The sequence below is a fragment of the Mustela erminea genome, chromosome 9, assembly GCF_009829155.1.
Source record: "Mustela erminea isolate mMusErm1 chromosome 9, mMusErm1.Pri, whole genome shotgun sequence".
In the NCBI taxonomy this organism is placed as follows: domain Eukaryota; kingdom Metazoa; phylum Chordata; class Mammalia; order Carnivora; family Mustelidae; genus Mustela; species Mustela erminea.
In genome coordinates this window covers 109,886,959-109,951,974 of record NC_045622.1, presented here as the reverse complement: position 1 = coordinate 109,951,974, position 65,016 = coordinate 109,886,959, and the positions used below count along the sequence as shown (strand labels likewise).

Below are 65,016 nucleotides of genomic sequence, written 5' to 3'. Positions count from 1 at the left end.
ACCAAGCAAGAGCAGGAATATGGGGTCGTTCTGGAAAGGAGACAAAAGTGAAAGCACACCCTGGTCAGAGCAGAGACCCCCCAGTTCCCTGGGCAGAAGGTGGGAGGGTCCTCACCGGGTCTGTTAGGATGCCTGTGGCTGATGCGACAAAGGACCACAAGCTGAGTGGCTTCAAACAACACAAATGTATAAACTTACGGTTTAGGAGGTCTGACATCTAAAATGGATCAGCAGGGCCGAGTTCGTCCTGGGCGCTGTAGAAGGGAATCTGTGTCCTTGCCTTTTCCAGCTTCGGGAGGCCATCGGCCTCCTCCGTCATCAAAGCCAGTCAGCCACCACCTTCACATCACTCTCTGCTACACCCCATCACCTTCCTCTCACAGGCCTGCCTCCCTCTTTTAAGGATTTATTAAGTCCACCCAGACAATCCAGAACCACCTCCCCATCTCAAGATGCTCAATTACATCCGCAAAGTCCCTTCACCATTAAGGTCACTCAGATCCTTAACGGGGAGGATGTGAGCGACACAAACATCCTTGGGGGACCATTATCCTGTCTACCGTCCTGCGAAAGGGCCTATCCAAGAGAGGAGACCCACAGAGTGTGTGTAGAGCTTTCTTACAAAAACCAGTGGTCCCTTCTCTATAAACTGATAGTGAAGCCAGTAGTCAACTCAGCCGGCAATTATCCATCAGCTCTTAGTACCGTACTCTTAAATAAAAATAGAGTCGAAGATCTCCAGGGAAAGTTTAAACGTGAAAGACAAGATGCGAAAACAAAATGGAGAAAGAAACTCTGAGGAAACAGACCGTGCAGGGTGCTGCAGGAAGCAGCAGAAAATACTGCCTTCCAGTGTCAGGCTGAAAACGATCCTCAGCCTACGATCCAACCATCAACCCGAGCCTGAGACCAGATAAAGAAAAGTCTTCCCAAAAAAACCCAAAAAACAACAACAATTCTACCATACCTTCACTCTCTAAAGGCCACTAATAGCAAAAAGCAAGAAAGAGGGGTTTTTAGTTTTATGAGAGTGTTTGAGGCTGTGCATAGAAAGTGCATAAAAGGGCGCCTGGGTGGCTCATTGGGTTAAGGCCTCTGCCTTCGGCTTTGGTCGTGATCCCAGGGTCCTGGAATCAAGCCCAACATCAGGTTCTCTGCTCAGCAGGGAACCTGCTTCCTCCTCTCTCTCTGCCTGCCTCTCTGCCTACTTGTGATCTCTGTCAAATAAATAAAATAAAATCATTTTTAAAAGTACATAAAATTTAAGCAAATGAGAAAAACAAGGCAATCAATAACTAGTAAAAAACAAAGAGTTGTCCAAGAAAGGAAATATAATCAGCACTTATCATATTTATTTCCTCTAACCTGATTTGTCCTCCACATGAGCCCATCTAGTCCCACGGCCTATTAGCATTATAGAGTCCGTGATACCCCTCTCCCCTATTGTACCCCATCACCCGCCTGCCTATTGAGCTTCCAACTTTCGTATCAACCTGGCTTCTTAAAAATCTCTCCTCGGGTGTCAAATAGGCTCCACAAACTTCACACATCACCCGAAGAGTCCTTGCAGTCCTGTGTAAATCCCAGCTCCAAAACTCCGTTTGTTTCCTGGTCTGCTCTATCTCAGGAATTATAACCCCATCCACCCAGCTGCCTAAGCCCAAAACTGAGGAGGTGGGGTGCCTGGGTGGCTCAGTGGGTTAAAGCCTCTGCTTTCAGCTCAGGTCATGATCCCATGGTCCTGGGACCAAGCCCCGCATGAGGCTCTCTGCTCAGTAGGGAGCCTGCTTCCTCCTCTCTCTCTGCCTGCCTCTCTGCCCACTTGTGATCTCTGTCTGTCAAATAATAAATAAAATCTTAAAAAAAAAAAAACTGAGGAGGTGTCTTAACCCCTCTCTTCAACCCCTCCTCTCCCACAGTCTCTCAGCAACCCTGTAGGTTCCAACACCCAAAATATTCTGCATCCGCCCAATTCTCTCCATCAAACCTGCACTCTCTCTGTCCCTGAAGGCTGTTTTCTACAATCCTGGGGGTCTGCCAAGGACCTCATACAGGGTGGCTCTAAGCAAAATCCAAGCTCCCTTCCATGGTCTCTGAGGTCGCACCACTTGGACCCTCTGATCACTCTGTCCCTCTCACACTTCCCTCCTACTGACTCCTCCACAGTGCCCGTCGGGTTCCTGTCTCCGAGCATTTGCACTTACTCTTCTTCTGCCAGTCGGACTGAGAACTAGTTGACATGCATCTCTCTACAAGTTTAAGGTGTATGGCATTATGGTTTGACTTACACACACCCTGAAATGATCACCCCGATGACGATTCGGCTAACATCGCAGTCACTCCTGTCCATGCTCTTCGCATGGCTTCCCCTTCTCAATGTTAGATCTCGCTTCCAATATCACCTCCGCGGGTGTCACGTCTTTGGAGAGGTCTTCTTGGATCCCATGACTTTGCCCTGGCCACTCTCTGAGATACTCTGACTTCACTGTCCCTCTCCCCACCCCATCCAGCATCACTTCCAGAACATTCCATTCCCAAGGGCATCAGGAACCCTGATGCTTTGTTCACTCCACGCCCCACTGTACCCCAGGATTGGATAGCACCTGCCACTTCACAATATATTTTGAAGAAATAAAGAATCCAAAAAAAAATCATAAATGATCTTACTCAGGAGTGAGCAAACTTTTTTCCATCCTGAGTCCAGGACAGGAAACATTACAGTCTTTGAGCACGACCCAGTCACCACACCCCTACCTGGCACCACCACTTCAGTCAAAAACAGCCACAGGTAAACAAATTGGAATCAAACTTTGCCAACAGACACTGAAATTCACACTTAATACCACTACTGTAGGTCTTCTTTTGACTTTTATTTTCCCAAACATTTAAAAAAGTTAAACCCATTCTTAGCTTGCGGGCCATACAAAAAAGGTGGTGGTGGGCCAGATTTTGGCCGGTGGGCTCTACGTGCTGATTCATCTAAATAAGAAACACCGGGGAGAGTAGTTTACAAAATTATGGGGAACCTCACGATGCAACCCCAGGAGGCTATTTAAAATGACAGTTGTGGGCACCTGGGTGGCTCAGTGGGTTAAAGCCTCTGCCTTCAGCTCAGGTCATGATCTCAGGGTCCTGGGATCGAGTCCCACATCGGGCTCTCTGCTCAGCAGGGAGCCTGCTTCCTTCTCTCTCTCTCTCTCTGCCTGCCTCTCTGCCTACTTGTGATCTCTGTCTGTCAAATAAATAAAATCTTAAAAAAAAAATTAAAAAAATAAATAAATAAAATGACAGTTGTGACAAATACAAACAATATGGGAAATGTTTGTGTCTCATTTGGTGAGAAATAGCGGAGCTCACACGGGTCTAGACAGTTTGATGGCAACCGTGCAAACGTGTGAAGCGTACAGAGGGTGATCTGCAAAATATTAAAACCTCAGTGCTCAGTTAGCATATCATGAGCAGTTTTTATCATGATTTCTTCACTTTTTTTTTTCCCCAAGGAGAACCATTATAATAAGGAACGGCTCTGGTCGCAAAATGAGATTTCGGAGGCTAGGGGAAGCGGTGTAGCCGGTGATTAAAATCCTAACTTTTGGCTGGAAACGGATTTGATCCCGGCTCTGGTCCTTAAGCCTCCTGGGACCTTGCCGTGGCTATGCCCCCGCTTCCTCTCCGGGGCTGCTGCGAGCAGGAAGTGTGCACCAGCGTCCGGCAGGCTCCCTACGCTGGTGTGGAGACCGCAGGTGTGGAGACGCCTCTCCCACGGGGACCTTCCTCGGAGCCTTAACTGCAGCGCGTGGTGTCCTCCTCGGTCACGGTCCCTCATGGGCACCTCCTGGACAACGGTCTCCCGTGTCTTGGTGGTCAGCAAGTGCCCCGCACGCGTCCCCCGGCCTGCCAGCGAGCCCGGCCCAGGCCACACAGGCACTAGCCGTGCTCTCCTCGCTCGGAGGGAGGCGGCCTCAGAGCTGCGGAGCCCAGGTGGGGAGGCCAGACCGGCCAGGGAGAGTCAGCAAGTCTTCTCGTGGCCCTGTGCCTCAGTTTCCTCGCCTGAAATATGGAGCTAGCGAGCACACGCCCCTCACCGAGGAGAGTAAGGGCCAAAGGAGTGGGCGTCACGAAGAGCCTGGCGGACAAGGCAGGCTGGAAGTCTGGGGCGCTTTTCAAGAAGTCGCCAGAGGACGGCGGGGTCGGGGCGGGGGCGCTGGGATGGCGCAATCAGTCCAGCATCCAGCTCCTGGTTTCGGTTCAGGTCCTGATCTCGGGGCCGAGCCTGAGCCCCGCACCACGCTCTGTGCCCAGTACAGAGTCTGCTTCAGACTCTCTCCCGGGCGCCTGGGAGGCTCGGCTGGTTAAGCCACTGCCTTCAGCTCAGGTCATGATCCTGGAGTCCCAGGATCAAGTCCCGCATGGGGTTCCCTGCTCAGCGGGGAGCCTGCTTCTCCCTCGGACCCTCCCTCCCCTCATGCTTTCTCACTCTCACTCTCGCTCTCGAATAAATAAGTAAAACCGTTAAAAAAAAAAAAAAAAAACTCCCTCTCCCTCTGCTCCTCCACCCCTCTCTAAAATAAATACATAAATCTTAAAAAAAAAAAAAGTCAAGGGGACTCAAACTGACCACCTGAGACCAGTGAAAACACGTTCACGTAAAAACGTGTACACGGATGTCCACGGCGGCATTACTCACAACAGCCAAAAATGTACCCAGCTGAGTGGATGACTAGGAACGGGTCCATGAGGTGGGGTCTGGCCGTACAATGAAATCGTGTTCAGCCGTGGAGAGGAAGGAAATCCTGAGCCGTCGGTGAGCCTTGAAGCGACTCTGCTGAGTGAAAGCCGCCAGACACAGAAGGCCACGGAGCGTACGAGTCCGTATTCGAGAAATGTCGTATAGAGAGAATGCATGGAGACAGAAGACAGGCCTGTGGGGCCCCGGGGGCAGAAGGAGAGGTGACTGCTAACGGATACAGGGCTTCCTTGTAGGGTGGTGAGAACATTCTGGGGCTACAGATAATAGCTGTACATCCTTACGAAGCCCACCAAACTGCGCGCCTTATAGCGGTTAGTTTTAGGTTTTATGAATTTTACCTCCACAAAAAAAAGCAGCGCCCGGGGAGTGGGCCTGGGGGTGGGGGGCTGTCGAGAGCCAGGCCAGGAGTCCTAACCAGCCCCTCCCACAGACACACACACACACACACACACACACACACACACACGGCTCTGCCACCCAATACACATGCACCAGCACCCCCGGGGGGCAGACTCTGGGTCCGCGAGGGGAAGAGCTCAGATGGGGACCCTCTCCCTGAAGAGGACAAAGAGCTCCCAGGAAGCTCCACTTCCACCAAGACGCTGCAGCCTTCCGTGCATCTGTCCCCGGCCCCGTGCCGCCCACGGTGAGCCCCGGAGGGACTCCCGCAGAACAGACTGCTGGCAGGTGCCACGCGGCCCGACAGGACTGGAAAATCCAGAGTTCCTCATACGCATACATCCCTGAGCCCGCAGAACTTCTGGGCGGCACGTGGGGATTAAAAGCGAAAGAAATACATTATTATTAAGAACACTGGGGCGGCCCTTCCTCAACCACTCATGGTTCACCTGGGCCAGAAACCTGAAGATCTTCCCCACCCTATGCGCCCACCGTGGGTCAGCCGGGCGAGCTCTGATGCCCGAAGCTGCGACTGTTCTACACTTGGGCCTCGCCGCCCTGCCCAGCGCCCCCACACACTCCTGCTGCCCTCCCAGCAGGGCCCCCTATGCGATCCGCGCCCACCCCGGGCACCCGCTCCTCATGGCCTCCCCAGAGCCATCTTCCTACAACACAGCTGGGGCCTGTTTCCTCTCCCCGCCACCTGCCTTCCCCTCCTCCGACCCGTGTGAGACCCACAGCCACAGTCAATGACCACACGGGGCCCCACATGGTGCGCGTGGACCCCAGACCCAGGGGGATTCCCGCCTGCCCTTGCCTGTGACCCGCTCCACCGACAGCCGCAAAGCCAGCCAATAGGAGTCATTCCGTTCCAGCGACAAAACCGATACTCAGCATCGGCGGAAACTTGAAGGAAGACAAGTGCAAACAAGATAGTAAGAATCCCACCAAATCCCAAAGGTGACAGACGCTCACAGTCTGGCCTTACGTCTTGTCACCTTCTTTTGTGCGTAGACAGGTGTTCCGAATCAGTAGGACACTGAGTACGTAGTGTTACGTCCTCCCGTTGCTGGTAAACATTCCCGCTCGTGACCGTGTGTTGCAATGACAAAATGATTCCACTGGGGCACCTGGGTGGCTCAGTGGGTTAAGGCCTCTGCCTTCGGCTCAGGTCATGACCCCAGGGTCCTGGGATCGAGTCCTGCGTCGGGCTCTCTGCTCAGCAGGGAGCCTGCTTCCTCCTCTCTCTGCCTGCCTCTCTGCCTACTTGTGATCTCTGTCTGTCCAATGAATAAATAAAATATTAAAAAAAAATGATTCCACTGGTTCACTTTACACAGTGTCCGTGAGAAGAAGACTTTTGACGTCACGGAGGAGCTTCGGGGCCCAGAGGACGGACGGAACCCCCACACCGATGGAGGTTCGCGAAACAGACACGCACCACGCGCTCCCTGAAGGCTCGGGGACGGGGCCCCGGGGGCCCGGGAAGCGGGGTGCGGCGGTGTGAGGGAGGAAGGAAGCGGTCGGTGAGGCCCGAGGGCGCGCCCGGGTCCGGCCCCTCCCTGGGCACGAGCTCGTGACTACCGGGCATCTGGGGACAGTCCTCGTGCCAACGGGAGACAGGAAGAATACGGAACAAAAACGAGGCAGGAAGCAGCAGACCTCAAACAACACACCAACACCCGCCAGCACCATAGAGAGGGCGCGACACAGACGGACACAGGAAATAGTTCTTCAACCGTAAAAACGTGGGCAAATGTTTACAACCTAATTAGAAGGGGCGCCTGGGTGGCTCAGTCGGTTAAGCGCCTGCCTTCGGTTCAGGTCCTGATCCCGGGTCTTGGGATCGAGCCCCGAGTCGGGGGCAGGGGGCTGCTCAGCGGGGGGCCTGCTTCTCCCGCCTCCCCCCCCCCTCTCCCCACCCCTCTCGTGCGCTCTCTCTCAATCTCAAATAAATAAAATCTTTTAAAAAAAAATTAAAAAGAGCAGAGGAATCAGCACAATGGGTGCAAAAAATGTTTCTGGACAGAAGCACGAAGAGACACCGCCCTAGCTGCCGAGGGGGGCACCCAAGTGGCGCACTCGACAAGGGACGCCTGGAAACCTCCAAGAGGCAAATGGTCCCGCCCCAGGGTGGGGGTCACAGAAAGAGCCACGTGGGCAGCACGCGCAGACCCCTGCAGGGAGGTCCCACCCCACAGGGCTTCCCTGCACCACGTCTGCTTGTTCTGATGGCTCTGCACACCTCCTAGTCCGTTCGTTTCACTCTTGGTCACCGCCCTGCCCACCACACAGCACGTGGACTTCACAGCCGGCCCTGGGGAAGATGAAAACCGAGCACGAAGCTGGCGGTGCGGGCCGACACGCGCGGGCCGTTCCCATCAAGCTCCGCGTTCTGTCCGCCCGACTCCAGAGACCCCGCTTGCGTCCAGGATGGCCGCTCTGCCTGCCCGGCTGAGAATCAAGGCAGGAGGCTGGAAGGCCGGGGGATCCGCTGGGATCTGGTCAGGAACAAGGGAAGCCACAGCAGGCGCCCCGAACCACGGGATCTGATCTGGGACACTGAGATTCACAGAGAGAATCACAGAGAGAATCACCACGGGAAGCAGCCACCACCTTCAGCACAGGGAGGACGGATGGGGACAGAGAGGGTGTCCAGAACTCAGGAGCTCACAGGACGAGCCCCACAGAACTCCAGGGGCACCGTGCGGCCTCTGAGGTCAGGCGAGAAGCTGCTTTGGGAAGTACCAGGAGAGGCCCGGACAGGAGGCAGCTGCCACTGCTGGGCGAACGCTGGGAAGGACAGGCAAGGACAGGACCACAGGCCCTCCTCCCCACTCCCAGTCCCCTTCGGAGCGTCTGCCCAGAGTCAGAGAGCAGAGGAGAAAGGGGCATCTGGAGCAGAAGCGTGTGGTGGGAACACCGCGGCCCTGGGGTGAAGCCGCTGCTGGGGTCCGGGGACAGGCGAGCACATTCTGAAACCTGAGCAGAGAGGAGCAGTTGGCAGATCAGGGTGCAGGGCAGAGAGGTACATAGTGACCACAGGCATTTGGGGGCCTGGAGGACGAGGCGCAGATCTGGAAGGTGTGTGACTGTCCTGCGGTGGCCGTGACAAATGACCACAGACGAGATGGCTGAAAACAACAGAAAATTACTCACTCATGGTTTCTGGAAATCCGAAATGAAGATGTGGGTGCGCTCCTTCCAAAGCTCCGGGGTGGGGGGCGGGGTCCTCCCTGCCTTTTCCAGCTTCCGGGGCCCCAGGCGCTCCCTGGCCTCCACCTTTGACCTCCCATGGGCATCTCCTCCTCTTGTGTGTCTGTCCCCTGTGTGTCTCTCAGAAGGTCACCTGTCATTGGATTCAGAGCCCACCGGCCCCCAGAACGAGCCCATCCTTAGTTAAGATCCTTAACTACCTCTGTAGACCCTTTCTCCAAAGAAGGGCACCCACACAGGTTCTGGGTATGAGGATGCAGACGTATCTCTTGGGGATCACAAGTCAGCCCACGGCCAAGTGGCACACCAGGCCACTCAGGTTGGGACGTGAGTCTGAGATGCCTCTTAGATACCTAAATGGGATGTGAGTAGGTGGTCACTCAGAGCTGGGGGAGGACAGCCCAGCAGACCACAGCTGGGGACCTTTAGCGAGCGCCCAGCACTTAGAGCCCGAGGCTGTGCGGAGGGGCTCAGGCCTGGTTTGCAGGATATGAGCCTGGGACCGGACCCCAGTGCGTGGGGTTTGTTGGGAGAGGCCACGGCGGAGGAGGACGGCCACAGGGCAGACTCAGCACTAGTCAGAGAAGACACGGTCTTAGCTGGAGACCAGTGCCATCAGCGTGACCCCACAGCGGCTCTGCTGATCCCACAGGAGGCAAAGGGCTGGCCTCGGAAGTCTGCCTTGTCCGAGTTCCTGAGCCCCAGAACCCACGGGCACGGGAAATGGTTGTTCATACCACAGTCTCGGGTAAGCATCTCATGCACCCATGGTAATGGGAACAGCCTTTTCTCCTCTGTTGAGTCAGGAAATCCTGCCCCAGCTTCTAGCTCCAGAGCGGGACCTGGGCTCTGAGCCCCCCTGAGAATCGGCCCTGTCTGTCCCTCTCACCCACGGGGAAGCACCTGGCAGGCCCACGGTGGCCACACCGCTGCCTGCCCTGCTGGGTTTCTGGAACATGGAGATGTTTATCTTCTTTGGAATGTGGCTCCATGTTTTTAAAACTTTTTCCATTTTGTGTGTCGCTGCTGAGTCGGAGTCAGGTCAGACGGGGGCAGAGGGGGGCCGTGCCTCCCAGCATAAACTTGCCATGTCACCTTGACCTCCTACGAAGCGAGCTGCCCTCCATGCTGGGGGCTGGGGACGCGCCCGTGGGGTGAACCTCCTGCTGCCTCACCGCTCGGGAATGAACGCCACGAGACCGCGACGGTTGTCCCGAGCAGGCCGTGGCGGACCGCTGCCTGGCCTGGAAGACAGCTGCGTGTGGGCTCGGGGGAGGGAGAGGAAAGTCATTCCCGGCTGCAGGGGCCCTCCCCGCTCAACGACCCTCTGGCCACCCGCAGGAATGTGTTTTCCCGTACATTCGAAGACCTAGCTAGCAGGCTGGAGGGGCTTTGCTACGGCTCCGCCCCGAAGATCTCAGTGAGGAGGGGACAGAGGGGGACAGGGAGGAGCAAGCCACGAGCTCTGTCCACTCTGTCCTCTCGACTGGAGGGACGAGTGTAAGAGACACCAGGACGCTCCTTCATCTGCGACAGAGGATGGAGCAGAAACTCCCTGCACGGGGTGGGCTGTGTGATCTCCCTCTCGCGCCCCCCGCCCCAGACCACAGCCAGGGCCGCCAGCAGCCCCCGCAGCGGTGCTGAGCAAGCTGGAAGCCAGCGTCCCTTCCTCTGGGTGGCCGCAGCCTGAGGGCGCAACTCGATGGAGAATGGCAGCCCCAACTCAGCCCCAAAGCCCCCCTGCACGGTCGGACACGGGGGCCTGACGCGGAAGGTGCGTGCTCGGGGCGAGGGTGAACACGCGTGCTTTCCCACGGAGGATGGTCTGGGCACTGCGCTCAGTGGGGAACAAGGGGCACAAGAAACCCTTCGGGGTCTGTTTCTCAAAGTCCTAGAATCCCTGTCTCATTTGACAATAAGAACCCAAACGCGGCTGTCACATAGAAGGAGAGTCACGGGGCGCCTGGGTGGCTCAGTGGGTTAAGCTCTGCCTTCAGCCAAGGTCATGATCCCAGGGTCCTGGGTTCCAGCCCCGCGTCGGGCTCTCTGTTCAGCAGGGAGCCTGCTTCCCTTCCTCTCTCTCTACCTGCCTCTCTGCCTACTTGTGATCTCTGTCTGTCAAATAAATAAATAAAATCTTAAAAAAAAAAAAAAAAAAGAAGGAGAGTCAATTCCGATTCGGAGCAGACCCCAAAATGACGGTTTCCAAATATGCCCGACCACACAGCCTATCAGCCACACGTACTTAAATTAGACACCATGACCGAGTGGGATTTATCCAGGAGTTCGAGCTTGGTTTAACATTCAAAAATCAATTAATGCGGGCCACCTGGGTGGCTCAGTGGTTAAAGCCTCTGCCTTCAGCTCAGGTCATGATTCCAGGGTCACGGGATCGAACCCTGCATCAGGCTCTCTGCTCAGCGGGGAGTCTGCTTCTCTCAATAAATAAAAAAATAAATAAAATCTTTAAAGAAAATCAATTAATGTACTAGAGGCCATATTAACAGAATAAAGGACCATCTCAAAGGGCACAAAAAACCTTTGATGAAGTCCCAAGTCTTTGCATGATTTAAAAAATAAAAAGTCTAATAAAACCTGCATAAACAAGTAAATGGGGGTGCCTGGGTGGCTCAGTCGTTAGGCGTCTGCCTCCGGCTCAGGTCATGATCTCAGGGTCCTGGGATCAAGCCCCACATCGGGCTCCCTGCTCAGCGGGGGTCTGCTTCCTCCTCTCTCTCTGCCCCCCAACTTGTGCCATCTCAAAAAACTTGGGGCGCCTGGGTGGCTCAGTGGGTTAAAGCCTCTGCCTTCGGCTCAGGTCATGGTCCCAGGGTCCTGGGATCGAGCCCTGCATCGGGCTCTCTGCTCCTTGGAGAGCCTGCTTCCTCCTGTCTCTCTGCCTGCCTCTCTGCCTACTTGTCATCTCTGTCTATCAAATAAAAAAAAAAAAATCTTAAAGATTTTATTTATTTATTTGGCAGACAGAGATCACAATTAGGCAGAGAGGCAGGCAGAGAGAGAGGAAGGGAAGCAGGTGCCCTGCTGAGCAGGGAGCCGTATGCGGGGCTCCACCCCAGGACCCCGAGATCATGACCTGAGCTGAAGGCAGAGGCTTAACCCACTGAGCCACCCAGGCGCCCCTAAAAGTGTCTTAAAAAAACAAGTAAATAACTAAATGAATACATCAAGGGTCCTCAAAGCAAGGACAGCAGGGAACGTGCGGCCTCATCGCCGCAGCGGGGTGCGAGGGAGTGGGTGGGCTGGCGGCCGGCAGAGCCGTCTGCGTCCCCCGCCGCCCACCGAGCCGCAGGCTTGCAGGGGTGGCTTTATGATCTGGCGACGGCGACACGCCGGCCATGAGGGCAGGGCTGAGAGGCGAATGGCCAGGCGGCCGCACGCAGGACAAGGGAGCAAAACAGTCCTCACGCTGGACACGGTGTCCCAGCAGTCACGGATCCACCCGCCCAGATGAGCCGTCGGCCTCCTCGTCCCCCTTTTCCTCCAAGCAGAGAAGTTTCCAGACCAAATAAGGCTGCAGCTTTTGCACTGCTCCCAGCACACGCCACAGTTCCCTTTAAGTGCCAGGTTATAACTCGGGCCTCAAACGTCCCAAAGCAGCACGGTGCCCGTCAGCCCGCCGGTCCCTCGGGTAACGGTCCAAACAATCTGGTAAACACAGAGCGGGCTGGTCCCGTCCTTGGCCCACCAGCAGGGGGTGAGGGTGAGCCCTGTTGTCCCCAAGGAAGCCAGGTGTGCCCACGCAGGGCTGACTGGCTCCTGGGGCCCCGGGCGCCCTCCCCAGGGCCCCAAGTGGGCAAGGCTGTGGGTCAAACCCTCCCGAGGCACCTGCCCCTCCTGGCGTCTGCAGCTTTGCAGACCTTCCCTGAGCACGCACATGCCAGGCAGTCCTGGGGGCCCTGGGACCTTAAAGCCTTTCACCTGCACAGCAACCGGGGGGTGGGGGGTGGCAGGTCCTGTTATTCACCCACTTTACAGATGGGGAAACAGAGGCAGGAGCCACACAGCCCATATGGGGTGAATCTTGAATGAACCCCCAAACTGACCTGGTCCACACTGGGGCTCCATCCTGTGCCATGTTACTCCCTAACCCCAAAAGGAGAGACGGGGCTCCCTGCTCAGTGCCCACCCGGAAGGGAATCCTCAGCGCTGGGCGGCTCCTCCAGAAGGGCTGTGGCCCACAGGTTACCAGCAAGACCACCCTCACAGCCTGGGAAGATGTTTGGCTTGGCACTTTTTTTTTTTTTTTCCTTTTTTTGGGCTACCCTGTCCGGGCCAAATGTAGAACATTCTTCAAGCAACCAGCTACAAACATCATCCTAACAAGGTCTCCCTGGGATGAGAAACAGAAACTTTTTGTGTTGCTACGGTCAACTCTGACATTTTAACGATGCGTCAACAATGCGTCAAAACCAGCCGGGAGGTTGGTGGGGGAGGGTAAAGGCTCCTGCAAGGGGCAGGTGGGCGTGGCGGCCACAGCAAACCCTGTGCCCGGCACTGCCACGGAGCCTAACCCAGACCTAGGGCTTAGGACACACGACGCTGCCCACAGATCCTTCTGTGGATGCCTTGGCCTGGCTAGAGGTGAAGACTGTTGTCAACCCCGTCACCGATGAGCAGAGCAGCTCAGGGAGGTGGGCACTTGTGGACGCCCACCCAGGGCCTTCTGATTCCGGAGGCCTCCCACCACCCCAGCCCATGCTGTATGGCCTTCCTTCCTCTACTTCGAGCTCTTCCTGGCAAGGTGGCCCCTGGGAAGAGCTCTCTCTAGAGCAGAGGTGTCCTGATTCGATACTGCCTCCATGCTGGGACTGAGTATGCCCAGTAAGATGTACAGACAAAGGCATGACTGGACCAGCAAAGATCGTGCTAGCTGCAAGTAACAGAAACCTAAGGCAGACCTTCTTCAGCTAAAAAAAGACACTAGTTCAGGACACTGGGAAGAATGGGGTGGAGGTCAGGTGTGGCTGGATCCAGGTGCTCAAACCACATAATTGTGTTATTTTCCTACCCGTTTACCTGTCTCTATGCTGGCCTCCTTCCCGCCTACAGACGGGCTTCCTCTGCCAGCCACTCTCAGGAAAAAGAGCGAACATCTTTATTTCAGCATCCGCATGTGGACCCCAGGCTAGACCCCTGATGGGCCCTGTTTGGACTCTGGCCCGTCCCTGAACCAGGCCTTGCTGTGGCCAGAGGATCAGAGTTTATTACCACAAAGACAGGGAGAAAAAGCAAGCATCCTCAGCATGCGAGACAGGTGCCACTGTGTCCCTCGAGGACAGTGAAACACTGCTGTGTGCACAGATCTCACTTCCTCGAAATCTTGTTTCCCACCAGCCACTGGCTGCTGGGGCAGCGAGAACTTTAGCTAGCCATCTGCGATGCTGCACGTGGCTCCTGCAGGGGGCGGCACCCTGTGCTGACACAAACCACCCAGAGGACTATGTTTGGCACGTGCGCACGCGCGCGCACACACACACACACACTGCCCTGGGGTCCCCACTGCTTCCCCTTCCTGCACAATTCAGTCCTAAAGCCAGCTGACAGGAGCAGGGAAGGCGTCCACATAAGGAGGAGGTAGGGGGCCACGGTCCACCCTGGGCAAGGAGAGAGGGTGTCCGCCCTAGGCAAGGGAACGGGCTGGCCCCGGAAGAGGGTGGCCCCGCATCTGCGAAAGCAGACAGTCCGAGAGCATGAGCCTGGGGCCAAAGACACAGTCAATAAACGAGCTGAATAAAGGGCACTTGGGGACCAGTGGCAGGACAAGGCAGAGAAGGCTCCTAAGAACAACAAAGACATCTTTTTTCTTTTTTAAGGATTTTATTTGTCAGAGAAACAGACAGAGAGAGAGAAGGAGAGCACTCACAAACAAGTGATGGGGAGGCAGAGGGAGAAGCAGGCTCCCCGCTGAGCAGGAGCCCGATGCGGGGCTCGATCCCATGACCCCGGATCATGACCTGAGCTGAAGGCAGACACCTAATTGACTGAGCCACCCAGGCGCCCAGAACAACACAGACATCTTGAACGCTTGGTCAGGGAGGCTGAGGTCACAGGGACACGAATGGCATTTTGGGTCAGCAGATGCAAGTTCTGTGAGACCAGGTCTGGTGAGGGCAGGCGGGTCAACCCTGGGTTCTGAGCCCGCAGGAAGGCAGGGTCTCCGCCACCTGCCTTTCCTCCCGGGGGCGGCAGCCTCTCTCCTGCCATCTCTCCATGGAGGCTGGCCTGGTTTGGACCAGTTACAACCCCAGCCTTCCCGACTTCAAACTTCCGTTCTGATAAAAATGCCAAGGGTTTTTTCCCTTCCCTTTGTCGTCTGTGAATGGGGACAAGGCCCCCACAGGAGCCCTGCATGGCCACCTCCTTGCTCTGGGTGCTGCCAGCACCTTCGAGATGCCGAGCGCTCGGAGCAAACGTGGGCTGGCCCTGAGCTCCGGGCCACTCCGGGAAAGGCACGGGGAGCAGAGAGGGGAAAGCGCGTTCACCACACACAACACACGGCAGGCGGTGCGTGTAGATCTTTATTTTACTCTTAAATAATTTATGTCCCACTTAAACAAATAAAACTCTGAGACGAAGACATCACATCCGTCTGAGGCCGTCCTCCCTGGAGCAGCTGGCGGAGAACGCTGGGGAGCACGCATGGGAGGGCTCCTGCCTCGTGTCGGCCGCACCGCTGCTCTGCGGACGCTCCTTCCCGCGACCGCCGCCCGCGGAGGGCTCACCCGGGCCACATGCCTCAGTGGCCTCCAGGCCTCGCAGGAGCAGGAGCGGTCTGAGCTGTGTCCGCTGCGCTGCACAACCAGGACAGGGCGCCACAGCCGGCAGGGAACAGGACGCAGACGAAGCGGGCCTCCGCGAAGGCAGCTACATGCGGACGCATGGGAGAGGTGCCCGCGTTCTCAGACACGTGATCTGACTTTTCAGGTGCGCTCCCTCCTTCCGGCGGCCTGAAAGCTGGCCAGCCCCGGATGGTGGGAATTTCCTCATACGAAGATTGAGGGGGTATCAGTCCAGGGCAGGGGGACTCTCATGGCAGCACCCCAAGGTTCAGATGGTGGGATTTCTGTTCTAACTAGGAGGACACTGGGAAATGCTCCAGGCAAGAGAAGGGGGACAGGGGCACAGACGGGCCAACCCACACCAATTCCAGAGAGGGCCACGCGGCAATGACCACATGCCCTGGGCACCTTCCTCCGAGAGCTGTCAGGGGGAAGAGCTCATCTCCAGAGTCTAGAACCCCACCCTTGCTCCCAGACACCGCGCCCCACCTGGCTCCGGTACAGGCAGGTGGGTCAGGTTGCACACTGTCACGGAGCAGCTACAGGGAAGCAGAAAGCAGCCCTGCTTACCCTCGCAGAGGTTTTCCAAAGACAGCAGCTCTGGAGCTGCACGCAAAGAGCCTGCCCGTCACTTTTCTTTCTCCTGCCGCTTACTCTTCCTCTGGCCGCTCAGTTCATCCAGCTTCTTGTCCAGCCTCCTCTGCAGCTGGGCCCTCTTGGCGGGGTCCAGGGACCTGTCCTTGGTTCCACTGCCGGCGTAGAGGATTCCCTCCCGGCTGATCCTCTGCCGGGCGTGGGCACGAGCCCTCTCCCCACAGCCATGGATCTGCGGGGGGACACAGCAGTCAGCGCGGAGCCTAATGGGAACAAAGGCCCTGCAACGCCGCCCATCGCAGAGTCCGGGGCCCGTTAAGTCCCAGCACGAGGTCTCGGAGGGGCTCCCTCCTCTTCCTGCAGCCGGGCCCCTCCCCATCAGGCTGCCCGGGGTGGGGGGTATGAGGAAGCACCCTCCACCCCTGCCCTCAGCTCAGCCCGAACCATCCTCTGAGCACAGGCGGACGCATGGCCAGATCCCCTCAAGCTCCCGACGGGGGGGTGACGCGCGCACAGGGCCACCGGCAGCGGTGTCGCAACAAAACACCAATGCGCTGTCGGCGTGACCCTGCAGCCACGCTGCCCTTCCATGAGCTCCAGCCCAAGTGCAACCGCCGTCCCCTCCCGGCCAAAGGCTGCACTCTTTAGTCTGTCCCCAGCACCAGGCCTGGGGCGGGAGCCCCGGAACGTGCCTGACCCCACGAAGGGCCCCTGTTTCCGGGAAACTCTCACGTAGCTCCTCCTTTCGAAAGGAGAAGGGAGACAGGGGGAACCCTCCGAGCACCTCCAGCACCAGGCGTGACAGCCAGCACGCAGGTCACGGGGCCTTCCAGAAAGCCCGCACTTCCCCGCTGCACACACCGAGGGAGTTCCCTTGGGAACTGCCGGGTGGGACCCAGTTTGGACCTCGCTTGTCGGCGTCCCCAGCCCAGTGCCTGACAGCGAAGACCCCTGTGGCCCGCCACCCACGCAGCACCTGTCCCCCTCCGTCATTCACTCACGGGGTGTCCCCACCCCGCCCCTCCTGGGCAGCCCTGGGCCCGCAGGCTGCCTACCACGGCTCCCCCAGAGACAGTCGTGTGGCGCCATGCCCTCCACGCGGCCCAGGACCCCACACGCAGTGTCCCCGCTCCTCACCGCATCCCAGTCACGGGGCAAAGACTGAGACACGGCACCCAGGGAACGTGTGGGGAGAGCGGCCCCAGGCTGAGGCAGAGTTCCCTCGCCCACGTCCCAGAAGAAGCAGGTGACAGCTGGTGCTTGCGGCCCGGTCCCTGCCACCCAGCCCTGCGCCAGTTCTGCACAGCCTCAGCCCACAGAACATCTCAGAGCAGGGGCACCTGTGGCCCTGCCCGCAGCCAGCTCCCGTCAGACGGACACGGTGCCAGTGCCCTCCTCGACACTGCCACCAGCCGCACGGGGAGGGCGTGCTCTCGGGTCGGGAGCGGGAGCCGCCCGGGGCTGCCGCCTCTCACCGCCCTGCACAGAGACCCGCACAGGCTGTGCCAGGAACGCGAGCTGGTTGCCCAAACCTCACACCTGATGATCTCTAAACGTTCTAGATAAACAGATCCTAAAACGCCTCATGCTTTGTCAACAGGAACAAACACAGACCGTGCGCACGTGCGCATGCGTGAGGAGAAGAGAGGGTGCGCGGGCGTGCGCGTGGACGGAAAGGGGAGGAGGAGGGGGAGGAGGCCCTGCCCCAGGGGGACGCCCCGTCTAGGTTCCGAGGCAGCAGAGCTCCCTGTGGGTAGGCAGCCGCACCCCCTGACCCAGAGTGGGACACCACCCGGACCCCCACGCGCTCATCTGGGACAGTGCCAGGACAGGTGCCACGTGCCCTCCCCACACCGACCCCTCACCAGCCTCTAAGAGCCCCACTGCCACCTCCCATCGGCCCGAAGCAGAAACCCAATGGCCCCTCTGGGTCCTCCTTCCTGTGCTATCCTGACCCACAACCCATTCAGGGCCCACGCCCACCGCCCCACGCTCTCCACCACCCACCCCAGGACATCCCAGCCTCGCCCTGAGCCTCCCCGGTGCTGCAGCCAGCGCGCTCCGGCAACACGGCGGGCGCTCCAGAAAGCCCACAGCTTCCAGAACCAGGGCTCAGCTACTCGGGGCAGAGGGTTCTCGGCCTGCACTCCATCACCCTGCCTCGCTCTGCTCCCAGCTGGACAAGGGCACCCCCTCTCTGGGGCCTTCACACGCGTCCTCCCCAGCCCAGCCCCCGCCCCGGCTGCCAGCTTGGCCCCAGATGCTCCCTCACCACGGTCGGCACGTGGCACCAGATGTGGTCTCACACCAGGTGCCTACAGGTCCTCAGTCCTCGGGGCAGAGATGAAGCCTGCTCTGGCCCCCAGCTCCCCAGGCCCGGCAGACATTCCCATCCAAACAAGCTCAAGAAATGAATGAAAAAGCAGCCGGGCAGCCAGCCCACTTCAGACCCAAAGCCAGACCCCTACCTCCCCTAGCCTAACCCACTGACGGACCCCAAAGACACTGGAACAAAGTCCTCTCTGTCCAGAATTCCCACCAATTTTCTCACAATTTGGCAAGTGTGGCATTTTACTTTCTCATACCCTGATGCATTCAAAACAAAGCACAGGTCTACACCCATTCAGAAAAACGCAGCGCTCAGCCCCAGCTCCCATCTGTGCGTGGAGCACGTCTGCCCAGAGCCCCGGAGACACAGCCGCCCCCGCCCGCCCCGCGGCCGTACCTCGGGCAGGTGGTGGCTGAGGCAGAACCGGCGGCCGCAGTGCAGACAGAGCTGGCCCAGGGTTGCCACGCTGGCTGTGCACTTAGCAAGGCCACAGGTGTTATCAGCCTTGATGGCAGCCGCGACCAGGGCCTCGAAGTCCTCCTTGCCGGGCAAATCTATGGCCGTGCTTCCTAGAGAAGAAAAGGGTCACTCAAACGGGGAAGAAGGTGGACGTCGGGCCCACGGCTGCCCCGAGCTGCCGCGAGCAGCTCCCACTCTCGGTTCACAGTGATCAGGCCAATGGCCCTCAGTCAAGCCTGGTGTCCGTCCAGCCAAGAGCGACCGTCCTTCAGCGGCCTAATAACCGGCCCTGCCAGGAGGTGTGGGCAGCACGAGGACTTCCTAGAAGGGGCTGGCATGGCACGTGCCCCCGAAAAGCCCATTCGCTTTAATCAAGAAAACTTCTAAGCACGAGGACGCTCCTCACGATGGGAACCGCACCAGGGAGCCGAAAGCGTGTTCTGATGACTCCGGCGTACTCGCGGGTCCCCGCGGTAGGCGACCTCGGCGTTTCTGACCAAGTACACAGAAACCTTTTGAAGAATAGAAAATGCTCACAAGTGGAAAACGAACCTGAGACCGCGTGTAAGTGTAGCTCTGTGAAACAGGCGTGCACGACCCGAACACACAGGCGCGGACAGCCGGGGAACACCAGGACGGCATCCGCCAGGAGACCGTTGCCAGTGACGGGGGCACAGCACAGACGAGACGCTTCCCTGAGTGAATTCCTCACACTCGGCTGATACGCAGGTCAGGACGGTCGGCCGCGGAGGGGACCCAGGGGAAACGGGGACCTCAGATCCCCTGGCACCTCAGCCGGCCGTGGCCACGCCGGTCCCTCCATACAGGCACAACTCTGCCACAGTCCCCGGCCCTTCCCCCAGACGGGCTGAGGAGCCTGGCTCTACCCCCACACGTGCCGAGCAGCCACGCAGCAGAGGGCAGGGGCGAGACAGACATGCTGAGGCCCAGGAGCAGCAGCAGGAAGCTTGGAGAAGGGCTGACGAGGTGCCCACTGCTCGCCGGCGTTTTCAGGGAACAGAGAAGACGCAGGGACCAGGCACAGAGTGTTCAGAATGACACCTCAGTGTTCCGACCGCTTCTCCCACGGGACCGAGCGCCTGTCACTCCCCCGACCGTCCCGAGCAGCAGGCAGCCCTCGATGCGTTCAGCGGCAGCCTTCCCGGGGGGCCACCGCCACGGCTCTAGGGGCCTGCTCAGACCGGCCTCTGCTTCTCAGCTGTGACGACCTCAGCAGAGCCTGGGGACCAACTGGACAGGGTCACGTTCTGAGCCTGAGGGGCAAGGTGAATTCTGAAGGTGGCGGCCTGAAGAAACTACAAACCTAAGTGGAGCTGCCATCGCCTAAACGGGGCGAAGTCTCCCCAGGATACTGTCCTCCAGTGAGCGCGCCATACACGTTGCGGAGCACAGACCAGGACCCCATCACGGTGCCCCCGCACCTGCCCTTCACGGCACAAACCATCTTCTCAGTGCGGCTTAGAAAAGCACTTTAACGGGCGCCTCGGTGGCTCAGTCCTTAAGCGTCTGCCTTCGGCTCATGTCAGGGTCCCAGGGTCCTGGGATCAAGGCCCACAACATGCTCCCTGCTCAGCGGGGAGTCTGCTTCTCCCTTTCTCACTCCCCCTGCTTGTGTTCCCTCTCTCCCTGTGTCTGTCAAATAAACAAAATCTTTAAAAAAAAAAAAAAAAAGAAAGAAAAGAAAAGCACTTCACATTTCTTTCCTCTGTGCACAGGATGGATCGGCTACAGCCTCAGGCCCGAGGCTGCTTTCCAAGACCAAGAGTCAGGTGTGTACAGCTTTGCTCAGAGGAACTCAACGGAAAAAAGACGACACAAGCGGCTCCACGGGCGTGCTCGGAGAGGAACAGCTGGGGTACAAGGTTACCCAGAGGCTTCAGAAAACCCAAGTCTTCCAAGCTCAGCGCCCGTGGATGCATGATCACAATGAGGCACGGGGGCGGCGGAGCAGGGCCCCAGGGGACACGTCAGTGCGCAGCCGCCACAGTGCACGCAGGGCCGGGACGCAGGCCAGCGGGCCGTGCGAGAGCCCGATCGGGTCTGGCAGAACAAAGCCGTCACCCAGCACGGATTCTGCCTGCCTGAGAGGTCCTGTCCACCGTCCTTGTCTCCTCCTCCAGGCTCTTCCCCAGCAGTGTAGCACCCCGGGGCCCTCCTGCATTTCTGTGTACTTGGTCAGGAACACTGAGGTCCCCTCATGCTGTGACCCGTGAGCACGCCAGGATTCACCCGAACACGCTGTCGGCTCCCTGGTGTGGTTCCCATCACGAGGAGCGACCTCGTGTTTAGATGTTTTCTTGATTAACGAGGAGGCCAGGCCCTGCCTGAGGATCTGGGGACGCGACGGTCACCGTAAGCAATCACTGCCCCCAGAAAGCTCACAAACCAGTTAAAAACAAGTAACAAGATGCACAATCAGGGCCTTAGCACCCAGGGGAAGTCCCAAACCTCCCCGAGGGTCACAGCGGGCTTCAAGTGGGGAAACACCACAGTGAAGGGGACGCCAAGCTGGCACCACCCCCACCAGGTGAACCCACTTACCTTTTGCTTCTTTCTTCTTCTTCTTCTTCTCTGGTAACGTGCGCGGCCCAGAGCGCGAGGCCTGCTGCCCATCCCTGGCGACCCTGTCCGTAGCAGCCCCGTCCGTGGCAGCCCTGTCCGTGGTGGCCCCGTCCGTGGCGGCCCTGTCCGTGGTGGCCCCGTCCATGGCGGGCCGCTCCTGCTTGCTCTTCGCTCTCTGCAGCCTTTCCAGGTGCAGGGCCTTCAGATTCAGGGTGTCCGGGCTGCTCTGCCCCCCAGCAGGGGGCTCCGTCTGGGCGGGGCCGGGCGCATCCACAGGGGTGTGGTTGCCAGGAGGAGGCGGGGCTGGCAGGGTGGGCGGGGCCGGCGGGGCTCTCTTGCTCACGGTGATGAACCTCTTCTTCCCTTCCCCAGAGCTGTCGTGCCTCAGCCCGTGCTCCTCAGCTATCTGGTGGACCCACATCCTGTCGTGGGAGTTCAGGGAAGCAGGAAACTCCAGCTCAGTTTTCTCGCTCGCCACAAACTCGGCGATCTTGGCCCGGAAGTGCTCCGCGGGGTCTCTGGTCGCTGCGCCCTCTGGGCTGCCTCCATTGAGGCTGGGCTGAGAAGGGACCTCAGGGCCCGAGGGTTTCCCACCCGTCCTCTTCCGCTCCAGCCCCGCGGCTGCTCTGGTCTCCCGGGTCCCGTCCTGCGGCCGGCCTCCACGAGGCTTCCTGGCTGACACCGCGGAGCCGTGGGGCTTCGCCCCAGCTTGGCTGTGGCCCTGGGAACTCTCGTGGGAGTAGTTTTCAGGGACGATGTCATCAAGATACTCAAAGGCCGTGCGCACTTCCCCGTGCTCCGTGAAGTGCCCCAGCAGGGTCTTCAGGAAGGTGTGGTTGCTGACCGTGCAAGAATCGCACACGACTGCCACATGGCGCCGAGCGCGGGTGACCGCAACGTTGATCCGCCGGTCCTCAGCGAGGAAGCCCACGTCGCCTAGGAGCAAGCCAGGGTGAGTGGCAGAGTGGACCCAAGACTAAGGAACGGGAAATGGACTCTTGCACCCGAGCAGCACAGGTCACCGAGGGGATCACCCAACACCCACCCCCGCACCGAGCACCCGCCCGCCCCCACCTGGCAGCCTGCCCAGGGGTCCTGCTGCCCTCCCAGGGCTCCCCAAGTCTGGCTCCCACCGCACGTGGTCTGGGCGTGGCGGGTACCAAACCACTGTTTGTCTCCAAGTACGAGCTCCTCCCTCAGCCCAGCTGGGGGGTGACTGCAGCCAGCAGCAGGGACAGCATGAGCGGTGCTCCAGGACCTTAGCTCCCCAGCCGCCCCCCACTCCGCTGTCCTCGGCTCTCTGCCGACGGTGCCTTACGAAGCCCAGATAAGCCGTTTCTGGGTGCAACACCGAACAGAAGAGCCCCAAACTGCAGTGGCACAGAAGCCGGGCCCTGAGGCTAATGGCGCCCTAAGGCCAAAAACCGAGCTCTGTGTTGCAAGGGTCTCCCTGTCCCAGGCAGGGCGTCCAGGCGGTCCCTGAGAGCGCACCCGCACTCCCACGCAGCTTGACCTCATGCTCTGCTCCCTCTGCCGGGGACACCAGGCCCCACTCCTGCAGCACCCCAGGGACCACGCCCACCTCCTGCGGCTCTGGCCCCCAGCGGGCTCCGGATGGGGCCCCACTGCCCCCCACTCCCTGCCTGCTCTCTCACTGGGGCCCAGCACAGTCCCCAGCAGAACCCCAGTCCGCCCTCTGTGCCACCCAAAGGGAATCTACTGAGCCCCACATACCTTTCCTATTGGATCTGACGAAGGACAAGACCACAGCCTCCTTCTCTCGGCCTTGGAAACCATCGACAGACTTAATTTCAAGCTCGGGGTACCTATGGGCAAGGCTCTGCCTGAGCAGGTCCACCTGGAACACAAGGAAGCCACATTCTCAGCTCGGCTCAGGCCGGGGCAGCCTCGACACTCAGCAGAGTGTCCACTCTGTGTCCACTGCAGCGCGGTCCCCGCTGCTGTCTCACAGCTCAGCGAACTCACACAGCAGCACACGGACAGGTCAGATGGGGCCCCACACCCCAGCACGACATTGACCCCGCAGAGCCACGGGCCTCAGATGCCCCAGTGGGTGGTGCCTGTGACGCAGGAAGGGTGGCGACCGAGCCACAGACCTCACAGTATTTTGCTGCGGCTGCATCAAGCACACAGGCATGGAGAGAGAAAACGTGAGAAACCCTGGAAAGAAAGGAGCTGGCAGGTGCTTCCACTGACCCGGAGAGGGCAAGGATCCTGCTCTGGCCACAGCAACCAGCTCAGGGGCAGGGGCTGGAGCCAGACTCATAAGATTCTAAGCTGAGAGCCTGTGTGAGATGCCGTGGAGGGACTGGTGGTCCAGGGCCACCCTGTAAGGATGCCCGAGGCAGCCAGGGCCACCGGAGAGGTGGCCAGAAAACAAAGCCAACCAGGGAAGGGGGGAGGGGCAGAGCAAGAACAAGGGTGGTGGGCGGACAGAGATGCTCGCCGATGTCACATGAGCCCCAGAGGCAGTCATGAGGCAGTTGATTCTACCTGGAGTTTATAGCCACAGATGCTACATGACCCGTCATTGGGCACTTGGGGGTGACTGCGCCCCTGACACACAGACAAAGCAGCCCCCCTCGCACCTGGAGGTTGTACGGCGTGATGACAGCAATGTCACTTGCTTGGACACCAGCGTCCACCAGGGCCTGGATGTGCAGACTGACGAGGCGCACTTCACCTGGGGGGCAGCAAGCAGGCTGTTGGCCCAGGTCACCCCATGCTGTCCCGTCACCCGTGCGCGTTCCTTCAGCCTGCCCCCCACTTTGCCAGATCTTACATTACGCTTGGGGTAACGCCCTGAGCCGCAGGGTCGCAGGTCCGGCCTACGAAGATGCAGGCCATGTAGCTGAGCCTCAGTTTACCCAGCAACACGGAGCATGCAACCCGGCAGGCTGGTACTAGGGTGAGCAAGGATCTTGCCCAAGCCTGAGCAGGCAGAGCTCCCAGGCCTACTGCTCCCCCGAACTAATGCTGCCAGCCGAGAAGGGCACTGCGAGGGCTCCTGTCTGCCTCGAACCCCCCAGCTCATTGGGGACGGGCTCCCACTGCCCCTTTCCTCCCGCCCTGCTCAGCTCCTCTGAGGTCGGCAGCTGCAGACACGGGGGTTTCTACAAAGAGGAGCCCAGGGTCCGCGTCAGCCAGAAAGCTGGCCCCGTCCGAGCAAGCTCACCAGGGTTCCCCTTAGACTGGTCGTCATCCTCTTCCAGCTCAAAAAGCCCACAGCCAGCCGTGTCCACGAGCAGCAGGGGGACACTCGTCTCCTCTGTGGCAGCCACTCCTGGGAGGTCCCTGCGCACAGCGGGAGACTGAGCGTGTGAGGCCAGCACGATGAAGCGGGACCGAGGTCCTGACCACAGAACTCGCGTCTCCCGTCAACCCCCGGGCCCGGGCTCTTCCCACGGCAGAACGAGGCTGCCGGGAAGGGAACACAGGGGGCGCGAACGGCGTCAGAGACCGAGCACCCCACGCCACCTCTCCAGGGCAAGGCCCCTCTCCCCTCCTGAAGATCAGCCTCAGAGGTAACTTTGACTCTAAAATCTCTCCTGGGGCGCCTGGGTGGCTCAGTGGGTTAAGCCGCTGCCTTCGGCTCAGGTCATGATCTCAGGGTCCTGGGATCGAGCCCCACATCGGGCTCTCTGCTCGGCAGGGAGTCTGCTTCCTCCTCTCTCTCTCTCTGCCTGCCTCTCTGCCTACTTGTGATCATTCTCTGTCAAATAAATAAATAAAATCTTTAAAAATAAAAAAAAATAAAAAATAAAATAAAATCTCTCCTGAACGCAGTTCACGGGGCCCTGGGGGAAACAAGTCAGGCCGGGTGGGCAGAACCAGACCACTCACTGCAGGAGGTGCCCCGCCACGGCAGGGTGGGCGGTGAGCCGCCCGCTGTAGAGGGCGTCCGAGGCCCAGCGCATGATGGCCTGGTGCATGCGGTACTGCACCGTGAGCGTCCGCACCACCTGCGCGCCGAGCTCATCCGCCAGCCGCTCCATCAGGCTCCGTGACAGCCCCGCCAGCGCGGCCCTGCGCCAAGACAGCAACCGGGGAGAGAGGCCTGAGTGCCCGCGTCCAGCCTGAAACCAAAGGCCAGGGAGGAAGGCAGTGCTAGAGCCTCAGAACCCAACCCCCGCCACGTTAGGACTGAAAATTAAGGGTGTGGTCACCCCAGCGATGCCCGTGGCCTCACGCCAGGACCTGCGACCATGCGACCTGATGTGAAGCTGGGCCTAGTGGAATCATGGGCGCCTTCTAAGAGAAAGGCAGGAGGGTCAGGCTCAGGGCAGAAGACGCGACCAAAATGAACCCTCCCCTGGAGCTTCCTGCCACCATCCCGTGACCCACGGACGCAGAGTTTGGACTTCCGAAGTCCAGAGCCGGAGACAATCCACCTGGCTTACGCTGGTGATCCGGCAGCAACAGCAGCTGTGACGGATGCACTCTAAAAGGGCAGCACGCGCCGGCCTCAGCAGCCCCGCAGCAGGCTGAGCTCGTGGTGCCGGCGCTCCCTCCGTGCTTCCCGGGAACGCTCCCCGCCACTGACTCACCCGAGCCCCACAAAACCTCAGGAGGTAGTTCCTGTCGTGCTCCCCACTGCCCCAGGAGGGGAGCGAGACACAGAGAGCTCGAGGGACCAGCCCAAGGCCACCCCGCCAGGGGGCTGCAGAGCCAGGAGCGTCTCTCCTCCACGAAGGCGCACCAGCTCCCTCCGAGCCGGGGAGGCTAAACCCGCGCGAAAGCTCCCCGTGCTTCAGGGGCTCACTCCGTGGGCTCGTATGACCTCGTGGTCACCCTCTTCCCACACGGACGCCTACTGGACCCAAGTTGCGCCAAAGACGTAAGCGAGGCGGCTGCCAGTCCCAACCACAGCGGACTGGCCGGCACGCATCCCGCCAGCACAGGAGGGGGTGTCCCTGCTCTGTGACTTACATCCTGGCTGGGACGGCCAGGAACCCGCACACCGACTCGCACCACCGCGAGGGAGCCAGGAGTGCTCAGGAACACTGAGAGGCGCTGAGACAGGGTGGTCACGGGGCGCCCCGGGGGGCTCACCTGAGAGACTACGGAACGGAGGAGCGCACAGCCACCCCGTGTCCGGGAAGGAGCCGTCCGGACGGAGAGAGCAAGGGCAGAGACCAGTGTGGCCAGAGCAGTGGGTGAGGGGAGCGGCGGGAACGAGGTGAGGAGGGGGTTGGGGGCGGCTGAGCTCACTCACGCCAGGGACTGCCACTGCGTCTACGGCACATGGGACTGGAGCCTACGGAATCGCTCCTTGTGGCCTAGGTCACAGGATGTGCCGACAGGACTCGAAGACTCCACGCCAGGCCAGGGGCGGACCGACCCAGAGGCCAGTTGGCCGGCCCACAGAACCATCCCTCAGACCCCACCCGGCGGGAATGGGCACATCGACCGGCTGGCCGTGCCAGGGAAACTCCATCCAACTGGCCCGGACTGGGCACGGTACCAGGAGCCACGACTACGGAGACGCACATGGTGACTACGAACCCCGAGCTCGGGCACACGCAGCCTGTCCCACTGACACCTACAGCGGCACGCACAGTACAATGAGCAGGAGACCCCCAGGGAGGGCATGTCAGGGCTTCTTGGTCACCACACCCCTGGCTGCACCAAAGGGGTGGCGGGCAGGGCAGACAAGGGCTCCGTGAGCAGGGCCCTTACTTGTGAGAGATGGTGGTGGGGGGCAGCTGCTTGTGATCGCCGGCCAGGACGCACTTCCTGGCCTTCAGCAGCGGGATCCAGCAGCTGGCTTCCAGGGCCTGTGCGCACTCGTCGATGACCACCACATCGAAGTGGCCGTCGGGCAGCAGCTTCAGAGGGCCGTCGGAAGAGGCACCTGGGGAAACCGGAAGTGTGAGCCTTCACCGAAGGTGCTGGCTGCGTCCCACTGCCGCGACCTCACAGAAAGAGACACCACAGGCTGGCTGGTTCAGAGCCCAGTCTGGCATTCAGAGTGTGTAAGAGGTGTGTGTCTTGGAATAAACATCTGAGAAGAACATTAAGAACATCTGTTCCAGCCCACCTGTGTTTCAGTGTGGGGCAGTGCACCCCCAGGAAGGGCCACCCCAACATTCCAAGCATCAGAATCCATCACCCCTTGTGGCTGGGACCAAAGCCTTGGAAGGGCATCTGATTTCTAGTGTTATTTTTATACCATTTTCTAAATCTAAACCTTCATTAATTCCCCCGTAAGATGTCCTATTGGACACACAGAACAATGAACCAAGCATCAGTCCGGCGGGGAAGGGAGGACACACAGACCCCCGCCCCCGCCACCGTGTACTTGACAACAGCCCCAGCTCCTCCTTGGAACAGCCCTACCCTGGCAAGAGCTCACGTGCGAGCAAGACCCGGACCCCACGCAAGCCTCATAACCAGCAGGGGCCCAGGCAGGCCGCCCGCCTGGGCCTGCTCCTCATCTACAAACGCGGGCACCACCTGAACTGCACAGGCCCGTGACGATGACCAAATCCTAACACGGCACACAGACACTAACACAAAGGACACAAGGTGCCTGCCGCAAGCTGGGCGGTTTCAACGACTCTGAGACTCAGACGCGTGTCTTGATGAACCCCACAGGACAGGGTTTGCAGGGGTAGCTGGAGAAGCCGCTGGAAGAGGCTTGGTGGGTTCAGCGTACGGACACGACTTCACGGTGCAAAGAGCAGCACGTGCAAGAGACCCGGTCGAGCTCCCCTCCCAACAGGACGGGAGGACTTAAGAGCCACAAGGGGACCTTGCTGAGTTGGCAGGGGGAAGGCTGCACTGTGGTTGCCAGGAAGCGCCATATTTAAGGATGTGGTCCAGTGGAGAAGGACCTCTGGAAACCCTCTCCCTGCACTGAAACGAGAACACTGGCAGCACTGCCGGAATCCATCTGCTCAGAACTCTACAGAGAAGCTAGCGGCTGGGAGCAACCCACGCAGTGTTTGTTTCAGAAGACGCGGCTCTCGGGGCGCCTGAGTAGCTGAGTCCGTTAAGCCTCTGCCTTCGGCTCAGGTCATGGTCTCAGGGGCCTGGGACTGAGTCCCACATCAGGCTCTCCACTCAGCAAGGGAGTCTGCTTCTCCCTCTCTCTGAGCTCTCTCACTCTCAAATAATTAAAATCTTAAAAAAAAAAAAAAAAAGCCGTGGCTCAGTCTGGGCCAGAACAGCGAGCTCTGCAGTGTTCCTATGGGAAAAGCCTTGCCCGTGTCCCGACTTCTGTGGGAGCCTTGAAGCCAAGGGCCAGTGATCATGGGGAAAAGCCGCATGAACTCCCTTAAAGTCCCATTCCCTGAGAAACGCCACAGCTGGGGCCGTCTGCCAGCGCCCCGGGCGATCCCACTACCAGGACTGTCTTTATCTCCCCCAACTTGGAGCTGCCCTGATGCAGACAGCCCTTCCTCCCGGCAGTTGCCCAAAACCATCCCTCTCTGAGGCAACGTGGAACAGCTGGAGAGAGCAAGAGGTAACCAGAAAGCTCCCAAGGAAGAGTCGGGGAGCAAGAAAAGCTCCAGCCTGTCCCTGGGGAACCTGGAGGGACACACACAAACACAAACACAAACACACACGGATCGGGCTACGCGTGTGCACATGCAAGACATGAGGAGGCCCCCAATGCTCCCAGCGGGCCCACCCCTGGCTCTGCACCAACAGAAAGTGAGGCCTAAGGGCTGTAAAAAGTACACCCCAACACGTACACTGAGCCCCCTGGCCAAGACCAGCAGACGGGCTGCTTCTGGAGGAGGGACTCAGCACAGTCCTTCCTGCCCAAGCCGGCGGCTTCCGTGGCTTTGTGGGACGACACAGGCCTTTCAGAGTCAGCGCTGCAAAGTCACTCAACAAGGAGCACAGCAAGCCCCGGGGAGGAGGGGCCCCGATTTCCAAACCAGTTACAGACCACACAGATGTTCTTACCACTAGGAGATGACACGGACAGCTCCAGACCTACGCATTCGATCAGTGAGATTACGAACAAATTCCTCGAAGACAGCAGCTCGCTCAAGAAGACACCTGTTCCTGTATCACTACCAAAACTTCCTTACCAGGACAACTCCCCGGCGGACCCTACCCACGCTCTCCGGACAACTCTACACCACTCCAGCCTGCCCCAGGAAGCAGGAGGGCGCGTCGCAGCCCCTGGGGGTCAGAGCCGGCCGGCCCCGGCCCCCTCACCTGTGTTTGTCGCCAGCACCACCGCGGCCGACCTGAGGCTCTCCAGCATCGCAGCCTCCTCCCTCTCCTTCAGCTCCTTCCTCAACAGCTTGATTTCACCCCAAACGCCGCTCTTCTCTCTCTTCTCCTGGGTCTGCCTGTTCTTCGCCTGCGAAGGAAAACCAAGAACACACACGTATGTGCACCGACTCTGCACCTACTTCGCTCTTTCACGCTCATGAAGCGATTGCGTTCATGACCAGCTGGCGCACTTCATAAGTTTCTCGAAAGGCACTAAAATGTCCAAAACCTGTCTTAAAGGAGCAACAGACCCACACAGGTGAGCAAGTGCCTGACACCCCATGTGGCCCTCCAGCCAGTGTCACCTGCACAGGGACAGGCAGAGGGTGGAGTCCGGGCCCTCGACCCACACGGCGTTTTGAGCTTAACTCAGATGAAACCAGGAACCGGGACCCATGTTCCCGAGCACAGGCCCCACACAGGCTCTGCGCAAGAAGGGCCCCTGCCGTCCAGATCTGGCGCTTCCCAGTGAGGCCACCCTTCAGCGGGGATTCCACACTTGCCAAGAGAACAACAAATCTTCAGCCTATAAAATGCTTACCTAAGCCTCGACTTTCTGTAATGCTAAATAAGACACCCTTCCTACGTGTGATTTCCGCTGTGGAGGACGGGGTGTGGCCGGGTCGGCCGGAAGCGTCTTCCTGCGCCTCCCTCCCGGAGAAGACCCAGGTCGACGGGGACAAGAGGCAGAGTCCTCCACACTGTGGCAGAGGCAACACCATCTGTGCGTACCGCTAACCCCTCGACCCTCGCGTGACACGCCTCATCTGTCCCCACCTCTGCTGGGCCAACAGGGGCATCTGAAGCACCACCCCACCACTCCGGCACCACCGTGAGGCCGTGAGACCAGCTGACGGCGAGCATGCGGAGGGGACGTGAGACTCAGAGAACCAGCGAGCTCCCGAGTACTGGACTGCAAGATAAAACATGTCTCCAAGGAACCTGTCACTGCTGCGTCTGTCCCACAGGGAGGTGTAAAATGGACCAAAAATTGGGAAGATGAGTTTTTGAATTTTCACTTTCAGGCTGCTGGGGTTTTTCTTGCTGATGTTACCCAGCCATGACCAGACCCAGGGATGCTTAGAGAGACGTCTTCCTGAAGACGACCCTCACCTGCTCACGAAACTACTCAGAAAACAGTCGAGTCCCTATTACATGCTGAGTATAAGTTTCTATCAAAAGCGGCCAGTCCTTTATTTCTTAATAAAACTGGGAGGAAGCTTTTTTTTAATGAGCAGTCCTGAAGTCTGAAATTCTTTTTTTTTTTTTTTTTGAAGTAGACTCCAGGCCCAGTGTGAACCCCAACACGAGGCTTGAACCCATGACCCTGAGACCAAAACCTGAGCTGATCAAGAGCCAGACACTTAATGGACTGAGCCTCCCTGACATCTGAAATCCTTAATAGAACTGACAGAGACCAAAAAAAGCAAAAGGAACACAGACAGAAGTGACTCCTAGAAAAGTCTGCGGGTCAGAACCCACGCAGAGCGGTGGCAGGGAGGAGGCACGTACGAAGGCCTGATCGATGTCCTTCCTGATGTCTGCGACAATCTGGGCGCTGTCACTCCGCGCTAACACCGCGTCGAGGGAATGCTGCTGAATGGAGTCCAGCAGGCGGGCAGGGTGCCCGAGGCGCACGATCCTCTGCTTGCTGCGGGCCAGGCGCTCCACCAGGTTGTCCACGGCGACGTTGGAGGGAGCACAGCACAGAACCTGCAGGAGCACAGCTCCACTGAACCACTTAAGCTCGCGAGAAAACAGAGAGACAGTCTTGAAGGCAGAGAGAAGGCCGGAGTGTGCACAAGTGGTCAGAACGCAAACACAGGGCTGGCGGGAAGGGTGGGCGCAGCCTAGAGGACTCGGACCGCCGCAGACTCTACAGGAACTGGAACGTGGGTCTGCAGAACTAGTCACCGAAGCACCAGAAGCTTAAATCATCTGCGACCAGGGAAGAAAGGCCTCGAAGGTGAAAGCAGGCCCTGAGGTGACTGGGTCTGGTGACCAGCGCACCACCAGTGGAATCACCTCATCATCTGACAAAGTGGAAAGAGGGAACATCCTTCTGGTGGGCTCAGTCCTGCTCCTAAAACTATTTTCTGCAGTGGTTTCAATCAGGAGAGAAAAGCCTCAAGTGCCACTGTGAGGAGCAGGTGACAGCCGGCAGGGGCGGCGGGGAGGGGCGGCCCTGCCCACACGAGCCTCAGAAGCGGGCCGCTGCGGCTGACCCCCGACCCCCACCCAGGGCCTGAGCGGGAACAGGGGCGTGTTCTGTCTGCCTGTGCACACAGAGGCCATCCAATCACACCTCCAGACCTGCTTCCTACCGGTGAGTCGTCACTCCCTCAAGTTTTCCAGTGCCTCCACCAAGTCACTCACTCGTAGGAAACTACTGGCCAGCTCCAGGACCCAGCGCCAGACCCCCCTTCGCCCCGAAGCAGCAGCACTTCTGCCTGCAGAGGAGCGTGGGGCTTGGAGCCGGGCCCTGGAGAGCGTCGCCCTGAGCGCACACCCTAGCCTTGCCACCTGTGGCTCGGGACTGGGGCGTGTGCCCTGAGCTCTGTGTCCTCCGGAAATGGGGGGCACCGGCCGTCCCCAGCACCCAGGGTTTCTGTGAGGATTACCGGACAGCACTCAGAAGGGGAACTGCTTCATAAAAAACACCCAGTACAATGTTGACATTATTCTAATTCTTACCATGATCTGACACCTACAAACAAGAAAGATTTTCTAAAAGTTTCGCACGTGCTCAGAATCCATGATGACTCACGATGACGCGGGAGGAAAAAAGACCCTTTCCCAGCCAAAAAAACGTAAGTGAACAGTGACACACAACACTCGCCTCGGAAGGTCAGACAGCGGCGCACAGCACACAGGCAAGCGCGGTCCTGACCAGGCTGGGACACAGCCGTGCACCCGCGAGCCGGGCACAGGAGCTCACGCGTGTTCACAGGAGCTCAAGCGTGTTCACGGGGCCCACCTTTAAGCCCTGCCTCACAGCCTGAAGAATGATCTCGACCACGGTGGTGGTCTTCCCAGTGCCAGGAGGCCCGTGGATGATGGCAAGCTCTTTCTGGGACAGCGCGAAGGAGACGGCTTCCTTCTGGGAGGCATCCAGGCACGGGTTGCAGAACGGCAGCGGCTCTGCGGGAGAGGACAGTGGGACAGTGTTAGGCTCTGGCTTGGCGCGGCTGGCGACTGCTCCCGGCAGACGGAGCCGGTGGAAGGAAGAGCCGCCCGCGGGACTCGGAACCTCCCCGGAGCCAGCCAGGCGACACAGGAGCAACCTGCCGGGTCTCCCACCAGGAGAGGAAGTGGCAGACCACGGACCACAGGCCCAATGCAGCCGGCCGCCTACTTCCGTGAGTGCAGTTTTCGGGGGCCCAGCCACGCCCGTTCACTGGCCCGCGGTCTCTGGCTGCCACAGCGCCCACAAAGCCGAAAATATGTACAATCCATCCCTTTATTTGAAAAGTTTACCAACTCAGGCTCCACGATAACAAGATTTTCCTCAAGTAAATGTTTCTTGGAACCTGTTTCTCCCAGGGGCTCCTGGGTGGCTCATTTAAGCATCGGACTCGTGATTTCGCTTCAGGTCATGATCTAAAGGTCACCAGACAGATGAGCCCCACGTGAGGCTCCGTGCTCAGCAGGGGGCCGGCTTAGGATGCTCTCTCCTCTCTGCCCCTCCCCTCCACGTACGCCCACTCCAGCTCACTCTCTCAAAACTAAAAAGAAAATAAAAAATCAACAAAAATTAAAATAAGTTATTTATTTCTACCACGTTGCCCCTTTTTAAGTGCCCATAAAATGACAAAAAAGAATTAGGAGCAAATTTTGGAATCCTGTTTCTCCGCTGAATCTTCCACAATGACCAGTCATCTGCCTCCCGTGCTGGATGCTCTGAGAGTAGCTACTGCGTGTCCAGAGTTGCAGGGCCCCTGTACGTGGAGACACCGGACCCATGAGTGAGAACTCCCGGGCACAGCGCCCTCGTCCAGACTGGCCAGACAGACACAAAGCTGAAAAGCAACAGCAGACCTGACCCAAAGTCCCAGCATGTCCCACTCCGCACTGCTTCCCTTTTCCTTAAACGCCCGCCTAACCACAACGTACCGTGCTCCCTAAAACACAGTATATAAATTTCTAATTCAGCTTCCACTGCACAGCAGCCTCTCGATAAATATTTGACAGAATAAAACACTGAAACGTCATGCCTTCAGAACCCAGACAGGGGCCACCCAGCAGCCCTGTGTTTAAAGCCAACACGACCCTGCGTGGTTGGCACAGGCACGACATCACGTGGGCCCAGGATGACCCCCATCCCCCCAGGCAGCAGGAGAGACCGAAGGCTTCACTGAGGGCATGCTGGCAAGGTGGCAAAATCAGAATGTAGAGGATTGACAAGTCATGGCAGCCGCTTGAGACAACATGCTCCCCTCAAAACTGGAGTTCTTCAAGACCACAGAGGACTGGGAGAAAGCGCACCTACAAGGAAGGGGTGCGTGCAAGCACGTGTGTGCACGTGTCTGTATGAGAAAGACCTGGTGTTCCACGTGGAAAAGAGTAGACTAGACACAAACACAGGGAGGTTAACTCCAGATGGCAGGTTCGCAAGGCTTCTGTTTCCCTCGTTAACACAGGTCTTCATTTCCAAATACTCTATAATTAACACCTATCACAGTAATCTTCTCATCAGAAAGGAACAACCTTCAATTTGAAGGACGCCGAGAAACAATCAAATGCCTTTAGAATCTGAACTTCTCAAACAAACACAAAAACACTATTAAGCACAGACTGTGCTCAGCCATCCTATTTCCACAGACCACTGAGCTAGAACATCCTTACATCCTAAAAGAACATACATTCGTTCGAGAGGATGTTGTAAAGTCAACAGAACGAGCTGCATCTCTGCACGGAGTATGAGAGTCTAGTCCACACGAGTCACTCAGGTGTACAGAAGACACAAAGACGCCATCTAACCGTGTGTCCTCCAACTCTCGCTCTGACACCCGAGGCCCTGCTGTTCTCAGAGCTTCCACAGTGACTCTGAGCAGAAAAGAAAACACAGAGGTTCTTACGGATCTCACTGGCAGCACTGGGGGCGGAGCCACCAAAGAGAACGTCTATGAGTGAGCACGCGGGGCCAGAATGGTACTTCTTTAGTGTGATCAGAGCCCTGCCAAGGGAGAAAACTAGAATTAGGAGCTTTGGTGAAAACCAGACATAGATTCCCTGCCCAAGCCCCTTGCCCAGCACGGCCACCACAGCCGCCGTCTCGCATGAGCGGCCCCCAGTGACTCCACACTCAGCCCAACAGCTCTCTTGTGTCCAGCAGGACACGCGGTCAGGGTGAGCGATGCTTGAGGAAAAGGAACATGGGATTCCCAGTCACACACACCCCCTTACTTTTTCAGTCGCTTGTAAGTGACATCATTGGCCAGTTTTAACAGCCTGTAGGTCTGCTCCCTGTCCAAGTTCAGCTGGAAGTCATGGGACTCGTCAAAGGCCACCGTGACCGATCTCTGCGTGATCCGGGTCAGGATCCCCGTGGCCAGCTGACTCCCTTCGTCGTACAGACCCACTATATCGCCTGCAGAAACACAGATTCACGTTACACGAACACTGAGCAGACTTAAGCCGTGGATTATTTTATGTAATAAATTCCAGCATATTTCAAATATCCCATCTCCACTGCTTTCTTTAGAAATGAAATCAGTAACGGTAAAAAAATTTTTTTTTAAGATTTTATTTATTTATTTGACAGAGAGAGATCACAGGTAGGCAGAGAGGCAGGAAGGGAAGCAGGTTCCCTGCTGAGCAGAGAGCACAATGCTGGGCTCGATCCCAGGACCCTGGGATCATGACCTGAGCCAAAGGCAGAGGCTTTAACCCACTGAGCCACCCAGGCGCCCACAGTAAAAGCCTTTTAACCAATACCTCAATTAAACAGGAAAACTGACTTGAGACCAATGAACTATTTAAGACAAACACACCCGTCAATAGAACACTTCAAGAGCCGCTCGCTCTGTGCCAGACACCGCTCTAGGCATGGGTCTGATTGGGAACAGGACACAGACATCCGCACCAGAGGTTTTAAGGAAAGATGAAGCCCAGGAGACGATGGGGAGAGGCAAGGACATCATTTTAGAAACAGTATGGCAAGGGCCCCCCTGAGTGGTGACAGGTAAGCAGGAGGGCCCTGAACAAAGTGGGGGCCACAAGCACATCTAGGGAGGAACGTTCCAAGCAGAATGCTAACGCGTGGAGGGAGGGAGGGAGGTCCTGTGCTGCCCACTCAGCACGGGTCTCCCCACTTCCCGTGGTGCCTGCTGGGCGATTCTCTCATCGGCCACGTGACCCTGACACCAGGGAGGAGCACCAACCGATGCCGGAGCCAGTCCCAGTGTCCCACACCCCCGGCCACAGTGAGTGTTTGGGGATGAGCACGGGACCAAACCTGCCCGAGATGCAGTGAGACTTGTGCTGGCACCTGGGAAGAGGCCCTCCGTCTGTCCAGCCGGATCAGGAACCTGAGGGCATGTCGGGGCCGGAAGGGCTATCATGTGTCGCCCGAGAAGGAAGCCAACCCAGAAGAGGGCAAATCCAAGAAATGGAGAGAAACTAAGTCCAAGCGACCTCCTGTGAGCCCTGAAGTCAACTTCCTAGTATTGCAACCAATGCAATCCTTCTTCCCCAAGTCAATTTGGGTTGGCTTTAAAAAAAATTATTTTAAAGATTTTTATTTATTTATCTGTCAGAGAAAGAGAAGGAGCACAAGCAGGAGGAGTGGCTGGCAGAGGGAGAAGCAGGCTGCCCACTGAGCAGGGAGCCCGACGCAGGGCTCAACCCCAGGACTCTCAGATCATGACCTGAGCCGAAGGCAGTCGCTTCACCGACTGAGCCACCCAGGCATCCCTGGCTTGGCTTTTCATCACCTGGAACAGAAGACAGTTCTGACCCAAACAGACTCCACTCAGACAAAGCCAGAGCTACTCACAGATTTCCACCCCCCACACTCCCCTTATTCTGCGTCAGAAAGTGAACACCACGGGTGCCTGGAACAACCAGGCACCAGACGCGCTCCTAGCCCAGGCTGTTTTCCGCCAGGCGATGAGCTTCATCTGCACCTTGAACCTCTCTCGGGCTCCTTCCCAACGTTACACAAGCAGCAGGCGGCAGCAGTGCTCCTGGGGCAGGGTCTGGTTCTGTGTGCGGGGCCCACTATGGGGCTGAGCATACTGACCCCACGCCTGCTGGGACCTCCCCACCAGCGCCCTGCAAGAGGTCCATGTTTCTAGGCCGAGCCTGCAAACTGCTCTTCAGAGGATGAAGAGGTGACATCCCACCTCGATCTGATCCACAGTTGCAGTGACACACCAGATTTCCACAGAAATGCCGCTTCCTTGGCTTCCCGTATATGAACCACTCAGCAGTTTCTGTGATCACAGCGCACGGTGCGGGCTGCTGCATGCACTACTGAACGTGCGTCCACTCTCGGACTGCAGAGTGTCCCCCACATGGACATTCGACCCTGACGGCAAATCGGAAAGGGGCCACCATATCGCCCCCAGCCCCACCTACCGACGTGGGGCGGTGAAGAGCTCTCGCTCACTTAACAAGAACGTGGAAGACCGGACTCCAACCAGCAGCCCCTCCATCCCCTCTGTCTCCGAATCCAGCCGGTACTCCTACAACCTTGCGCAAGAGTTTGGGAAATCCGAACAGCAAATGAGAAACCCCCATCACCACCAAAACAAGATGGAGAGTTTTCTAGAGCCAAGTACAGCGGTGGCAAGGCTGCTGTCCCCAGGTCTGAGGGCGACACCAGGCACCCCTCATGTGGGTTCAGCAGCTCCTCGCCACCGCTGCTCCTCCCCAGCAGGGCGGGCACGAGCGGCCCCTGGGCGAGCTGGGCTCAGGAAGCCGGGGAAGACAGAACTGCACACGGCACCACGGCGGTCTGAGACAAGTATGACGGCAGTCGCGTGGAGTTCTGCACTTTCTAGGAGCCGCGACAAAAAAAATTTAAGGGGCGCCTGTGTGGCTCAGCCAGGGAAGCATCTGCCTTCAGCATGATCTCAGGGTCCTGGGATCGAGCCATGTTGGGCTCCCTGCTCTGCGGGGGGCCTGCTTCTCCCTCTACCTTTGCCCCGTTCATGCTCTATCAAATAAATAAAATCTTTTAAAAAAATTTTTCTTAAAGTCACAAGTGAATTGATTTTAATAACAACATATTTTAACTCAACACACGGCAGATACTGTTTCCACATGTATCAGAAATGACTCTGGAGATCATCTGAATTTTTCTGTACTGGGGCTTCAAAATCCGACGAGCACCGCACGCACAGCACTCACGCCCGCAGTCCGGGCGCCCGAACCACCTGCGGCTCGCGGCTGCCATCCCGGACGCGCTGACCGGGACTACCGAGAAGCCATGTGCGAGGCGGACTTCTCTAAGCGCTCACTGTCCGCGCTAACTCTCCCGCTAGCCCCGTGCGAGCGGGCTTCTCTAAGCGCTCACTGTCCGCGCTAACTCTCCCGCTAGCCCCGTGCGAGCGGGCTTCGCGGAGTACCAGGCACGGCCCGGAGGCGCACAGACCTGAGGTAAAGCTGTTGCTGGGAAGCACCGCGGCCGCCACACATCTCCTGGGCTCCAAGGTGACCAGCAGCCGCCCGTAGAGCCCCGTCCGCTGGCTGGACACCTGCAGCTTCAGCAAACACACGCCTCGGCTCTGGAGTTCTCTCAGGGAGATGTTTTCCTGCCAAGACCTGGAAGACACCCAACACTGAGGGTTCAGTATCTACACCCCACCAGCTTTCACTTCCACCCACCCGGGAAGAATGTAAAAGGGAGAGGGAAACAGACAAGGATCTGTGCCCAGGCTCTAAAAAAAACCCCAACGGGCTCCGTACCTGCCCCTGGCATCCTGCCCCTCCCCATCCTGTCCTGATGGTACAGCTGGTCTCTTTACCTGCTCTACCCGCACTCTGCACCCCGGTTCCCCTGGGTCACTAAGCCCATCGGTGCCCCCCCCACCGCCTGCCATCTGTACCCGCACGAATCCACTCTGCCTCTCATCCTCACCACCACACCCCTGCTTCTAGCCACACCCCTCATCGTCTGGACCAGACAGAGTCTCCTGCCTCCAAACTGGCTGACCTCGAGGGGCTTGCCCCGACCAGTCACAAGCAGCAGCGCCCACGCGATCCACCTGAAATAGAAATCTATCTGCTCCGCTTTGGAAGTTAATAGAGGGAAACCTCACCAAAGTGGAGGGGGAGACCAGCAGGAGCAGCACCGCCCCGTCAGTTACAGACCCTGACAGGACAGAACCCTCCATCACGCAGCAGGGAGAGATGCACATCGTACACCCTCAAGAAACCAGCCACCCCTGCAACTCAGGCAGTGAGCAACAGTCACCCACGTGAACTCCTGCCTTTCCGGAACGGGCTTCCGTTCAAGAGACCCCTCCCACGCCCTCCTTCTCCGTGAACTGAAGGTCCTCTCCGTCACCGGCTACGCTAGCCCAGAGCGTGGGCCACAGCTCCCTCAGCCCGAACTGCAACTCTCTGCTGGGACGGATAAACCCACCTGGCTGTTTTACTTTTAAGGTTAATGCCGCCCCTCCCCCCGCCCAGAGAGCCATCGCTGGGCACGGAACACCACACACTGGCCCACGAGGCCCTGCGCAGTCTGAGCGCGGCCGACCTCTCCGCGGGTGGTCACTGCTCTGGGTACCGCGCGGAGGGCCTGACCGAGGCCCGTCCTGCGCTCACAGCAAACCTGCGAGGTGGGAACAGTCCCACTTCGCAGGCGAGGTGGCTGCGGCTCAGGGACGGACCCTGCGAGGTCCCACAGCCACACGTGGAGCTGCGGTTCTACGTAGGTCGCTGCCACCGCAAACGCTGGGATCCTCCGGAGCCAAAGCCTCTCGCACAAACCCCTGCCCGTCTGCAGTGCAGCGACTCGCTGCCAGGCCCAGAATCAGACTGCCTCCCCTCCAACCCCGGGCAAGTCACCGAAGCACCCGCTGTCACAGCTCCTCGGGCACAAAATCTGAACAACACGGAGGGTTCCAGGAGCCTGCGCGGCCCTCGGTGAGCGCTCGAAGCTACTATTTCAGCTAAATGCGTCTCCACCGTCAGGAGCAAGCAGAGCTCGCCCCGCAGCCCCTGTCCCTGCACCGCCTCCGGGAAGCCTCCCCCTCCACCCACCGCACCCATTTTTCTGTGAGCCTGGCACCACCTGTCCCCGAAGCCAGCCTTGGCCTCACCGGGCAGGGGGCTGGTCTTTCCCCGCGCCTGCGCGCTCGCGCTGCCCCGTCCCCGCGACGCTCACGGCGGGAGCACACCGGCTGGGAAGGCCCCGCTCACAAGCACCCGAGCCCACCCCCTGGCCCAGGTCCCCCGACCAGGCCCAGATCCCTGCCCACTCCCCTGACCCACCCCTGCCCAGGACCCCTGGCCCACCCCCCTGACCCACCCCTTCCCAGGACCCCTGGCCAGGCCCAAGCCCTCCGCCCAGGACCCCTGGCTGGGCCCAACCCCTCTGCCCAGGACCCCCAGCCAGGCCCGGGCCCAAGCCCTCTGCCCAGGACCCCCAGCCGGGCCCAAGCCCTCTGCCCAGGACCCCCGGCCGGGCCCAAGCCCTCTGCCCAGGACCCCCGGCCGGGCCTGGGCCCAACCCCTCCGCCCAGGACCCCCGGCCGGGCCCAAGCCCTCCGCCCAGGACCCCCGGCCGGGCCCAAGCCCTCCGCCCAGGACCCCCGGCCGGGCCCGGGCCCAACCCCTCCGCCCAGGACCCCCGGCCGGGCCCAAGCCCTCCGCCCAGGACCCCCGGCCGGGCCCGACCCCTCTCCCAGGACCCCCGGCCGGGCCCGACCCCTCCGCCCAGGACCCCCGGCCGGGCCCGACCCCTCTCCCAGGACCCCCGGCCGGGCCCGACCCCTCCGCCCAGGACCCCCGGCCGGGCCCAACCCCTCTCCCAGGACCCCCACCCCCGCCCCACCCCCGCCCCGCCCCGCCCCGGCCCAGGCGGCCGCAGCCTCGCGCCCTCCCACCGGCCCGCACCGGAGGAGGAAAAAGGGCTGAGGACGCGCTGAGGCTAGTTAAGACCCAGGACGGAAAGGTCGGGAGTGAGGGGCTCCCGGCCGAAAAGAAAAGGCTTCTCAAGGGCCCCGAAACGGGACGGGCCGCCCGGGAGGCGACAGTCCCAGCTCCAGCGGCGGCCGAACCCCCCAGCGCCCAGGGCGGGCCTCAGGGCGGCGGGGGAAAGTCTCTGCCCGAGGCCGGCCGCGCCGGGGAACTGCCGACCGACCCCGTACCTGCGCTCCTCGACCTCCGCGTCTCTCTCGAGCTCCAGCAGGTCCAAGTGCTTGGTCACGAAGCTCTCCACAGCCGCCGAGGCCATGGCCGCCGCCCGGCCGGGGCCCGGGGGAACTGAGGGCCGGCTGCCGCGCGGGGCGGAGTTCCCGGGCCGGACCCTGTGCGTCGACGCACGAGGTTCGAGCCGACGCCGTTTCCGCTTCCGGCCGAAGCTGCGGGAAGATGGCGGCGGCCGTAACGACGCGGGCCGTGCCGGTGGCCTTCGGACGGCTGGTGTCCGCGTGCAGCCGCAGCGTCCTGAGGGCGTCAGGGCCCGGAGCCGGTGAGACCCTGGCGGCGGGGTGAGAAGAGGGAACGGGGCGTGCGGGTTCGTGTCCGCCGCTTCGGTGGTGACCCCTTTTTTGGGTGCGCGAGTATAGTACTCGCTTTGCCGCTGGGGAAACCGGGTTGGGATCCTGGTTCCTTTGGTTAGCGGCTTCGCTGCTGACGTCAGCTCTCCAGCTCGCTTCGGTGCCTGTGTGGCCGGGGGAGCCGACGGAGCTGGCTTGCCCCGGGTGCCACGGCTGGGCGGCGGGTCTGTCCGGCTGCGAGCTGTGCGGGACCGTGGCCCCGGCCTGCAGCCGCTCTGCGCACCCGCCGGTGCCCCCCCCGGAAACCGGTGGTGAACGTCCTTCCCGAACCTTAACCCCTTCGTCAGAAGCAGCAGCCTCGTTGTTAGGGAGGTCGGAAAAGTTACGTCCGTCAGAAACCGTGTATTTTTGCTCGAGATGATTGGTGTGTGTATTTGTGTACAGAAGCGTTTAATTGCGTTTTAAAACTAGGTCCAGATGTATGTTCGATATTAAAGAATTGTTCTCTTTTTCGATGTGGTACCAGCGCCTCCGCGGTGTGTGGTTCTTAGTGAGGATGTCTGCTTTGCGTAGAAGCGCGCTGGCGTCCTTACGATCGAGCAGTACTCCTGTGGCTTACTTAGAAGTAACTGCCAAGTTGGGCCAGAGGCCGTGTGAATCAGAAATACCGGTGGTGAGCTGGTAACTGGCGGGTCGGCCGGCTGCCGGAGGGCTCCAGACCCACGATTCTGTTTCCTTTCCTTTTGTGTGCCTGACGTCTCCCATTAGTGAAACTCGGGTTTAAGCAGGGAGGGACGTTCTCACAAAAGCAGGGGGAGTTACCGCAGCCTACGGACCTTACACCGCCTCTGGAACGCTGTGTTCGATTCCAGACCCCCACTTTCGGAAACACAAATAACGGAGTACAGAGAAGGGGACCGGAGTGATAGGCAGGTGGGACCTTGAAGACTGAGAGAGGGAAGCAGGATGGAAGGCACACCACAGTCCTTGTCCTTACAGAGCTAAAGCACGACCCACCCGCCCCCCCAGGAGAGGAAGGAGCACATTTGTTCCTTCTGGGGTCCAGGGCTAAGGCAGGACCGTAGCTCAGAGTTACAGGGAAGCAGATCAGGTGCAGAAACTTTGCAGCTGAGCCTTCCGCGGTGGGGCTGAGTCCCCCGTCAGAGCATCTTCCGACCGGGGCTTCATGTGCTGAGTCAGCAGAGCTGGCTTCCTTCATTCACCCACCATTTATTGAGCACCTTTTCTGGGTCCAGCAGGGGTGGGGAAGGGGTGGAATACAGGAGTAACAAGCATAGATAAGCCCTGCTTTAATGAGCTGGCATTTGGGTGGGGGAGGGGGCGTGGCAAGACAGGCAGTGTCTGAAAATAAGTTACATAGTGTGTTCGAAGCCGTTCAGTCTTATACAGAAAGATAAAGGGTGAAGTGGAGAGAGGGGGTCAGTTTTAAATAGGACAGTCAGGGAAGGCCTCTCCACTGAGATGCTGTTTGAATGGACAGCAAATGGGGGAGGGGGGCCAGAGGAACAGCCGTCCGGGCACCCAGGCTTCAAGGCAGGCGCGTGCCTGGCACGTTATGGGAATGGCCAGGAAGCTGCAGTGGCAGATGCAGAGTGAACAAGAGGTAGGGCCGGAGACATGGGGTGGGGGGGGGGACGCATCATGCAGCCCACGTCCTAGAGGCCCCTGTAAGGGCTTTGGCTTTTTCTCTGAGTTAAACAGAAAGCTCTTGTGAGAGTTTCAGCAAAATAGTGACAGGATCTGACCTAAGTTTTCCCAGGATCACTTTAGCGGCTGCAGAGAAAGGAGGTAATGGGGAAGGCAGGGTGTCAGTAACCACTCGGGCAAGAGGGGTGGTGGCTTGGAGGGTGTGGGTGGGCAGAGCCTGGATCTCTTGAAGAGAGAGCCAGGAGGATTTGCCAGTAGCTCTGAGGGCATGCCAGAGGAAGGGGTCCAGAGTGACTGGGATTTCTGGCCTGCGCACGGGGAGGATGAGGATGCCATGGTGGGCGGTGGGGTGAAGAAGCAGGCGTGGGGGTGTCTGGAGCCTTCGCAGGTTTTGAGATGCCTCCAAGAGTTGCGAGTGGTGATAGCAAATACACAAGTGGATCGTCAAATCCAGGCTGCGGGTGTAAACCTGGGAGTTGCCAGTGTAGACGGGATATTTAAAGTCATTCCTCTGGGTGCAGTCAGCGGAGGAATGGTCATAGAGAAAGAAGAGATAAAGCCGAAGGTCTAAACCCCAGGCAGGGCAAGGCAGTAGAGGAGAAACCAGCCCACGACACCAATAATGGGAACATTTGCTAACAGGTAACTACAGAAAGGTGAATTTCAGGAAATGTAAATCGCAGCTCAACGTGAAAAAAAATGCATCAGTAGATGCAAGAAATAGTTGACAAAAGTCAACATGCGTTCGTAACAAAAACTCAGATAGATACAGATGAAACTTTTATTTTTTTTAACTTAAGTTGGCTCCATGCCCAACATGGGGCTCGAAACAACCCTGAGATCAAGGGCCACGTGCTCTACCATCTGGGCCAGCCAGAGCCCCCACGAAGGAAACTTCGGGAATAGGACATCTTCAGACGAAAGAATAAATAAACCCTCGACAGTTCCTGCGTTGCCGTCCTCTGCTTCTTACTCCTAAGCTCTGCATTCCCGGCCCTTCGCCGGGTAGACCGTGATTGCCTTTGTCCCTTGGCGTAGTAGTCGTCTGTCGCTGCAGAACAAGAGTTACCCCAAAACTTAGCAGCTTGAGATGACCAGCGTTTGTCGTGCGCACCATTTCCAATGGTCAGGAGTCCGGGGGCCGCTTAGCTGGATGGTTCTGGAACTCTCATCAGCTGGGGCTGGACTTTCTATTTCCAAGCTCACACCTTGGCCGTGAGCAGGCGGCCTCCGTTCCAGTCTTAGAATTTAATCTCAGAAATGCCATGCCCTTGGTGCGCCTGGGTGGCTCAGTCGGTTAAGCATCTGCCTTCAGCTCAGGCCATGATCTCAGGGTCCTGGGATCGAGCCCCACATCGGGCTCCCTGGTCCGTGGAGAGCCTGCTTCTTCCTCTCCCTCTCCCCCTGCCTGCCACTCTGCCTATTTGTGCTCTCTCTCTATCTCTCTGTCAAATAAAAAAATAAAATCTTTAAAAAAAAAAAAAAAGTGCCGTGCTCTTCCTTCTGCCGCATGCCATTGGCTGCAGAAACCAGCTGTGTTCAGGAGGTGGGCTCTGCAGGCTGTCTCAGGGGGACAGAGCTGGATCTGAGCCCACCCGGCATGTGGCGGTCAAGGAACAGATCAGTGGGTGAGCGGTTCTGGTTTTAGGCGCTTTCCCGTGGTGTGATGAACACATCTCAGCACGCGCGAGCTGTAACTGGGCGCTGCTGTCCCAGCGCTGCTGACCTGGCCTTCCCGCAGGTGCGTGGGGAGGCGGCGCCCTGAGACGGGCGCCCGCAGAAGCAGTTCTTGTGTGTTTTGCCTTCTGAAGAGCGGTGGCATTTCTTACCGGTGACGATTGCTGTTTCTTGTTCCCTCAGCTTCCCTGGGGTCCGCTTCCCGAAGGTTCGGTTCGCAGAGCACCACGGTTCCGGAAGGGTAATACCGAGATGTGGGTTTGGGTGACTTGTCCTTTGTAGGACTGTCTTTCTCAAGTCAAAACAGCAGATGCGTGGGTTTTCAAGAACATCTACATTTTCTCTTAACTTTTTGATGGTATTTTTTCAAAAACCCTTGACATAAACTTAGACAGGACTTTGAGTGTCCGGACAAATGTGCTGCTAGGGCTTATGCAGCTGATTCTGTTAAGGAAGGTTCATGGCTCCTAATTAGAAACTTCTGAGAAGATGGAATCACAGGAAGGTTGGATCAGAATTTTTAGGGAGAACTTAAATATCATTTGGAAGAAAAATCACACCCACTAGTAGGAATATCCAGGAGCAGTGGAGGATAACAGTTAACAATTAGGAAGCTCCTGGGCCCTCTGCTGGCCCCGCCCCTTGCCGGCCAGGGTCCTTGAGCTTTGTTTCCTGTCCTGCCAGATGGAGATGTTGTTAGTGTCTCTCTCTGTAGGGTTCTGTGCGCCTGCAGTAGATTCCTGCATCTGAAGAGCTTAGGACAGCGCCGGGCAGCGACTTGTCAACAGTGTTGGCATCACAGGCTCAGAAGTGGGGAGACTCAGGGGGCTCTTAGGTTTCTCAAAAAACAGAACCAGGTGATAGAGATCCTAAGAGGGAATGTCCGTTACTTTGCCCTTTCTGTCTCTTCCCCTTGGAGTTCGGGTTTCCAGCGTCCGTGGTTTCGCTGTCTGTAGCAGGGGATGGCCAGGCCCCGCGAGGACGCCGAGGCTCCCCCGTCAGACCCCGTTCCTCCTTGTCCATCAGAGGTCCCCAGGCCACAGTTCAGGAGCGTGTTTCCAGGTGCTCTGAGCTGAGCGCAGTGGACGAGCTCCGTTTCATTTCCTTGGCCAGTTGACGCCACGGCGCCCAGAGCTCCGCTGCAGGGAGCGCCTGCTGGCTCTCCGCACAGCACAGGGGCCCGGGGTGGCTGCGGAAGCGGCTCTTCCCTGGCGAGCTGCCTTTGTTCCTTGCAGGAGCTCTGCCACGGAAAGACTGACCTCTCCCTCTGGCGGCAAACAGCAACAAAAGCTTTAAAATGGTTCTGAGTAACTGAATCCGATGTGGGTTCTCCTGAACTCTCCCCTCTTTGTAGTCTATAGAAATTCAAGGCCAAATGAGGGCAGGAAATGAGACAGACCTTGCCTCCTCCTTTTGCCCGTGGGCTGCGCTCCACGCACAGCTGACTCCTCTGCTACAGGACAGACGGACGGCAGTGCCGTGGCCCTGAGCACCGAGCACGTCCCCATACCACCCAGTCCGCACAGCCCTGGGGGCAGGTGCTTTTGAGCCCATTTGCTCCGTGAAAGAAACTGGAGCGCGGAGTCGTGAGGGGCTTGCCAAGGTCATGTTCACCTGGTGGCCGAGGCGGGGTTCAGTCCCGGCGCTCCTGTCTGGGCATGAAGGCTGAGCAGGCACGTGCCTGGTAGAGGAGTTAGGGGTCAGGGCGGACCTGCCAGGGGCAGAGCAGGGGTGTTCCTGTCGTGGGAACCCTGCCCACAGAGCCCTGGAATGTTGGGGTGACACGCAGGAGCCCAGCGGGGAGGCAGAGAACTCATGGCCTGGCAGGGCGGGGAGGTGTCGGATGGTCGGGGGGGGGTAGTTATTCCCAGGAGGGACTCTTCTGGAATAAAATGGCTGGATTTCCCGTTTTGATTACTGAGGGATAAGTGGGTGTTTCTTGAAACACGGGGTCATGTGGGAGCTGTCCCCAGTGCCACCAGGGGGCGGGTCTGTACCAAAGAGTCCCATGTCTGCAGGGCAGTGACGGCCCTCCAGCCTGAGCACAGCCATTTCTTACAGACTCTGAACTGTCTTTTCCCACGGACGGGCCACACACGCGTCACATGTGTTTTACAGATACGTTCCTAAAACATCGCTGAGTTCACCGCCTTGGCCAGAAGTTGTCCTGCCAGACCCCGCTGAGGAGACCAAACGCCATGCAGGTGACCCAGGCGGACGCCGGAGGGAGGGGCGGGGAGGAGGGCCTGTCCCCGGCCGCAGAACAGGATCTCACGTCTTCACATGCCCTGAGACCCAGCGTGGGGTGAACGCTTAGGCTCATTTTTGCCACTGGACACAAAAACGTCACCCCTCGTTCATTTCGCACCCGCCGAGGTCAAAGAGGGCAGACCAGCGAGGGAGCGGCCCGGGGCCTCTCCGTCTCCCCGCCGTTGGCAGGGTGCGGGGAAGGGAAGCTTTCTCCGCAGCCAGGGGAGCACTGGGTGCTGGTGCTGCCCCGGGGGGTGGAGAGACTGTCAGGGTGCTGTGACAGGAGGAGGGACTAGGTGGCCGGCCACCAGTGCGTGAGCGAGTGCAGGACTCCGTTTCCCTCACAAGGCTGGAGATGCAGGTCCGCGTGGGGCGTCTTCCAGTTTATTTTGTTCTGTTTTTAAAAGATTTTACTTATTTATTTGATAAAGACAGCGAGAGAGGGGACACAAGCAGGGGGAGTGCGAGAGGGAGAAGCAGGCTTCCCACTGAGTGGGGAGCCCGATGCGGGGCTCGATCCCAGGAGCCCGGGATCATGACCTGAGCCGAAGGCAGCCGCTTAATGACTAAGCCCCCCAGACGCCCCCATCTTCCAGGTTTAAAGTACCATTTGAGATGCGGCGCGAGATCCGCGGTGATCTGGCCCTTCTCCAGCCGCGGCTCTGGCCTGACTCTGCTTCGGGAACGAGAAGTGTGTGTTCCTCTCCGAGCGCCCAGCCCCAGGCCAGGCGGGGTGGGTCAGGGCTCACAGACGCTTACCAGACAGTGACCGGGGTGGGAAAGAGCAGGTGATGAGCCGAGGTGAGGCCGTGGAGCCCAGAGCTGTGCGGGCAGCAGCTTGAAGGTAGAATCTAGCACGGGGTGGGGGGTCATTCTAGCTTCTCCTGGGTGCAGAAAGGCCTCTCCTTCACTTGGCCAGTCCTCTGGCTTTTTCTTAATAAAGACCGGGAGCTGCACAGGCTGAAGGTCTGCCCCCTGCCCCACCCAGTCAGAGGGACCGAGCCAGGCACGCTGAGTGCTCAGGCCAGAGGACACAGGCGGCTGTGGGGCATTCCGTGAGGTCTGGGGGACACGTGTCTTTAGGTGCCCCCCGTGCCGAGGAGCCCATGCCCCTGGGAAGGGCAGGTTGAGCCCCAGCTGTGCGGAGAGGCACGGTGACAGCTGTCACACCCACCCCCGCCGCCACTGGAGCTTGCCGTCCTGTGAGGGAGAGCAGGGGGCACGGGGCCTCATATGACCATCGCTGCGGGCCTGGGCTGTGTGGGGCCGCGTGGCTGCCATGCCCGGTGTGAGTGGCCGACCGGCCCGCCACCATCCTGGCTTTCTCCCCCACAGAGGTCGTGGGGAAGGTGAACGAGCTGATCGCCACGGGCCAGTACGGCCGGCTCTTCGCCGTGGTGCACTTCGCCAGCCAGCAGTGGAAAGTGACCTCCGAGGACCTGATTTTAATCAACAACAAGTTAGACATCGCGTGTGGAGAGCGGATACGGCTGGAGAAGGTGAGAGCATCCACATCTCAGGGCGCGGTCACCAAATGTGCCCTCCTGCCCCCGGGTTCGTCCTCAGGAGGCTTTCTCGGGTCGGCAGGCGAAGGCGAGCAGAGCCGAAGGCAGGAGCCAGGTGTCCCCCCTGGGTGCGGGCGGCCAGCGGAGCAAGGGGAGGTGCGGGCGGCTGGCCCCAACCCAGGAGACTTCCGTGCAGGAAAATATGTGTGCTGAGGTCCCACGTCTCGGGAATGTTCTCCCGGAGAAAAGAATGAGCCTCCCAGGTACAGGCAGAGGGTTTTCAGCCGCATGGCCGTGGAGAGTGTCTCGGCGGGAGCGCTGCGCTGGCGTCGGATGGACAGCGGCTGCTCCCGGGGCATCTGGCTGGCACTGGTGGGCTTTACCGGCCATTCCACGCCCTTGGTCTGCGAGTCTGGCGTTTCCACCCACCACTTAAAATGCTTCCTGCTGTTTCGGGCAGCCTTTTTGTTTTTTCTCTTCCTCTGTTTATAAAAGCATATAAAGTCTAAGTTCTCAGGGGTGCCTGGGACACGCAGTCAGTGAAGTGTCTGACTCTTGGTTTTGGTTCAGGTCATGGTCTCAGGGTCACAGGATCAAGCCCCGCCTTGGGCTCCCCGCTTGGCACAGGGTCTGCTTGGGACTTCTCCATCTGTGCACTTGCTCGAGCTCACTCTGTTTCTCTCAAATAAAGCTTAAAATATATATTTACTCAAGTGTTCTGCACTAGCTTTCTATACGTTTCTTCTTTTGTGACTGCAGACTCTTTGAGTCTGTACACCAAGGGGAGCATTAAATGCTCTTTTGTTTCGTTTAAAGATTATATTTATTTACTTGTCAGAGCGCGCACAAGCAGGCAGAGCTGCAGGCAGAGAGAGAGAGAAGCAGGCTTCCCGCTGAGCAGGGACCCCGATATGGGGCTCGATCCTAGGACCCCGGGACCATGACCTGAGCCGAAGGCAGCCGCTTAACCGGCTGAGCCACTCAGGCGCCCCTAAACTCTGTTTCTAAGATGGTGTCATCCCCGCCTTCAGTCTGAGCTCCGAGCTGCGCTGACCGACCGTGTGGACTGCAAGAGCCACCAGAGCTCCCTTCTCCCGAATGCCACGGGGGCTCTGTCGTGAGCTCCTCCGCATGGGCTCGTTTACTCCATAACGTCTAAAGTAGGAGGGGGGCGCCCGGGGGCTCAGTCGTTAGTGTCTGCCTTCAGCTCAGGTCATGGTCCCAAAGTCCTGGGATCGAGCCCCTCATCGGGCTCCCTGCTGGGCGGGAAGCCTGCTTCTCCCTCTCCCACTCCCCCTGCTTGTGTTCCCTCTCTCGCTGTGTCTCTCTGTCAAATAAATAAAACCTTTAAAAATAAAATAAGTAGGAGACTCGAGTGTACCTGAGAAGATTTCTAAAAAGCAATTTTTTTAAGTTTGCTTTTTTTAGTAATCCCTACACCCCATGTGGGGCTTGAACTCACAGCCCCAAGATCAGGAGTCACGCATTCCACCAATTGAGCCGGCAGACACCCCCCAGAAAGATACTGTTTTGAAACCTGTCGCATGAACAAAAACATTCTCAAAAGGACCACGCGATCCGATTGCTTGTCCTCACTTAGGTTGAGTGGCAGAGAACGCGTCAGCCTGAAAGTCACTGTGAGACGGTGTCTCGGTTATTTGTCGTCAGAGTCTGCTGAAGTCGCTATAAAGTACGCTTCGTCTGTCGATGTTTAGGTTTTATACGATCCGGTGTTTTCCTTTTTTCTTTTTCTTTCTTTCTTTCTTTTTGTTGTTGTTGTTGAAGATTTTATTTACTTGAGAGCAAGGGAGCATGAGCGGGAGAGGGTCGGAGGGAGGAGCAGGGAGCCCAGTGCGGGGCTCGATCCCGGGACCCCGGGTCATGACCTGAGCTGAAGGCACCTAACTGACTGAGCCCCCCTGGGCGCCCTGATCAGGGATTTTTCTTATCAGTAAAATTTAAGATGGCCTTCTTCCAACATCTGCTAAAAACACTGCTGTCCTCGCAATGCAAAGATGTCTTCATCTGAGGCCACACTTGGCCACGCCTGGCCGCGCCGAGGACGGTTTCTGGACCGTCCATGTGGACTTTCCCAGTCTTTAAAAGAACACACCTGAGCCTCCGTCTCGGCGTGGTCAGCATTTCCGCCTCGGGGACGCCACGGTGTGGCTTTCCCGCATACATTGTACCTTCCTATAAAAAGTTTAAAAAAAAAGGACATCGTTGTTTGCACGGGACGGTTGACACTGTCCTCCGGGCGGGCGATCAGCATGTCAAGTGCTCAGGGGACACCGGTCCGGGCTCTGCCATTGGGCCGGCCCAGGAAGGTAGACCCAGCACTGGGGCCAGGGCTGGCTGCCTCCCCACCAGTTCGAATCCCGGAAAACATTGAGGTGGCGGGTACCTCCTTCCTGCTCCGGTGTTTGCGCTGCTGACTTTCCTGGCACTTGGTGACACGCCTGCTTCGTTCACAGGTCCTGCTGGTTGGAGCTGACAACTTCACGTTACTCGGCAAGCCGCTCCTCGGGTAACACGCGCACTTGTGCGGGGCTTTTTCTGGGACTCAGTGGGCTGTGGGGGGAGGCCAGATAGAGGACGCCCGGGCCCAACTAGTGCTGCTAATTTATTACTGTGGGGCGTGTAAGATTTGTTGACAGACTACCCTGTTCTTTTTTTTTTTTTTTTTTAATTAATTTTTTATTTTTTATAAACATATATATTTATCCCCAGGGGTACAGGTCTGTGAATCACCAGGTTTACACACTTCACAGCACTCACCAAAGCACATACCCTCCCCAATGTCCATAATCCCACCCCCTTCTCCCAAACCCCCTCCCCCCAGCAACCCTCAGATTGTTTTGTGAGATTAAAAGTCACTTATGGTTTGTCTCCCTCCCAATCCCATCTTGTTTCATTGATTCTTCTCCTACCCACTTAAGCCCCCATGTTGCATCACCACTTCCTCATATCAGGGAGATCATATGATAGTTGTCTTTCTCTGCTTGACTTATTTCGCTAAGCATGATACGCTCTAGTTCCATCCATGTTGTCGCAAATGGCAAGATTTCATTTCTTTTGATGGCTGCATAGTATTCCATTGTGTATATATACCACATCTTCTTGATTCATTCATCTGTTGATGGACATCTAGGTTCTTTCCATAGTTTGGCTATTGTGGACATTGCTGCTATAAACATTCGGGTGCATGTGCCCCTTTGGATCAACAAGTCAGGAAATGACAGATGCTGGTGAGGATGCGGAGAAAGGGGAACCCTCCTACACTGTTGGTGGGAATGCAAGCTGGTGCAGCCACTCTGGAAAACAGCATGGAGGTTCCTCAAAATGTTGAAAATAGAACTGCCCTATGACCCAGCAATTGCACTATTGGGTATTTACCCTAAGGATACAAACGTAGTGATTTTTTTTTTTTTTTTAAGTAAATACTACCTCCCCCATGTGGGACTTGAACTCGCAATCCCAGAATCAAGTCCTGTGCCCTTCCAACTGAGAGAGCCACGGGCCCATGTGCTGTTTTTTGGGGTTTTTTTTTTTTTTAAGGTTCTATTTATTTGTTTGACAGAGATCACAAGTAGGCAGACAGGCAGGCAGAGAGAGAGGGAGAAGCAGGCTCCCTTCCAAGCAGAGAGCCTGATGCGGGGCTCAATCCCAGGACCCTGAGATCATGACTTGAGCCAAAGGCAGAGGCTTTAACCCACTGAGCCACCCAGGCGCTCCTGTTTTTTTATTATTCTTATTAAATTACAGCTCACATACAGTATCATATCCGTTCTCTATACCTTACCAAGTGCAGACCTCCGTCGGCCTAGTTACCCTCTGTCTCCTCCCAAAGTGATTACAGTCTGAGCAACTGGATTCCCCGAGCGAAGTCACAGCCCCGTGACTGATTGATTTCGTGACCAGAAGTTCACAGCCTTGATCCCCGCCCCCTCAGCCTTCGCCCCTTCCTTCTACACCGGGCTCGATCATGCTTCTTGGTGGTTTTCAAAAAATATCTGCAGGAAGGACGTGTTACTTTTATAATTGGCGAAAAAGAAAGTAAAGGTTTGTTTTGGAAAGTCTTACATAGAGCATTAGTAAGATCGAAAAATAACCGAGAAGGTATGCCATTGATTATCTCTCTCCCTCCTAGAAAGGATCTCGTTCGTGTCGAGGCCACAGTCATTGAAAAGACAGAATCATGGCCAAAAATCAATATGAAATTTAGGAAAAGGAAAAACTACAAGAGGAAAAAAGGTAAGTTAGAGAAAGCGTGGCAGGTGTCATGTCCCCACCCTGCTCCGTCGGATGGTCCTGCGGCTGTTGGGGGTCTGGGGCCGCTGGGACGCACCAGCCACAGACATGGGGGAGAGAGCTCCGCACTCCGGTGTGGAGGGGCAGACGGAGGCCCGTCTTAAACAGGCCAGAGGTGCGGAGGGAGAGGACCCCGGGAGCTTCAGGCCCTCGCCACAGCCTGACGCCGCACGCCCCGGGAGACACGGACGCGGACGCCAGAGGCAGCAGTCACGTCCCACACAGAGACTGGACAGAGAAACGGGACGTGGCGGTTGCCAGGGGGTCCTCTCAGCGCCACGTCACAGAGAACGGGAACGAATCTTGGAGCAACACCTGACCTTGTGCCTCCGGGCACATATGTCCGTCCACATACGCTTGTACCCACACGTGTGTGTGTGACGGAGCACGGGAGGGCGAGCCCGTCTGCAGAGCCTCCAGGGGAGCAGGGAGGCCGGAAGGTGGGGGCTGTTGATAGAGAAGGGAGAGCCAGAGGGGCCTGGGGGGGCCGGGGTGGGGAGCGTGCCCGCGGTGGGGGGACGCCTCGACGGGAGCTTGGCTCTCTGCAGGGCCGTCCCCGCAGGAGCTTCTGCTGGAAGTCACCTTGTGAGGCTGCTCAAGGCTGGGCTCGTGGGCTGCGGCAGCCTGTCTGGGGAAACCTGTAGCCCTCACAGTCCTTGGTCACCACGGGAACTGCTGGCCTGAACTACCAGTAGTGGGGAGTTAGTAAAATACCCTGACACCGTGGGGTGGCCTTTACCACAGGTCCGGGCCACAGGAGCCTCTCCTCCACCCTCTGTCGCCCCCAGGCAGCCCGCGGGTCTCACCGCACGCCAGGAGAAGGAGGGCCCGGCTGCTCCCGGCCTCCGAGGCCACGGGTTTTACAGCCTGTGCTGCTTCTGATGGGGGCTCACGGAGCACCGGGGTCCCTCAGGAGGCCCTCATGGCATGTGGCCGGCAGGGCCCACACGCGGTCTGGGTGCCACCTGGGGAGGGCTGGTGCCAGGCTGACCCGCACTCACTCGCAAAGAGCAGGTCGTCTGGCAGCAGGGTCTCACCGCGGCTCGTGAGCACGCCGGGTGCGGCCAAGCTGTGACCCTGCTCTCTCTCCCTCCCAGTGATCGTGAACCCGCAGACTGTCCTCCGGATAAACACCATCGAGATCGCTCCACGTTTGTGCTGACCACGAAGGCCATGTTTACAGAATATAAAAATAAACGCCTGTTTTCTGGAGACCGTGTTTCTGAGTGCCAATACAAAAAGCTTGGCATTCCTTTGGCCGGTTGTTTTAACCTGAGCACCGTGTCTGTGAGCTTCGTTCCGTAAGCAGCTCCCTGAGCTGGAGAAGCTGGGATTTGGGAAGAGTGACAAGCACGGCCTTCCCAGGGCTGCAGACCGGAGGCCTGCTCAGGAGACAAGGTCGTGTTCTTGGCTACTCTCCACCGCACCGAAGGTGGCAGGGCCCAAGGGCGTGGTGCAGGGGGCGCAGCTGGGCCCCAGGAGCTAAGGCCAAGAGAAACAGTCTGGATTCCGCTTCTGGTGGGGTGCACAAAGCCTGAGCAAACCCCGTCTCTGAGCAGACCAGTGCTAGTGTTCTGCTCTTTTGAGAAGCTTGGATTCAAACCAGTCCGGGCCCAGAGCTCTTATTCTTGTCCTTTGCTCCTGGTCCAGCAGAGGAGGAGGGTCACAGTGCAGGGGCTGGTGCTCCGACCGGGACGCGGAGGGACGGGCAGCGGGGGGCGGTGGGGGTGAGGGACAGTGGCAGAGACAGCCGAGGGGCCGGAGGCCTTGCGGGGATGGATCCAAACAAGTCACTTATCTTGGGAGGCTTTGGGGTGGCCCAGATCTGTGTGGGACCTGTCAGGCAAGGAGGGACAGCAGGTCCTGAACCCCTGAGTGACTGCGGGAACAGGAGAGCGGGTAGGGACGAGGGGCTCTTTGGCGACTGGGCCCCCTGAGCTGTGTCATTCCCAGAGGCAGGGCCTTCCTCCCAGAGGACAGCCGGGGCTTGCGAGCCACACAGAGGACCTTCTGTGGAACCGTAGTGGATGTTTCCTTCTGCAGGAGTGTTCGGAGAGTCCCGTGGGGGTCGGGGGCCGTCCCTACCACGTGGACTTGATGGCCGCAGAGCCGGTGGCCCCTGGGGACACTCCCCCTGTAGTACCCTCCGTGGACGGCAGGGGGCGCCGTCCTGCAGGACGAGGAGGCCCAAGGGGGCTGGTGGGGGCTGTGATGCTGGGGTGTGAGGGGTGGCGGGACCCAGACCCCAGACCAGGACTGCTCTCCCCCAGGGCCACGCTGCGAACTTCCGTGGATGTCCCTCAGGCTGGCAGGATTCCCCTTCCAGGTTCTTGCCTCTGGCACAGCCACATGCTGGAAGCATCCAGTAGGTTCCGGAAAGCCTGCTCCGGCCAGCAGCATAGCTCTGGGGCTCGGGGTGGTTCTGGGCCACACAGCTGGGGTGTGAGCCCCAGACCCGTGCACCCTGGGCCTCGACTGCCTCCGCCGTCCAGTGGGGGAGATCGCAGTACCCGCTTCACTCGACCACCGCGGGGACGCCGGGTGAAGGGAAGTGCTGGGTCGGTGTCCGCCGAGCGCATTAGCCAGAACGAGACGCGGCCGCTGCTCTGGGAAACGGGATGGGCCTTCCGGGCATCAGCAGGGCTGTTGAGCTCGTGAACATTCGCTGCTTTTACAAGCTGGGCTAGGCTTGGGGCAACTGGGGGGCTCAGCTAAGCATCCGACTCTTGATTTCGGTTCAGGTCATGATCTCAGGGTCGTGGGTTCAAGCCCCGCGTCTGCTTGTTCCTCACGCTCTGCTCCCCTGACTCTTGTGCATGCACGCCCCCTCTTTCTCCCACAAATAAATACGTAAACTTAAAAAAAAAAATCACAAAAAATTGGACTGGGCTTGTTCATAGCAGCCAAAGTGCGGACAGAACTCCAGGGTCCGCAGGCGGCTGGAGAGACGGAGGTGGCCCCTCGCACGGTAGGACGTGGTTCAGCCACAACCATGACGAAGGCCCCAGCGGCCGCCACGTGGATGGACCTTGAGTGACCCTGAGTGGAAGAAGCCGGTCACCAAAGGACACGTGTTGTGTGATTGCACTTGAATGAAACACCTGGGATTTGCAAATCCGCAGAGAAAGCAGGAGAGAGGCTCCCAGGGCTGCAAGCCCTGGGGAAGAGGGAGTTATTGCTTGATGTCGGAGGTCATGGAAAATCTGCAAGCAGATGGGGGTGAAGGTTACACAACATTGGGGATGTCATGACTTTAAAGTGACTGAATTGTCACTTTAAAATAGTTGAGGAGGGGTGCCTAGGGGGCTCATAGGTTAAAGCCTCTGCCTTCAGCTCAGGTCATGATCCCAGGGTCCTGGGATCGAGCCCCACATCGGGCTCTCTGCTCCGTGGGGAGCCTGCCTCCCCCTCTCTCTCTGCCTGCCTCTCTGCCTGCTTGTGATCTCTGTCTGTCAAATAAATAATCTTCAAAATGGTTGAGGAGGGGGCGCCAGGGGGGCTCAGTCAGCGGAGCAGCGGACTCTTGGTTTCAGCTCAGGTCTTGATGTCAGGTCCTGGGACCGAGCCCCACGCGGGCTCCTCGCTCAGCGCGCGGGGTCTGCTGGAGATCTTCTCTCCCTCTGCTTCCCCTCCTCCCTCTTCCCACCTTCTCTCTCTCCCAAGAAAATGGTGAAGATGGTAGATTCTATGGGACATAGATTATGCCACAGTAAAAAAAAAAAAAGAAGAAAATCGGACTAGGTTAATGACATCCCTTGACTTAAAAAAAAAAAAAATGACCCACGTCTGTATTTTTGCAGAGTATGAACATGAGCTCGTGGGTTCTTTGCGACACAGCAGTGCAGTTCTGGCAGCGGATGGTGGACGGGCGCCCCAGCGTTGGCAGGGCACCCTGGCCCTGCTCCTGCTCTGTCCCCGTCCCGCTGCCCCCAGCTCCCTCAGGCCAGCTTTCTACGTGCTTTTCCGCAGGAACGCCTTGCAGCTCCGGGAACAGCCTGGGCTTCACCCAGGGCCTCCAAGCACCCGCCCGCCTCACCTGTTAGCCCCTCTGCACAGCGGCACCGACCTTGGCCTGACCCTCTCTGACCGCTGCCCCTCAACGTGGCGCCCCAGTGTGCTCCGCTGTCCCGCAGAGCGCGCTCACCCTCTCCAGGCCACCATGAGAACTCCCGGCCGATCCCAGCATGTCCCAAGAACACAGGGGGGCATTGGGTGTTGTAAGGAGACCGTGGAAGGGGCCAGTGGGAGGCAGGACAGCCCCAAGGTTAGGCACAAGGGCTAGGTCCCCTCTACCACTAACCCACTAACCCACCCCTCGTGGTCCCCCCCACCACTAACCCGCACACCAGGCTGCTGTGGGTATGAGTCACCAGCTCGGATGGGGCTGCTGGGCCATCCCACCTCAGGGGACACTTCCCCGGGTCACTGTGGATCCCCGCCTTCTTCCTGGGGTCAGTGCATGTGTATTCATTTGCCCCAGGTTCCCCGCTGGCCTCCCTCCTGCCCTCCCTGGACGGCCAGCCCCAGGACGAGGATGACTCTGCCTGGCTCCCTAGCGATGCTGATGGCCCAGGGGCTTCGTGGAGGAGATGAGCCGTGTCTACCGGAACCACGCTCGGACCGAGCTCTAGGAGCATCAGAGATGTACACTGCGCAGGCACAGGAGGAACTCAGCGATGGAGAGAGGCACATGGCCCCCGGGAGCCCGCAGGAAAGGCTACACGTGGCTGCCACGCTGACCTTTCCTCCCGCCATCCCCACACCCCGGGCCTCAGACTCCAGGGGCCAAGGGCCACTTCCGTGAAGGCGGGGCACAGCCCATGGCTCTAGGGGACCGGTGCCACACCCCGGGAGTCTGGGTGCACTTCGACCCACTTCCTGTGCAGCGACACTGTGGGGACTGAGGACACATTAACTGGGGACACCTAATGTCCCCTAAAGATGCCCTCCGGGTTTCTTCTCTCTTTGCTCCTGCTCCTGCTGCCGGGCGATGCAGCGCCCCCTTCTCAGCCCGGCCAAGAGTTCAAGGTCCACATGAGAACAGAATGGCGAGGTGGGGGTCTTGCCCTGCCCCCCCGAGCTTCTTACCAAACTTCAGGGCCAGTAGAGTCTATCAGATTGTCTCCGGGAACAATCTCTGAGGGACAGAGCACATCGGCAAGGATTATTTTATTTTATTTTATTTTTAATTAACATATAATGTATGATTGGTTTCAGAGGTGGAGGTCAGTGACTCATCCGCTGCATGTAACACCCAGCGCTCATCCCATCACGTGACCACCTTCATGCCCGTCCCCCAGTCACCCCCCCTTCCCACCCCCGCCAGCAACCCTCAGTTTGTTTCTTTCCTATGATTAAGAGTCTCTTATGGTTTGTCTCCCTCTCTGGTTTCATCTTGTTTTGTTTTTTCCACTCCTACCCTATGATCCTCTGTTTTGTTTCTAAAATTCCACATATCAGTGAGCTCATACAATAATTGTCTTTTCGAGGGGGGTTTCTGAATCGTTCAAAGGAGAGGGTCTGTCGGCCGGGGAGGTCGGCCTCCGTGCCCCGAGTGAGCCCAGGAGACTTCTCGGTTTCCTGTCTGTGCTGGGGGCACAGGGGCAGCGCCGGCCTAGCCCCGCACCAGCGCCTGTGCTGGGGGAAACGTCCTCATCGGCACGGGCCTGGCTGACGGCGGACGCACGTGCTGCGCCCCGGGTCTGGCCCTCCGGAAAAGTTCTCCAGGGATGACGCCGTGCATGCAGGTGGGCACACCTGGTATGTCCGCCCCTCCCGGGGGGTCTCCACTGAAACTGCCAAGTCCGGGCTTTGTGAAGAAACTGGTATTTCCACTGGTAAGGGATGTTTTCCTTAAGAAAACCTTCTAAGTCTCTGAAGGTGCCAAAGGGAACCTGTTCCCTTGAACAGCCTGAGGCTGGACGTGGGAGCCAAGTGTGTCTTCTGATGTCCCCCCTTCTGCGAACAGCCCCAGGCCCCGCCCCCATCTGTTGCCCAGAACTTTCTGGGGCTCAGCTGAGGCTTGTAGAGTTCTCTCTCCTGGAATGTTTGGACTGGAATAAAATGTCTTAGGCTGGCTCCGGCGGTTAGGCGTCCCCGTCTTGATCTCCACTCAGGTCATGATCTCAGGGTCACGAGTTCGAGCCCCACACTGGGCTCTGCTCTGGGCTGTAGAGCCTACTTTTGTTTGTTTTTAAAAAAACAAAACAAAAACAAAAAACAAAAACAAAAAAAAACTAGGATACCCAGCGAAGATTCTCAAAGCGGAGCCATTTCAAGCAGCAGAATTCGAGGCCTGGGCTCAGACCCCTCCATCACCCCAGAAAATACCCTCCCCCCACTGCACCATCGCCTCCGACTAATACCCCCCTGTTCCTGTGCCCTCCCCAGTGACCACAGGGTTAATGTTACCGTATGAAGAGGCGCCTGGGTGGCTCAGTGGGTTAAGCCGCTGCCTTCAGCTCAGGTCATGATCCCAGGGTCCTGGGATCGAGCCCCGCATCGGGCTCTCTGCTCAGCAGGGAGCCTGCTTCCTCCTCTCTCTGACTGCCTCTCTGCGTACTTGTGATCTCTGTCAAATAAATAAAATCTGTAAAAAAAAAAAAAAAAAAGTTACCGTATGAGCAGTAGCCTTGCTGAGTCTGCCGTGTTCAGGATGCAGGGTCTGGACGGGGTTCTCTTGGTGGGATCCCTTCACCAGCTCAGGACGGGCGGCCCGGTAAGAGTCCTGGTTCTCACGGGTGAACACTTTCTCCTCCTGAGTCATCAGTCTTAGTCTCCAGAAGGACCCGTGAACCCTTCCCTGGCCATTCAGTCCACCTGGCCAGGACCTCAGGGCACGTGCCCGGTGGTCACCTGGGCGAGCCTCTCCTCCTGGCTGGGGGAGCTGCAGCCCTCTGCCTTGTTTCATTTTATTTTATTTTATCTTATTTTATTTTATTCTATTTGGCATATGGTTTAAATCTTTTATAACTGATTTTGTTAAATTATGCATCACACTCTCCGGTAACAAGTCATGCAGAGTGGGATTCTACGGAATAAAAACCATTCTTCGAAGCGGTCTCTTCTCCGTCTTTAGTTGTGGGGCTTGTTCTGTTCATCTTCAGGTCAGTTTCTGGGATATTCAGGATGATTTGATAATTACCTAGTCGTGCTCAAGGGACAAGACAAGCCTGGGGTCCTCCTACGCTGCCACCGCCTTCCTCCCTTCTTCTGCATCCCACGGTTTCAAAAAATAGAGCTCTTTTCTCTAAGATTTATTTATTTACCTATCTATTTAAGAGTGAGCCCAAGCAGAGGGGAGGGGCAGAGTTAGAGGGAGAAGCAGACTCCCCGCTGAGCAGGGAGCCTGGCGTAGAATTTGATCCCAGGACCCTGGGATCATGACGTGAGTCAAAGGCAGACGCTTCACCAACGGAGCCCCCCGGACTCATCACCAGTGAGGTACAGCGAGGCCGTCAGATCGGGAGTCTGCTGTCCTTGAAAAGACAGTGTGCTGCTCACAGATCCCGAGAGGCGGGGGCGCACTGCCACGGGGGGCACACAGGAAAGCACCAGGGGCGGTCAGGAGGCAGAGGGAGACGGGAGCTGTGGGCAGGAGCCTTCCCTGTGGTTTCTGCAGGACAAACAGGCGGGGGCAGAATGAACAGGCTGAGGCTTGGCTAGTCTGGATAATTTCAGGGGATCTGGGACCCAGCGGCTGTCCCTGGCTGTCTGGACCTGCCGTGGGCTCCTCAGGACGGGAGACAGAGGCCCCGAGCGGGAGAGCCCAGTAAGACGTGGGGGGGTGAGGCTCTATGTGGGCTTCTTGGCGCTGGAAAGTTGCCCTCTCGGGCTCGTTATTCGCCGTCTCTAGGAATCGCTAACCCTGGAGGCGCCGTCCCCCCGGAGCCAGCAAGGCCCCCAGCGCCAGAGCTTCAGAAACACAGAAGATAAAAGACGCGGTTGACACACACGCAGGCCAATAGCACGGAAAATTTGTGAGCCTCTAGTCCCTGCACACGAATCAGAGCAAACAACCCCCTTGCCCACTGGGGCCAAGTCCAATACACCCACGTGCGTGGTGACGCCCAGAACATGGCCCAGATCATGGCCCAGAACATGGCCAAGCCCTGTCCACGCTGCCTTTCTCCCAGGACAGCCGCCTAGTGCTCACACACATGCACACACCCACACGTATGCACACGCACACATGTGCACACCCACATGCACCTATGTGCACACACCCATGCATGCACACCCACGTGTGTACACACGCACATACGCATGCACACACACAAGCGCACACAGCAGCCGGGAGACTCGCTCCTCTCTCGAGTCCTCACTGAGACCCGGCGTCGTGCAGGAGGCCCAGGCAGGGGACACTGCAGTCAGCTGGGCCACTGGCCGACCCTTCGACCGACAAGGTAGGAGCAGCATGGGGCCAGGAGAGGACCCCCCAGCACGACACTGGCCGTGATGCCACTCAGAGGAAATAAACAGCACCGAGTTCCCAGCGCCCCAGAGGAAGTTAAGAGCTCGAAGGTTCTGGGAATTGTCCATCAGGCGGTCACTATGGGGGAGGGGACCAAGAGGCCAAGAGACACCATTACGAAAAGCTGGACTGGAGAGAAAATCCTTTTGTGGCCACAGTAAACACGGGCAAGCACCTGGGTGTCCCAGCTGATTAAGCCTCTGCCTTTAGCTCTGGTCATGATCCCAGGGTGCTGGGATCGAGCCCCATGTCAGGCCCCACAGGGAGCCCGCTTCGCCCTCTGCCTCTGCTGCTCTCTCTTCTGCTAACTCTCAGTCTCTCTCAAATAGATAAAATCTTTTTTTTTTTTTTTTTTTTTTAAGAGTAACTACAGGCTTTGTTGCAAGCGCATTTCGATGTGTCTCATGCTGTTTCTCTGCTTCGGGAAGCAGCTGAGCCACATTCTGTGCCCCGTGTCCAACTAACTGCCACCTGGAGCCAGTTTCCCAGAGTGGAGCCCTGCCAGGGTGTCCAGGCGGCATGCAGAAGCCTCCGGCTCCGGGCGAAGTCTGCGCTGGCGCGCAGCAGACCCTTGCTAAGTACAAGTACCTGTTGGGTAACTGGGCCTTGGGCATCAACAGAGATTAAAGGACTCTGGCCTTTCTTGGCCACTCGTGGGGCAGGAGCGGCCATGGCGTGTCAGTCTCCTGCCGGAGTCTCCCGATCTCTGCTCACAGCCACGCGGGAGAAAGGCCACCTTCATGTACGCGGTTCTTGGACCACACTCTCTGCTTCTGCTCCTGGGGGGCTCAGGCATCCTATCGTCACCCAGAACCCAAGCCCAGGGCCTCTGGCCACTCAAGGGAAGCCCAAGTCCAAGCTCAAGCAGCCTCAGGGCAGCAAGACACGTCACAGCCCAGCCCTGAGCGCACACAGGTGCATACCGCTGCCAGGGCCGACACGGAGAAGGGAGGCAGCCCCATTAGACGGTCATGCTGCGTTGAATTGTGTTCCCTCAAAATTCTTATGTTGGATCCCTTACCCCTGGCATGGCAGAATGTGGCCTTATTTAGACAGTGTCATTGCAGATGTGACCCGTTCAGATGACGTCGCACTGGGCTAGGGTGGGTCCTGATCCCTTGAGAACGGGTGTCCTTAGGAAAGGGGAAACGTGGGCACGCACACCGGGAGGACACACTGGGACATCGGGAGCGACACAGCCACAAGCCGCTTCAGGGGGAGAGGCCTGGGACTGCCCCTCCTGGCGCTTGCCGCGGAGCCCGGCCCTGCCCACCCAGCGATCCCAGACTCCGGGCCTCCTGCACCATGCGACCACAGACGGACGCCCGCTGCGTGAGCCCCTGGGTCTGCAGGACCTTCATCCAGCAGCCCCAGGACACGAAGACAGTGGTGAAGATGGGGGCGGGGTGAACACATTCTTGAGCCCGGAACTCCGATGCCCACCGTCTGATGTCCCACCTGGCTCCCTGCGTCTAGCCCTGGGCTTGAGCCACACGTGCTCTTCGTTTTCCTTCAAAAGCCGAGCCAGCTCACAGAGACCGGGCCCTTCCTCGCTCTGGTGGCCGGCGTCCCTCCAGGGACTGCCCAGCGTGAGCTGCCTAGAGTCACGGAGGAGCAAACCCATCAGTCCCAAAGACACACCTGCCGGCTTGTCGGCTCTTCACCTCGACAGGGTGTGGCCCCGACCAGCCCCAGCCGCTAAGACGTAACCCAAAGCACCTCGCGTCAGACCTCCCAGGGGCCGCTAAGAGCAAAGACTGCAGTCCCAGCAACTTTTCCTTCCTTCTAACTCCCATCCCTGCTGATCCCTTAACCCCGAAGGCAGCCACGGACCCCAGGGGTGTCCCGAACGGAACCCAGGCTGTGTGTGCTTGAATCCACTCTAGGTCACCCTTGGTAATGAAAGGTCACCTTTCAAATGTAGGGACCCGAGGCCAGGGCGAGGGGATGTGTAGGGAGATCAGGAACTCTTTCAGAAATCTCTCTAGGACCATGGCCCTGGCCCCCAGCCATGTACTTTTCCAGCAACCCTGCCAGGACCCGACACACCCCTCCTCCTCCTGCTTGGATCAGCGGGTCATGTGCCCTGCCACTCACTCGACCCTTCACAGCGGTGCTTGGATGGTTCCTCCTGGACCTGTTTCCTTTGGCAGCAGAGCGGCGAGCTGATGCCGGAGCACTGTGAGAGCCTCCGGCCCAGCCTTCCTGCCTCCGTATTTGTCCTTCTCTGCAGACGCAGCCCCAGCCCACGCACTCGGTCTCCAAGCCTTGCTCTTTGTCCCCCGGGGAGGCCGAGACACCAGCAGACGAGGACAACATAATCATAGCTTCGGCGTCCTTCGGAAAGCCCGGCTGGGCGCCCCACCCTGGTGACAAACTGTTGGCCAACCCGGGCTGGTGGAGCCCGCTACTGTCTGTCGCCACCGGCCACGGAGCCTACCTGGGGGGTCAGCCCCCAGCTCTGCCCTCGTAAGCCGTGGGAGCTGGGACAAAGTGGCTCAGCCTGTCTCTGGCTAGATGTTTGCTGCAAAATGGGCAAAATAACTGTGGGTAAACCAATATATTTTCTTTCTTTTTTTTTTTTTTTTTTTCAGTAGGCTCCACACACAATATGGGGCTGGAACCTATGTCCCTAAGATCAGAGTCTCATACTTTTTTTTTTTTTTTTTTTTTTTTTTTAGATTTTATTTACTTATTTGACAGAGTAAGAGATTACAAGCAGGCAGAGCAGCAGACGGGGGAGAAGCAGGCTCCCTGCCAAGCAGAGAGCCCAATGCGGGACTCCATCCCAGGACCCCAAGATCGTGACCTAAGCCGGAGGCTTTAACCCATGGAGCCACCCAGGTGCCCCAGAACATCCAGCTCTTAATCTCAGGGTCCCGAGTTCAAGCCCCACATCGGGGATGGAGACTACTTAAAATAAAAAGTTAAAAATATATTTCTGTGAAGTCTGTGTAAATAAATGGCAGAATGAGGGACTGAACAACAGATACATCGTGCTGGGAGAGAGTCCTGGCCAGGTGATTTCTCAGTCCAGTTACGCTCATAGAAGATATTCCCACACAGACGGGACCAGATTCCTGGGGAGGGTCCCCACCGTGCCACTGTGGAGATGCAGGGAGGCAGGGCGGGGACGCCCTCTGAGAACAAAGCCAGTCGTGCTGGTTGGTCACTTTGTTTCTTGTTTTAACATTTTATTCATTTATTTTAGAGAGACGGAGAGAAAGAGAGAGTGCACCTACGCAAGGGCTGGGTAGGGGGGAGGCGGCGGGGAGACAGGGGCAGTCAGAGAGGGAGAGAGAGAACCCCAAGCAGATTCCCCACCGAGCAAGGAGCCCCACAGGGGGCTCGATCTCACAACCCTGCGATCATGACCTGAGCCGAAATCAAGAGTCAGATGCTGGACCGACGGAGACCCCCGGGGCCCTTGTTCTGACTGTTTTCGTTGCCACAGACAGACATGGGATAGTTGGGACCAAAGCCAAGCTTGAGGAGAGGGCCTGTCTTGATGTCTCTCATCATCGAAGACTGTGTCTGTGATGGGTTCGAACACACACTTACCCAGTTCCTGACAGGGGAAGCCGCCCTGTCCACACTGCATTCAGGGTTAAGGGTCTTCAAATCGCAACAGGACACTTGTTCCTTGAGGGTCTCCCAATCCGGTCTGGCCCATGTCTCGTCTAGTTATCAGGAAATGTTTGTTCACGACGAACGAGCTGTCCTAAGATACCATTTCACTTGGGCAAAAATTGCAGAAAAGTATATGTGTGTCCAACCTTGGACTGTCTCTGGCAGACGGGAACGCGTTTCTTCAGAGTGGGGAGCGGGTAGACCAGAGGGCGGGGACGCAGGCTTTTCACGTTCACCGTTGTGCACCTTTGGGGTTTGAGCCATGGGCAAGTATCACTACCGGTGCGACAGAATACGTTAAACTCATTCAGAACAGCCATCGTGTGACTCCAGCTTCACGACGCGGCACTCGCAGCCTCTCCGTGCAGAGGCACAAGGAGGTTCTGTGCACGTGCGCGGAAGAATCAAGAGCAAACTCACCGCCTCGCATCCAGAACGTCC

At 58.2% G+C, this 65,016-nt stretch overlaps 2 protein-coding genes across 4 annotated transcripts; one reads left to right on the top strand and one right to left on the bottom strand.

Annotated features, from left to right (window-relative positions):
• Positions 1-14,885: 14,885 nt before the first annotated feature.
• IGHMBP2 (immunoglobulin mu DNA binding protein 2) lies at positions 14,886-40,877 on the bottom strand. Of its 3 annotated transcripts, none has more exons than XM_032357848.1 (15): positions 40,711-40,877; positions 37,986-38,155; positions 34,793-34,976; positions 34,465-34,562; positions 32,364-32,527; positions 30,869-31,099; positions 29,327-29,474; positions 26,831-27,005; positions 24,995-25,177; positions 24,327-24,445; positions 23,740-23,834; positions 22,865-22,988; positions 21,106-22,066; positions 18,485-18,653; positions 14,886-15,991 (listed from the first exon to the last, which is right to left on the bottom strand). In XM_032357848.1, exons 1-15 carry the CDS (start codon positions 40,794-40,796, stop codon positions 15,794-15,796), a joined length of 3,105 nt encoding a protein of 1,034 aa, XP_032213739.1. In that variant the 5' UTR covers positions 40,797-40,877; the 3' UTR covers positions 14,886-15,793. The 3 variants fall into 3 exon arrangements, with proteins under 3 accessions (XP_032213739.1, XP_032213740.1, XP_032213741.1); XM_032357849.1 differs by having other exon boundaries at positions 30,899-31,099; XM_032357850.1 differs by lacking the exon at positions 30,869-31,099.
• A 16-nt stretch (positions 40,878-40,893) lies between these two features.
• Positions 40,894-53,684, top strand: MRPL21 (mitochondrial ribosomal protein L21). The gene is made up of 7 exons (XM_032357851.1): positions 40,894-41,033; positions 44,590-44,647; positions 46,525-46,610; positions 47,992-48,155; positions 50,636-50,688; positions 52,312-52,415; positions 53,570-53,684. Exons 1-7 carry the CDS (start codon positions 40,934-40,936, stop codon positions 53,632-53,634), a joined length of 630 nt encoding a protein of 209 aa, XP_032213742.1. The 5' UTR covers positions 40,894-40,933; the 3' UTR covers positions 53,635-53,684.
• The last annotated feature ends 11,332 nt before the right edge of the window (positions 53,685-65,016 follow it).

What these genes read in the sequence shown, in the direction of transcription:
- IGHMBP2 (XM_032357848.1), bottom strand. Translation starts at nt 40,796, where the DNA reads ATGGCCTCGGCGGCTGTGGAGAGCTTCGTGACCAAGCACTTGGACCTG. An exon ending in GGTGCTGGCGACAAACACAG is followed by an intron (nt 27,006 to 29,326) that starts GTGAGGGGGCCG and finishes CGGTTTCCCCAG; the next exon opens with GTGCCTCTTCCGACGGCCCT. An exon ending in CGTCAGATCCAATAGGAAAG is followed by an intron (nt 22,067 to 22,864) that starts GTATGTGGGGCT and finishes GCTTGCTCCTAG; the next exon opens with GCGACGTGGGCTTCCTCGCT.
- MRPL21 (XM_032357851.1), top strand. Translation starts at nt 40,934, where the DNA reads ATGGCGGCGGCCGTAACGACGCGGGCCGTGCCGGTGGCCTTCGGACGG. An exon ending in AGCACCACGGTTCCGGAAGG is followed by an intron (nt 44,648 to 46,524) that starts GTAATACCGAGA and finishes TGTGTTTTACAG; the next exon opens with ATACGTTCCTAAAACATCGC. An exon ending in AGCGGATACGGCTGGAGAAG is followed by an intron (nt 48,156 to 50,635) that starts GTGAGAGCATCC and finishes CTTCGTTCACAG; the next exon opens with GTCCTGCTGGTTGGAGCTGA.